The sequence below is a fragment of the Eublepharis macularius genome, chromosome 11 (assembly GCF_028583425.1).
Source record: "Eublepharis macularius isolate TG4126 chromosome 11, MPM_Emac_v1.0, whole genome shotgun sequence".
NCBI lineage: Eukaryota > Metazoa > Chordata > Lepidosauria > Squamata > Eublepharidae > Eublepharis > Eublepharis macularius.
This window is the reverse complement of record NC_072800.1, coordinates 3824507-3896595: the sequence shown is the minus strand read 5'-3', so window position 1 is coordinate 3896595 and position 72089 is coordinate 3824507.

Here is a 72089-nt window from a genome sequence, read left to right as displayed (position 1 = left end):
CATGGAGGGAAAAAAGAAACTGGTCAGATATAGAGGAGGCGAGGGGAGGGTGGAGTAGATGCAAACAGCTCCTTCTGATATGGAAATCAGTTTGCTTCTGTTAAGGAAATCAGTTACCTTTGATAATGAGATAACCATTCATAGTTCAACTGTACATGGAAAAGCTGGAGAGATGGGCTGACTGAGACCTTCTCAACATCCTGCAATATTGGCAACTTCCAGCTGTTCTTGACGTGGATTTCCTCCCCCTCCCCCCCTCCCCCTCCCCGGTCCTCACAGTTTGATTGCCCTGTGGGCATTGTAATAATGGGCTCCTGACATGTACAATTGCCAGTAAAAGCAATGACAAGACAAATTTCAGGTTAAAAGTATTTGGACAGATTCAATTCTGACATTTTGGCAGCAGTCCTTTTAGATCATTAAAGAGTTCTCCAGCACAAATGTATTTCTTAATTTCCATATTACTCATGAAAATGTCAGCAGGAGGGTGAAATGTCAGATGGAATTCTTCAGCCTCTGGGAGGTGTTTCTAAAAAAAATTCTGGCCCTTATGCTTTTCTGTTGTTGGTCCTGCCATTGGAGGCACCTTTTACTTATTCAGAGTGTGAATGAACTCCATAAGAGAGGTTTCCTGGATTCAGAATGGTTAGGTAGAGTGTTCTCCTGAAACGCCTTTTTCATTGGCTGTGGAACACACTCTTTCAGGAGGAGCTTCACCTGGGACACTGGGAATTATATGATGTCAGAGTCAAGTGATACAGTTCCTACTGCAGTGCAAACATGAGGTTGCCGACCACTGAGGTGTGGGACCCACTCAAAATATGGCAATTGGCTGGTGACTCTGGCTAGTCTAATTGAAACTCCAGGTTTTCTTGAATGCCTCAGAAGTTTTACCTCAGGACACCAGCATCCCACAACGGATGCTGGATTTAATTGTAGGTAAAATCAGGGCTTTTTTTCAGGGGGAACGCAGTGGAACGGAGTTCCGGAACCTCTTGAAAATGGTCCCATGGCTGGTGGCCCCGCCCCCTGATCTCCAGGCAGAGGTGAGTGGAGATTGCCCTCCGCGCCGCTCAGCGGTGCTGAGGGCAATCTAAACTCCCCTCTGTCTGGAGATCAGGGGGCGGGGCCACCAGCCAAGTGACCATTTTCTCCGAGGGCAACCCACTGAGTTCCACCACTTCTTTTCCCAGAAAAAAAGCCCTGGGTAAAATATTGGTGGGAACTCAGTAATGATTGAAGAAAACTGGCTTGTCAAGGGAAGGGTCCCCATCTGGCCTTCTGCATGGTTTCTTATGGTCAGGGTACTTACCTGGCCAAGTATTACAATGAATGCTTCTCTCACTTACAGTATGACAGTGTGTGTGTTATGTGCTGTCAAGTCACCTCTGACCTATGGCGACCCTATGAAGGAAAGACCTCCAAAATGTCCTATCATTAAGAGACTTGCTCAGATCCTGCAAACTGGAGGACGGGGCTTCTTTCATTGGGTCAAGCCATCTCATTTTGGGTCTTCCTCTTTTCCTACTGCCTTCCACTTTTCCCAGCATTATTGACTTTTCCAGAGAATCTTATCTTCTCATGAGGTGACCAAAGTACAATAGCCTCAGTTTTGTCATTTTAGCTTCTAGGGAGAATTCAGTCTTGATTTGATCTGGTACCCACTTATTTGTCTTTTTGGCTGTCCATGGTATCCCCAAAACCCTCCTCCAGCACCAGATGACAGAGTCCAACCAAAAAAAGAGTGGTACCATATGTGTCACTCGGCCTGTTGCCATAGCTTGAACACGGGGCTGGATTGGGGGATTAGTCCTGAAGCAAGGGGAGCCACAGCCAACTAGCACTTGTGCGAGGCTACACTGGTTGTCTTAAATGCTGCAGCCCAGACCCAAGCCAAGATGCCCCGGTGGTGCTGCCAGCTCATCTTACTCCTGGCCACCAGTGGCCCTCCAGGATTATATCCTACCAGAACCTTTTCTGGTAAGCTAACAAGGTCAACCAACCTTGGCTAGCCTTTTGATTGTGACCTGAAGTCAGGAAACTGGGATTTCCTTGCATTAACCTATGTGACTGTTCTTTGCTGTTGTCCCTAGACTACTTTGCTGCGCTGCTGGTCACAGAAAAATGTACCTTGGTATGTCACTTAAGTTAATTATTTCAGTCACTAAAATAATCATATTGTATCCCTTGTAAAAGTAAGTACTGTTGAAATTATTACACAATGTCTTCAAGAAGAATGCCAAGGAGCCAACTAGTTGTAGGAACTAGAACAGGAGCACTCTGCCTCTCTAGAAGTAGCAAGGGGTGGGAGGTGACAGGACAGAAATAATTTTAAAAAAACATATATACAAATATTTATTCCCAATTGAGTCTGGCAGCATTGTTGCCCTAGCAACTGCTGATCTGACTACTTTTCCCCTGCTTACAGTAATTCATTATCCTTCTGAGATTAGTTACAAGAGTGATTCCAGCCAATGAGAGATCATTTCAGGAACAGGATGACATCACAATGTTATGTAGCATATCAGATTTGGCTACTTGCTGACATCATCAAGAACAAACAAAAGAGTGAGAGTGACTTTCATTGGTTGCATGAGTGCAGGATGGATATGTGAACTGCATATCCATTCTCAACGAGGAAATTAATAATCTAAACCACAAACTTCAAGCAAATCAGCTACTCCAGAAATGAAATAAGAAGAGTGATTAAACCAAGGATAAATTAAAAAACTAAGAAAAAACAGTCTCCCACAGGAAAAGTGTTTTTGCCATATATCAAAGGAATCAGATGGGAAAACTTATTAAAAAGCACAACCTACAAACAGTATTCAGACCCACCAGAAAAATACAACAGATGCCACAATCAGCAAAAGACAGCAGAGACCCCCTCACCTCTGCAGGAGTATACCGTATACCCTGCAGCTGTGGACAAGTTTACATCGGGACCACACAGCGTAGCATCCAGACAAGAATAAAAGAACATGAAAGACACTGCAGACTTGGCCATCCTGAAAAATCAGCAGTGGCTGAACATAGCCTAACTCAAACAGGACACAGTATCTTATTCCAGGACACTAAAATACTGGACAACACTTTCAACTACTTTGTCAGATTGCACAGGGAAGCCATTGAAATTCATAAGCATAAGCACAATTTCAACAGGAGAGACTTTAAGAATGAATAGAGCATGGTTTCCAGTCCTGGAAAACACCAGACGAACAAAACACAAGACATCTTACAATAGCCCTACAGATAAGATTAGCGTTTCAACCACCAATCCATATGCAAAAGAACCCTCTTAGGATACAGTGAAGCTTCCCCTCATTAGCATGCCAAAACCTGGGAAACTCTTACAGGATGACTCAGCCCAAACCCACCTTCCTGAGTAGATATAAATTACCTGCTAACATTTTCTCCATACATTGACACTAAAAAATCTCTGTCTTTTGGTGCCACACCTCTGATGATGCCAGTCACAGCTGCTGGCGAAATGTCAGGAACTACAATGACAAGACCATGGCCATACAGCCTGAAAAATCTACAGCAACTAAAAAGTTTTGTCTAAAAAATGCCACAAAACTGCTTATTTATTTTTGCTAAGAAGCCCAGGGTACTCCAAGAAGGCCTTCACCCAGCACCACCGCGGTCCACATTTAAAGAGCAACAGGAGTGGCTCTGCTTCAGGAGGAACCTCCTTTGAGGAGGTTCATATAACGGCAACTCACAGAATCGCCTTCACAGTGTGGTGGGGCCTCTCTTGGCCAGCATTCCAAGCAGGAATCTCCAGTGAACGAATGCGGATTCAGTCTGTGAACCTCCACTCTGAATCCCTAGTGTAAGCTGCTGTTGTCATCTTGGCAATGGAAAGGTAACATAAGGAACAGAGACGAAATGAATGGATGACATGTTGACTTGCTCTAAGACTCAGGTGCTGAGCAACCCGAAGTTACCAAAGCAAATTCTAAATGTCCTTCTAACCAACAAGCTCCAGGCACCACCAGCTTTGAAAATTTGTACCCTCCTCCCACCTGTTTGCATAACTTGCCAGCCAAATCCCTCCACAACTCGATGGCTGAAGCAGCAATATATTCCTGCTGGCAGCCCCAAACGGCCTCTTTGCATGCGGTCAGGCTTTGGCAGCAGGATCCATATCCCAGTCGAATACAAGTGCTTGGATTTGAACGGGATCTTGATGGGGAGTGCGATAACATTATCTCAAAAAGACGACTGGGCTGCTAAACGATACAGCTGTGTTGCTACATGTTCTCCAAGTACAATTTTTGGTTTAAAAACTAGCCATTTCAGTGGGGTCAGATATCCCGTCCCCAGAGCACTCGGAGTGTTTCCCTGGCTGCTGCCTCCGTGCCATTTTTATCTCTTTATTTATGGATTTGATTTCTCTGTTTTGGTCGAGAAGGATCCAAGGCAGTTTGCACAAAACAATGCAGTGCTGTTTCAGTCCCTCCCACAGACACCATTGCTGTGGGCTGGCAGGACCTCAGGGTTGTTCCCACCGCCCTTCACCCCTCTGGCCTTTCTTTCGTCCTTTCTGTCGCCGTTGCTTGCCTGCACGCGGCTTGCTCCCCTCCCCCCCCCCGGGGACTGTAGGTCTTTTCACCGGTCTAAGGCAAAGAGAAAGGAGTCAGGAACAGCTGTTTAGTTCTAGGGAAGAAGATGAAATCACAACACCAGCGTCACCGTTTCCCTGGCCTCAGACCTTTCATCATAGGCAGGCACCTATCAGCCTCCCAGTAGTGCACACACCATCAGAGGTTAAGGTTGTCAGCCGCCTATTTCACCTGCACCCTCCCAAGGGGCCCTCACGGCCTGCGCTTCTCTCATGGCTGCTGATGCTGCCATCGTCCCAACCAAAGAGGGGGGAAGATGCCCCCTGCCACCCCCCTTCCCAACCTTCCGCTGGGCATCCCATGCCCCAAGACTCCTCAAGGGGACACCTAGCATCCAGTTCTAGCATTCAGCAGTCCAAGCTGCTGGCCTACCCTTTCTCGGATCCCACGGGGCTTCTTCAGCTGTTTTCCAGGTAGCTTCCTTGCCTCCACCTTCCCTCTTCCCAAACAGTCTGTGCTCAGTGTCCTTCTCTGGGGACAGCATTTTCTAGCCTCTGCTTCACTCGGCTGCTCCTGCTTATCCCTCAGGGCCGTCTAAAGCCTCTGCTGCCCTCAGCTGACCCCCTTGCATCCCCGGTGTCCCAACATCCCTTCTGTCCCAACCATGTTTTCCTCTAGTTGGGTCATAGAGAGTGCAAGGAGGCCATGCAGAACCCACAAATCAGTCCACTGTGTTGGGGGCAGCCACAGCTAGGTTCGGCTATGTGATAATGTCTCTCAGAGCAACTGAGGGCATAATAAAGAACAGTACAGAGCTCTGCCCTCCTAAGTATATTAAAATCAGTGGGTTCAGGGCGGAGTAACTGCTTCAGATGATACAATAAGAGGACATTTTTTTGCTAGAACTGCTGAAAAACTGCCAAAAAGAAAAGCTATTTTTCATATTTCTAAAAATATTTATACATACAAAACAAAGATACCATTTGGTTCTACTTAATCCGCAGACAAAGCCTCCAGAATGCAAATGAGATTTTAAAGGATGATCCATTTCTCAGCTCGTGTTGATACAGACCATGAGCAACAATCTGTCTAAATTGCCAACAGATTACACGGCATTAGGCTCAGCGTATCCTGCAGAAAATACTGTTCCATTTACTGGATCCATATTGGACTCGTATAGCCGATTGTCTGTAGGGCAGAAATCATTGTATTGCCACTGAAGTCTCTTTTTGGGGGATAATAGCTATAAATCGTCAGAGTATTGAGGTTTCATAAGGTCAAACACAAAAATGAGTTATAAAATGAATTCTTGAATACACATTCAAGAGTGGAAAGAGATGTGGGAACAGAAGTGTTCTCCTAGTACAAGAGGACTTCCCTATTCATGCCAAAACTATACTTAAAAAATATGAATTAAAAGAAAAAAATGCCAAGCTGTTGTAAATATGCAACAATTGTATTTATTTTGTTTCTCTTGTTCTCTCAAGTTCTCTCTGGTATTACAAGTTCAAGTTAGCACATTGATCACAAGGTCACACTTCCACAAAGTGGAGGTTGAGTAGCTTGCTTCACGGTGTGTCTTCCATTTCAAAAGTGTTTGGGTCAGCCAGCCCTTGAGGTGGAACAACACATTCGCTTGGCAACAGTGAATTCCTAAACCTGTCAGTGCTAAGATAATTCTAATGGAGGAAGAAAGGGCCCATGGGTACCAATGTTTGCTAATTCTTATCTCCAGTCCCTTTACCCACCATACGCCCAAGCCAACTTCAAGGATCCACTGAGGGGAAGTATTATTTAAAACTACTCACTTGTCCTCAGACAACAGCAGGGAGAATAGATGGCAGAGAAGGTCTCTGTCTGGTGCAGGTCTCTGGAGAGGTGGCACATATATTTTACTCACCTCTCCTGGGGTGGCTTTCTCCAGCCAGGATAGCTTGGCTGTCTATATTGTGCCATTAAACAGCAATGAGGGTGTGGTAAAATTTGTGATAAAAATAAGTGTGAAGTATAAGCTTCCCCCCCCCCCACACACACACACACCTTTCCAGCCATTTTTGCAAACTTGGCTTGGGAGGCACACCCAAAATGTGTGTTCTGTTGAAAACAGCACAGTGCAGAGGAATGATGACTACAACTGGATGTGCTTCTCCGTACAATTCTTACTCCTCTACATTGCATCACTTATGGTGGAGCCAACGGAGATGAACTTCACGATGGGAGGGAGGAAGCTTGGGCCTCATTACTTTGGGGATGAAGAGGCAATTTGACTTCCCATCCCTCCCAGACCTGCAGCTGACAAGCAACAGTGATTACTTAGGAGTAGGGTTGAATACTGGAGGAAGACATGGGAATGGCTTGCAGATCACCCACCCACTCAAAAATCATATGGCCAAACCTTTCATTCAGCAGTAATTTATGTCTGTAGACTAGCATGAGGATAAGTTAGAATCTCCAAAGCCTTAGGGAAGTTCACATTCAAGAATGTCAATATCAAAGGGCCTTAGGTGTGGTTAGAGTGTTCCACTATGACTCGGACATACATGGGTTCAAATCCACACTCAGGCAGGAAGCTCACAGGGTATATTTGGGCCAGTCACGCTCTGCCCGCCTAAACTGCATTACAGGCCTATTGTAAGGATCAAATACAGGAGGATAAAACTAAGCAAGTTGCCCTCAACTCCCTGAAGATAGGGAGGGATAAAGAAATGTTGTTGTTGTTATTTACATTTCTAACCCGCCCTTCCTTCAAGCGGGCTCAGGATGAGGTACAACAGTTATAAAATACAATACAAATATTAAACAACAGTTCATAAAAACAAAAGTTCATATCATAAAATCCACAGATAATAACTGTCCCAAGATGGGGTCAATTCCAGGTTCCTGCCCATCAACATAGAGGGGGAGGGAAGCGGACAGATAGCGTACTGCAACCCATATGTGGGTCAGCTAATGAAGGGCACTATAGTGTGAGAAGGGATGCTGTTTTCTGTGGCTGCACAAAGGGTTGATAGCTTCCAGGTAAGGCCTGGAGATCTCCTGGCATTAAAGCTGATCTCCAGACTACCGAGATCAGTTCCACTTGTTACCCAAGGAGGAGGTCTCCTCGCGATTTGGGGGGAATTGGCATGCAAAGAGAGGCAGCCAAAGGTGAGTAATTTAGCAAGATCTCCACTTATGTATAGGAGGATTGTCCCTGCTAGAGAACTCTTTTAATAACGAAGCAGATGTTCAATCAAAAGGAGGTTTTATTGAAAATAGCAACAGTCAATGGCACACAGAAACACACAGCACACACACAGAGCTAACTAGAAAGCAGTGAGGAAAATGGGATAGAGTTGAGGGGTTGGATGATAGTTACCATCCAGAAGAGGGCATACAAGAGAGAGAGAGCATTGAGTGGCTAGTGCACCAATGCAGAAGAGCTTGGGCAGAGGTCCGACGATGGATGCTGGATCCAAGTACATGTGCAGAACTGTGGTGGAGGGGTAGTCCAGTTCTATGGTGGAATGTACCCTGGGGCAAGATTGTGTCTTCTGCCCCCAAACAATAACTTAATGGTAGTCCTCGGGGTGGGACCAAGGACTGGACAGCTGTCTCTGGGAAGGCTGGATAAACTGGGAAGGTTTGATAAAGTCTTCCTGGACAGAACTAACGTTATCAATGATGACTGACAACCCACGATGTATGGGTGGGTAAGGCTATCAGAGCCCTGAGTTGCCTGAGAATAGGAGAGTGGATAAGGGAAGATAGCTAGGGTGTGTTGCAGTGATTAATTCAGGAACTCTGGGACGATCTTTTGTCTTAGGATCTTTGCCCACCTCTGGGGTGTGGGGGCTGAAAGCTGGCCTCGCCTGACATCTCATGTACTAGCAACATTCTGTCTCCTAGCCTGGATCTGGCTTCCATATTCCTGCCTGCTTGGGCAGTGTTTTGTGTTTGAAATACATGTGGAGAAGGGACTTAGGGCATGGCCATATTCATAAGCCTTCTTAATATCGTGAGGGCAAGTCTGACCTCTAACAGCCCGGTGAAAATGATGGCTTTGGAAGGTGGCATTATATACTGCTGGGACGGGGGAGAACCCAGCACTCCCCTTTCGAGTTTCCTCATGTGCACGCGAAGCACACATGCACTCTCAGGGGGAGCGCAATGATGTCACTTCCAGGAGTGATGTTACCGCGCCTGGCGGTGGGCATGCTCCCTCCCTTCACAGCAGCCAATTTGGGCCCCGTTGAAGGGCAGGAGCATGCCCACTGTTGGACGCAGTGATGTCTTTCCTGGAAGAGATGTCATCACGCTCGTGGGGAGCATGCCTGCTGTGCGCTGGGCTGGGAGGATTTTTGCCTTCTGGGCCCACTCCTCGGGTCCTCCCCCCCCACCAGCAAGGTAAGTGGCAGTGAGGAGCTGAGGCTGGGAGCAGGGGACCCCCCCTCCCTGACTGGGGGACTGGCAGCCCTATACCCTGCTGAAGTCCCTCCCTTCCCCCAAACCCCACCCTTACCAGGCCCCACCCCCAAATCTCCAGGATTTTCACCACCTTATGTACCAGGCTCAGCTGCCTGCTCAGCAGCTACACACCTGCCTGCCTAGTTCAGAAGTAGCAGGTGTGGAGCTCCACAGATAGACCCCTCCTGAGGCTCCCTGGGAAGGGTGTCAGACCCCACCCCTCCTTAGTGATGCTCAGCACCAGAAACTAGCTGACCTCCAGCAGGCGGCAAGGCAACCTTTCCTTTAAACAAACCATCAGGGCACTTACTAAAAATTCAACAACATTCAGCCTGTTTACAGCTGCTGTCCAAACTATTTTTATAACTGCAATAAACTGGCTGTCTTTGAAGATGTCCTTTGGGGGACTTTAAACAAAGCTAAAAGTTGTTCCCTTGCCTGCCCCCCCCCCCCCCCGTTCTATCGCTGAAGGCAACAGAAAGAAGGCTAAAAAGGGGAAACTTCTGGGAAGTTGCTATGAATATTCAAGCTGTTCAGAATGCTGGGATTTTAGAGTTTTGCTGCTGCAAAATCCACATTAGTTCTCATTGGCTTCCAGGCACAGTGTTTCACTGCTAAAACGCACAAGGAATCCCTCTAGAGGGGAAAGAGCAGTACATCAGCTTTGGCCTGTAGCTTCAACTGTCTGCCTGTCTCTGAATGGGCTCAAAATGTCACAATATTTGAAGACAGCAAAAAAACTGTGGTACTTTTGGCCAGTGTGTGGAGTGGTTAGAGTGTTGGACGACAGTCTGGGAGACCCAGATTCAAATCCCCACTCTACCATGGAAGGTGACCTCGGGCCAGTCACACACTCTCAACCTAACCTATCTCACTGGGTTGTTGTTTGGATAAAAGGGGGAAAGGGAGAATGCCGTGTAAGCCCCTTTGGGTCCCCATCGAGGAGAAAGGTAGGGTATAAACAGGGCTTTTTTTTCAGCTGGAACTCAGTGGAACGGAGTTCCGGAGCCTCTTGAAAATGGTCACATGGCTGTTGGCCCCGCCCCTGATCTCCAGGCAGAGGGGAGTTTAGATTGCTCGGCGGCGCGTAGGGCAATCTCAACTCCCCTCTGTCTGAAGATCAGGGGGCGGGGCCACCAGCCATGTGACCATTTTCTCTGAGGGCAACCCACTGAGTTCCACCACCTCTTTTCCCAGAAAAAAAGCCCTTGGTATAAACAAAGTGAAATTAAAGTAAATTCTGAAGCATGAGCTGACATTGATGATGCTGAATAGGATGCACAAGTTAAGCAGACAAAGGTGGCGGAAGTCTGTATGGCATTCTGGTATTTTAAATGTTCTTTACACTAAACTTACTCCCTATGGTAAATGGACAAAACAGTGAGAAAGGGTTGGCAGAGCCTACGCCTTAGCTTACTATGCACATGGGGGCAGTATTAAGAGACATGATTCCCTCTATCTGTAGTCTGAAATGGTGCAGTCCAGAATTCTGTCCTCTTGTTTTGCATAACTTGAGGCTCCCACATGCAACAGAATGAAAGCTGAAGAGAATGGACTGTGCCGTTTCTCCCTGCAGAGGGGCAGTTACATTCTGAGCGCTCTTCTATGTTAACAGAATAATAGAAAATCAGCCCAGCAAAGGGTTGAGGGTCCCTCTTCATGTACTAGTTTTCTGAAGTCAGTCTGCAGTTTTAATGGCAGGGAATTCAGCAGAATACATGACAACATTCGGATATCTGGGATCGTTTTTGTGCTTAATAATTTGTTTCCAAAAAACACCAGTGCATTAATTAAAATTTATTCTATTATTTTCAGTTTTACAAGAATTCATGGAGAAAATCTGGTAATTTTGTAAGAATGCCTGTAAGCTGGCTATAAAATGCAAATGGGTAACACCCATTTTATATATAGAAGTTAAAAATTACTCCTCTTTAGTAACTCTTTGGGAAAAGAAAGAGCCAAATATGATATTTGTCTCACTCGTTTTTGCTTATGAATCTTTAAAAATGAGTTCTTATTTGAGTTAGTGTATTTCATATGCCGCCTATAATAGTTTTAAATGTCTGTTCTAAATCACTAAGCAACAAAGAACGACTGAGTCAGTCAACAGGCTACTGACAGAGGTCTCTTTCCACACCAACCTATCTGTGGAAGAACCCCGGCCAGCCTGCCTGGAACACCTGCACATGACAGGCAATTCTCGGGCATGTTCTAGGGTTCTATTGATATGGCTGTTGGCCAGTCAGATTAAGCTTCATTATCACCATATGCTGTCAATAGTAGCCCCATTCACATATTACAGCGAATGTATGTACGGCATTACCATTATAAAGGTTGTCAGCATAATGATCCCTGAATCCTACACTACCAACCCCAATGTGAACAGAGAAATCGCCTGCTATGGTATGAGCCCTGGAGTAGGAACCCTCAAGTTCATAAACATCAGTTTCCAAATCTAACCAACAATGCTCATAATAATAAAAAAGAGGAGTAAGGGGGGATATGATCGTTGACAACAAAAACTGTATATCCACTAAATGTCAACAGAGAAGCCATTGCCGCCGACCTTACAGCTAATAATAATGGAGCTGCTGTAGCATATTGGTTAAGGGGTTGGGCTGCAAATCAACACTCTGCTAGTACGACTCCTACTACTGCCATTTGCCCAGCAGGTGACCTTGGGGAAGTCACCCTTCTCAGCCCAGCTCCTCAGCTATATTGTCAGGATAATAATAGCACTGACTTTGTTCACTGCTCTGAGTGGGGCACTAATCTGTCTAGAAGCATGGTATATAAGCACAAGGTTGTTGTTGTTGTTAAAATATATCATGGGATTTAATAAACCATAAAAACATTTCATCCTGAACTTTATTGGACCTTAGTGACACATTGCAAGAAACACATTTTAAAGGCTGTTCACTCTGGGTCTCTGCTTGTCAATCTGAAGTAAAAAACGGAATGGTATCCTTTGAGGTGCAGTAAGAAATTGCTCCTTGCATTACCTAAATGATGAGTACCCATAGTCTTTACAGGACAATCAAAAGGAAGGGGGGCTTCCTATAGCCCTGTTCAAAAGTTAGAGCGAATGTGCATATGATCTGTGTACAATGTACACTCGTTTTTTTCTTTAGACACGTGTTGAGTAATTTCCATGTCACATTCCATGCATGTACAGTTGAATGTGTGATTGAAACCCCACATGTATCTAGGTTCTAGTCCCCAGTTAGTAAAAAGAACATGCATTGGCTCTCTCTTGTGCACATACAGGCAAGATGTACATGTGTCCACTGTAATGTGTGGACAGGGCTTGGACTCAAGGTTTCCTGGGCAATGTAGTATAACCACCAGGGCCAGCGCCAGCGTTTCTGGTGCCTGAGGCTGGGGGCAGCTTCAGATCTGCTCTTGCCCCTTCGCACACACACGTACACATGCACCCTGACTGCAGGGCAGCTGGGCAGGAGGGCTGCCTGCTCAGACTGCCCTGTGCTGCCACCACTGGCGTGTGCTCCCAGCCAGGCATGGCGGGTGGCTGGGTGGGCGCGTGTGCATCCTCCCAGTCACTGCCGGCGTTATAATAGAGGCGGGGTAGGCGATGGCCGCGAGCGCTTCTTTCCGAAGGAGGCGCCGTTGCCTGGCCCCAGCCCCGCCTCCAACAACACCTCAGCCTGACCCAGCACCAGAGCAGCAGCCAGCGACGCTTCATGCCGTTTGCTTGTGCCTCTCAGTTCTCCCCGGCTGGCAGCCAATCCCCTCCCTGGCTCTCCACGTGGTGTTTGTGTACGCACCGGAGCCCCGCTCCGCCCCGCCCCGCTCTCATTGTGAGCGTCCCGGTGCGCGCGCCGCGCAGGCTGGCAGAAGCTCTGGGGCGCAGCCGCAGCAGCCCTGCCCCCCCTCCAAGCAGAAGCGCGTGCTGGCCTCTTGGGCTGATTAGCAGCACGAAGGGCAGAGGTTGGGCAGGGAAAGTCTGCAGTTTCTGCAAGAGACGGGACCTGCCTGCTTTGTGGAGCCTGGCGGGGGATCAGGCACAGCACAGCGTGAGCATATTTGGAAAGTTTATTATCTGTCTGTGTTGCAGCCCAGGGTTGAACTAGCAGGATGATTCTGCTCCTGATGTAATGACCAGCTTGTAAAGCATTTCTGGACACTCCCATTCACATTCAGTGTACAGGTGGAACAATGCAAGATGTATGGGATTTCCATCCTTCATATTTTCCCTTGCATTCCTGCTGTACAAAAGGATGAATGTGCTAAAAAACAAAATTTCACCTTAGAATGACACCTTAATGTCAACCTGGATAGAAGCTCTCTTGGTGATTCACAGCAAAAGAAGAATCCAGGCAAAGTAAATTTCCAAAAATAGTTTTATGAGAACGCACACACAGGTTGCTGACATCCTCCTCCTCCTAATCTCCTGACATCCCCATTTTCATCCTGCCAGGAAAAAAAAGGCATGCAATTGGAAGGGGTGTGCATGTTTAATACAGGGGTTCCATGTCTGTGTTGTGTTTGGACAACCTTCTTTATTTATGGTGTTTAAGACATGGTAGGTGACAAGATGCTGCTCCCCCAGTTTGCTCAAAGGAGAGACAGGCAGACCTTTTAAAACCTGGACTTTCCTAAAGCTTTGGTTGCCAACAGCCAGTAGGCAGTAGCAGAGTATAAATTAGTGCTGTCTCTGCCAAACCATTCTGTTCCTTGTGCCATTTATGCTTCTGCAAACTCCTGCCACTGTCCAGGAGATCAAAGTGCTTGGACAGACTACTGTCAGTTCATATTCAACCTTTCTCACTTGGCCTCACCTTCCTCACAGGGTTGTTGTTGGGAGGATAAAAATGTAAAATGAGGAAGAGAGAACCTTGCATGCCCTGTGAAAACCTTGCAAGAGAAAAGGCACGCAAAGTGAGATTTTGACATGCCTGAAATGAAAACATGCAAGAGACATAATTTTGACATCACAGTTCACAGGTTTATTCAAAGTTATTTGTGATTTGTTATCTGTTTCCTGTTTAAGAAAGAAAAACAAAAGATTTATTGTTATTTATTCTCACACTTATTTAAAAATTTAAATTTAAATTAAGAAAAATTAAATTAAAAATGTAAAAAGTTTTAAGTTTTGCAATTTTCATTTTTCCTACATTTCTTCTGTTTTTTATAATTGGTTAGTGGGGGGGGGGGCGCAAGTAGGTATCTTGCCTCAGGCGCCAGAAAACCTGGCACCGGCCCTGCTCCCAGTCCACCTGCTCTGTTGCTCCATGCACCACCCTGGACGGCTGCCGCGCCTGGCCCACAGCTGCTGCTCCTGGCCAGGGACATGTGCTGGTGGTGGTGGCAGTGCGAGAGGACTGGGAGACTGCAGTAGCTGTGGGCCAGGCATGGCAGACGGCCGGGGCGGTGCACTGGTGGCTTCCCATCCCTCCTGCTCAGCCGCCTGCACGCTGCTGCCACCAGCTCTGTAGCGTGCGCCCTTGCCCCTGGCGCCCCCTCCGGCACCTCAGCGCTGAAGGCGGTTGCCGGACCTGCCTCAATGGAGGTGCTGGCCCTGATAACCCCCTTACAACAGGTACATGCGCCCTTTACATGTATACAAATGTTTTTAAGAAACAGCCAATGTCTGTTCACTTTGCAAATTAAACTGGGGATCAGTGGCCAGTTAAATCACCTGTTAAGCTGTATATATATTGCATGAAACATGAGAATTCCCAACACACTGATCGTACGTGTGTTCAGTCTAATTTGTGAGCAGGGCTAGTTTACCTTTCCCGTGCAGCTGAACACTATAGATCAATAGTGCTAGGAAAACAGTTTTTGAGAGAGGCTTGTTCTCCATTACTGATCTTCCTTTTGAAGAATCACTAATAACCTTCCAAGAAATCCCATTCTGAGCAGCTGAGGACTGAATATTGACTTGGGTGTGCTGAACCAGCAAGCTGGCCAGAGATTCAGGTGCTCTCGAGGATTAGCTGGGTTGGGGGGGGGGGGCGGTGAACCACCATGGGGAGGAAGGGAAGACACACATTTCTCTCAGCCCTAAATCGTGCCCCTAGAAGCTCTGTATCGGGTCAGTGCTATAGAAGGCCAGCAGAATGTTTAGCTGGTAAAATATCTTTGTGGCCTTGCAAGATCTTCAGACAAGTGAAAATGTGCATGGTGTGAGAGTGCGCAAAGATTCTGAAGGCTTACGGTAATTGCATATCAGGATATGGCTCCTCACAGACATCTCCCAATTGTTAACTGAGTTTTATGGATTTTCCTTTGATTGCTTCCTGGGCCTTCAAACCCAGTCTTGGCTGTATTATTATTATATCCCCTGTGCCAGGGAAGTTAATTCCCTTTCCCGCTGGTATTCTGATTGGGCTGCTGTACTCTGTGAGACTCTTTCGCTACATCATAGGCCTGGAATGGCCTCGCCACACTGACTATTGAATTTCCATAACGATTTTAAGGTATTTCTTGCTTAATCCAGTTTACAAAGCCGTTGCTTGTTTGCAGGGGCCACTGCCCCAGGGCTGCTTGTAAAATAAAATGGCATCCCAGTGCTGATTAATTCAGCCGTTAATATTCCACTCGCTTGCCTCATGCTTCATCCTTTGAAGATCATATCTGGGCACTAAAGTCATTATTAGGATAACCTAAGAAGGGACGTTTCAGCTGTTGGTACCTAATGGGATCACATCAATTTGAATGCTTGTTAAGTGATGCTCTTAAGTTGTATTGCTGAACTCTCAGGAGAGGAGGAGGAGGAGGAGGAGTGGTGCGTCCATGACCACACCCGTGAATGAAGAGCCAAGGTCAATGGGTTCGACTGAATGGCTGATCTGTGCACATAATAAAGCCTCCTTCACATTTTTTTATAAGGGTACGTTGCCACTAATGGTCATGCAAGGCCAAACAGCTGGTCCTTTACCAATTAAAACAGCCACCAATCATGCCCGGCAGCAAGCCATAAGTTTCCTAAAGACGATTTAAATCACCTAACAGTGGCCAGACGAGGCTGACAGCTATAATATTCTCTATTTCTGGCTGCTATTCATTCCCTAAGAGGCTTGTGTCCTGTCAGGGCCAAAGATAATAATTACCAAATGGAATGATCACCCTGATGCCGAACCAGACACCATTGTGGCTGTACAAGACCAACGTGCTTCCCCTCTGGACAACCTGGCTACCCATTTGTGCAGCAGTGTAGCCTACTGCAACCAAGCAGTCTTAGAATGCTGCTTATACTGTTTCTAGGCCCTCCATCTCTGCTAGCCTAAAAGTGGCCTGATACCAAAACAGAGACAAGTGGGGGGGGCACAAAATGGAGGTTTCACAGCAGCTCTGGGCCTGACAGCCTGAGATACGTGCCCCACCTTGAGCTCCATGATGGGAGAAGATGGGAAATGAATGCAATAGTAGATCCTGAGCATTTTCACAGTGACGTTTCTTCTCAGAAACTGCTGCTATAATTTTTTTGAATTAAATTTTCTTTTTGACCCATAGCACTGCTTCATGTAATGAAAAACTGAGTGGTTGAGATTTGGGACAATGGACTGTCTGGCCACCTTCCCCCCACACACACACACACAAACACACACATTTACATGGATGCTTCTGGTTTCCTCTGTGAAATGTTGGAGGGTGTGTCACAAGCAAACAAAATAATAATTTTTAAAAAGCCCAAAGTGTTCTTTGCATGCTGTTGCGATGTTCCTGTGCACTGTGCCTTGACAAGTATCGCCACCCACCCCACGCCTCTAGCAGCAACCATTCCAGCCCTGAGCCCACCAATGCCTTGATACTCTGGTCAAGTGGCTAAGAGGGAATAACCTGGATCTGAATCCAGCTAAAATGAAGGGGTGCTGGGAGGGAAGATGGATGTCCCGATGGGGATTATTCTGCCAATGTCACAATGTCTTTCTAAGACTGACTGTGTAAGAAGCTTCAAAGTTTCCATGGACCCTCTTGGCTTTAGAGCCAAGCTACTAAAGACGGATTACACGAGGAGGAGCACATGAAGGGAGTTGCAACGTTAGCCAGGAAGCTGTTTTTTAAAAGATATTGGCTGTGCCAATTTCCCCTCTCTACAGAGCCAGGGAGATGGCTACTCAGAGGGTTTGTTTATTTCCTCTTTGCCTCTGGAAGGCTCTGTCAGTTTCTCCTCCCCTTCTAAGAGGCCAAGAGGAAATTAACAAACCCTCTGAGTAGGGATCTCCCTGGCTCTGTAGAGAAGGGAAATTGACACAGCCTTCCAATCTCTTTTAAAACTCAGCTTCCTGGCTAACATTGCGACTCCCTTCACGTGCTCCTCCTCGTGTGATTCGTCTCTCGTAGCTTGGCTCTTATTCATTGAAAAATAGGTTGGGATGCAGCTAGAAGAGCTTTCTGTCATTTACACCTAAGCAGCCCCTCCCCTCCCCAGGAACATCCAGGCTGGACTCCTGCAATGCCTCCTGTGAGGGGCTGCCATGGAAGACGACTCAGAAACAGCAGGGAGTGCCCAGTGCTCTGTCTGGGGCAAGCCACTTCACTTCGATCCCACCTGCTTTGTGGGCTTTGCATTGGCTGCTCATTTGTATGCCTGTATTTTTGCAGAACAGATTGTAATATTTCGGAGACCTTTCAAAATGGATCTTCTGGTTTCTGTGGTTCAAAAGGCACATTAGTTTTGACATGGGATTTCGGTTGCTGTATATTGTTGGTTTGGCTACGAAAACAAACCAACGAACAGATACGTGACACAGACAGAATGCCTGTGATCACTCCATAAGCTAGATATTGGGCTTGAAACCTCAAAACGAGAAGCCCAGCAACAGACCTTTAAGAGAGAACCTAAGGCGGGTGACGCGGGAAATTAAGAGGGGCAGTGGTTTGCTGTGGATGGGTATGAGAAAAGTAAGATTGTCCCTAGAAAATCTGAATCATGAAAGCACAGAGAAAATGTTTATAAAGTGAGCAGAACAATCACCTTGGGCCATGACTGACACCGTACCGATGACTGAGAAAGGGAGCTGGTGCATTGCTAAGGACTTACAACAATCCCTGCTGGGTCAAACTGAGGGTCAAACAGGAGTTACATTTAACTCCTGTGATGGTGGGGGAGAGGAATGGCCACTATAGTGACAGAGACAGATGAGCAGAACTACAAGTGACAAAAGGCACAGATTGGACACTTGTCAGCTTCCCTCAAGTTTTGATGGGGAATGTAGGCGTCCTGGTCTTGCAGCTTGGCTCTCCGACTGCTGTCCAATGGACTTTTCAACTGTCACTTGTCCAACATTCCGCCAAGCTGCCTACATTTCCCATCAAAACTTGAGGGAAGCTGGCAAGTGTCCAATCTGTGCCTTTTGTCACTTGTGGTTCTGCTCAGAGAAAAAGGCTGCCATGTGTGTGGGAAAGCCTGAAGTTATCCACCTACTTGGCAGCCATCCAAGTAATTTTTCCTGTGATCTTTCCCAAAACCTTGCAGGAAAGCAGGTTTGAGAAAGATCAGAGAAAGCCCACTGAAACCCTAGAAAGTACATGAATGCTCCATGGGGCGGGGCATTTCCCAACAGCACTGGGATGGGAACAACATTTAACCCATGTGGAAATGCCCCAAGGGTCTCTTACTCAGCATCCTGCTTCAAGGATGGACTGTGATAGTGCAATATCCATGTCGCAACTTTTACAGTGAGAGTCTCTCTACCTGAGATGCCTCAGCACATATTCATCAAGTGTAGGGAGATGCAATGTTAGCTGGGAAATGTAGTTTAAAAAGACAAAGCCAGCAGAGACCACTCGTCAGAGGGTTTGTAAATTTCACCTTTGTCTCCCTGAAGACTCTGTCAATTTCACCTCTCCAGTCTACAACCAGAGAGCAGTGAGGAATGGAAATGGGCTGGAGCTGCCTTCCAGAGCTGGGCTTGGACCTGGAGAGGTTATAATGGGCTGAATTTTCCCTTCATTTCATAGCCCCTTCACACAGCTCCAGTGTATAACAAAGGCTTTGCCCTGCTGCTGGTTCTGTCTCTTTAAACTACCCTTCCAGGCTAACATTGCATCTCCCAACACATAGAATCATAGAATCACAGGGTTGGAAGGGACCTCTAGGGTCATCTAGTCCAACCCTCTGCAAAATGTAAAAAAATCCCAAATACCTCCTCCCTTCATGTGTCAGATGTAGAGAGATTCCCAGAAAGCATCATGTAGAGAGACTCCCAGAGAGGTGCGTTCATTCTACTTCCTGTGTTTATGAGAGATGTCCTCTATCATCATCCTTTGCAGAGTGGCTGAGGCTCAGTGGCAGAGCATCGGTTCAGCATACGGAAGGTCCCAGGTTCAATCCCAAGCACCTCCAATTAAAAGAGAAAAATTCAAGAAGGAAGTGATGTAAAGTCCTTTCTCTGCCTATGTCCATGGAGAACCACTACCAGTCTAAGCAGACAAGACTGACCTGGATGGACTGAGGCTCTGATTCAGTACAGCCAGTTTGGTGTACTGGTTAAGAGTGAAGGACTCTAATCTGGAGAGCCAGGTTTGATTCCCCACTCCTCCACTTGAAGCCAGCTGGGTGACCTTGGGCCAGTCACAGTTCTCAGGAGCTCTCTCAGCCCCACCCACCTCGCAGGGTGTTTTGTTGGGGGAATAACAATGACATACTTTGCCATTGTTAACCGCTCTGAGTGGGCATTAAGTTGTCCTGAAGGGCAGTATATAAATCAAATATTATTATTATTATTATAGTATCAGACAACTTCATGACCTTATGGATGCTCTTCCTCCATTTTGAGGTATTACCAGTAAATAATGGACCCACAGACCAGCTTTCCGTTGGTAAGTAATGCTGACATATTAACTACTGTGAGCACACTTTTATCACATTCACCTATTCTTTTTTTGTATTCTGAACATGTGAACATGTTTTGATTGCAATTTTTATTTATTGAATCTATCATGTATATTCAAAGCAATTTTTATTAATTTTTTCTCTCAGTTCTTTCACTTTTTCCTGAGATCAAAAGTAGCCCACAAAGCTACAAGCAGGTAGAAGTGTGCAAATCACTATATCTAGTTGAAAAATATTCCCTTAAAATACCTTATCAGTATTTTTCATGTATATTAGGGATTCCCAATTAAATTTAGGATTCTTGGCTATACTGATAGTGATTTCTGTAAGCATCTGAAGGACCATTTACTGATTCAGGGAAGTCAACATGGTTTTGTCCCCAACAGATCTTGTCAGACCAACCTAGATTCCTTCTTTGATCGAGTGACGAGTTTACTGGATTGTGCGAACTCTGTCGATGTGATTTACCTGGTTTTCAGTAAAGCTTTTGATAAGGTCCCCCATGACATTCTGATGGGCAAACTGGAAGACTGCGGACTGGACTATAAGACAGTTCGGTGGATAGGAAACTGGATAGAGGACCGCACTCAAAGAGTGGTGGTCAGTGGCATCAGATGGGAGGGAGGTGTCCAGTGGGGTGCCGCAGGGCTCGGTTTTGGGCCCGGTACTTTTCATTATTTTTATCAATGATCTGGATGAAGGGGTAAAGGGGCTACTCATTAAATTTGTTGATGATACCAAATTGGGAGGAATGGCAAACACCCAAGAAGAGAGAGTAAAAATTCAACAAGACCTGAATACTTTGGAGAAGTGGGCAGTTGTGAACAGGATGCAATTCAATATAGATAAGTGCACAGTATTACATCTGGGCCACAAAAATGTGAAGCACAAATACAGGATGGGTAGTACACTTCTGGGTAGTAGTGTATGCAAAAGAGGTCTTGGGGTAAGAGTGGACTGTAAACTAAATATGAGCAGTCAGTGTGATGTGGTGGCAAAGAAGGCAAACTCAGTCTTGGGTTGTATCAAAAGGGCATTGAAATCACAGGAGGTCATAGTCCTTCTCTATACTGCCTTGGTCAGGCCGCACCTGGAGTATTGTGTGCAGTTCTGGAGGCCTCAGTACAAAAAGGATGTGGCCAAAATCGAGAGGGTGCAGAGGAGAGCGACGAGGATGATCAGGGGTCTGGAGACTGAGCCCTACGAGGAAAGGCTGAGGGCCTTGGGAATGTTTGGTTTGGAGAAGAGGAGATTGAGGGGGGACATGATTGCTCTCTTTTTGAAAGGCTGTCATTTGGAGGAGGGCAATTAGGTTTTCCAGTTGGTAGCAGAGGATAGGACTTGAAGCAATGGGCTTAAATTACATGCACAAAGGTACCGGCTGGATATTAGGAAAAACTTTTTCATGGTCAGATTAGTTCAAAGGTGGAATCAGCTGCCTAAGGAGGTAGTGAGCTCCCCTTCACTGGCAGTTTTGAAGAAGAGGCTGGATGAATATTTGTCAGGGATACTTTAGGCTCCTCCTGCATTGGGCAGGGGGTTGGACTAGAAGGTCTGTATGGCCCCTTCCAACTCTGTGATTCTGTGATTTCTCAGTTAATTCTAAAAATATTCAGAATTAATTGGGTCCATTATTCCCTATGGGGGGAATTTTTCCGGGGACCACAGGGCCTGTTTTTCATGTAAACTACACCAAAATTGCAGTGAAGTAAAGACTGTCTGTCCTTTAAAGATCCCCCAAGTTTCAAGAAGATTGGGTCAAGGGGTCTGACTTTATGGGCCCCTGAATAAAGTCCCCACAGCTACACTCCATTGGGGGAGGGAATCTCATGCTTTCTTCAGGACAAGAAGCCTTAGCCAAACAGCATTGCCCTAAAGCCTCCCCCCAAAAAACTAACAACGCCCAACAGAAGTGGAGAATATGAGCACAACCAGCCTGGCAGAAGGAAGGCTGGCACTCCTTGCCCTCAACCTATTGTTTCCTTTCCTTTCCAAAAGTAGAAAGGCCAAAGAGAGCAGAGGGCTGGGGGAGGGGCCCCTCAAAGGTGAATGGCATTGCAGATGCCTCTCAAAGGTCATAGAATCATAGAACCATAGAGTTGGAAGGGGCCATACAGACCATCTAGTCCAACCCCCTGCCCAGTCCAGGATCAGACTAAAGCATCTCTGACATGTCAGGATCTAATATGTTCTGCGTTAGAATCAGGGAAGGGGACGAATAGCAAACCGCGTTCAAAACGCCATTAGGCCAATATGAATACCTCGTCATGCCTTTTGGCTTATCCGGAGCACCTGCTGTTTACATGTCCATGATCAATGAGGTGCTACATAAGTTTTTATATAAGGGAGTGGTCGTTTACCTGGATGACGTGTTAATTTTTACAGAAATCAGAGAGGAACATATTAAATTGGTCAGAGAAGTTTTGACCACCCTGATACAGCATAAACTCCCTATCAAATTGTCCAAATGTGAGTTTCATAGGACTGAGTTGGACTACCTGGGCTATCGCATTTCAGGACAAGGTTTAAAAATGGATCTGGCTAAAATCCAAGCCGTGAAGGAATGGCAAGCCCCTACTACCCGAATGCAACTACAATCTTTCCTGGGCTTTGCCAACTTTTACAGGCAATTTATTAAGGAGTTTGCCCAGATCGCCCTCCCATTAACAGATTTACTAAAGACAAAAGGGAGGGGAGAGCAAACGGCTAAACCCACAAGCAAGCTTAGCTGGGGGCCGGAATGCCAGGCGGCATTTGAGAAACTGAAGGACCAATTTACTTCTGAACCGGTCCTCCAGCACCTGGACGAAAACCAAACCTTCATAGTGCAAGTGGTTGTGAGCGATGCGGCCGTTGGCGGAGTCCTCTTGCAGAGAGGGGAGGACGGAAAAGTACGGCCTTGTGCATACTTGTCTAGAAAATTCACTGAGGCTGAGCGTAATTGGAATGTCTGGGAGAAGGAAGCTTTCGCAGTCAAGGTAGCCCTTTCTACGTGGCGGCACTGGCTGGAGGGGGCACGTCATCAGTTCGAGGTGTGGACAGACCACAAAAACTTAGAAGCTTTACGCACACCCTGAAGGCTTAATGCTAAACAGCTTCGGTGGGCCGAATTCTTCTCAAAGTTTGATTTCACCCTAAAGTTTCTTCCAGGCAAATCCAACTTCTTAGCGGACGCTCTCTCACGCGTTCCCCAGTTGCAAAGCAGAAGGGAGGAGACTATCGATACTGTTTTCTCTCCCCGTCAGTTGGGAGGTGTGGTCACCACTCGTAGCCAAGCAATCAAACAGCAGAGTGAGCCAAATGGGTGGAGAGCTAAAGTGAAAAGCGAGGTGGAAAAAGAGGGGGAGTGAGTGCCCACAGGAAAAATGTCTCAAACAGCAGCGGGAGACTGGATTAAAGAAAACAAGCTTTATATTCCCACTAGCCTCAGGAAAGAGGTATTACAGCAATGCCATGATGCCCGCACCGCAGGCCATTTCGGTTATCTAAAGACTTTATACTTGGTTCAAAGGCAATTTTGGTGGCCAGGAATGAGAATGGATGTGTCACAATATGTGTCTTCTTGTCCTACTTGCATTATGGCCAAGCCTAGAAGGGGGAAGCCTCCTGGACTGCTACAGCCCCTGGAAGTTCCCAATCGGCCTTGGGAGGTGATCTCTATGGACTTTATCTACCCACCTCAAAAGGTTGTACTTGTATTTTAGTAGTGGTGGATTTGTTTTCCAAACAAGCTCATTTCATTCCGTGCACCACCGTGCCTACAGCTAGAAAGCTGGCCAGTCTGTTTATGAAACATATTGTAAAACTGCACTCTTTCTCTTCCAAGGTGTTTTCGGATCACGGTGGACAGTTCGTTGCCAACTTTTGGTGGGAGCTTTTACAACTGGCGGGCATTGAACAAGGATTTAGCTCCGCCGACCATCCCGAGAGCGATGGGCAGTTTGAAAGGCTAAATCAAGTGTTAGAACAATTCCTCAGGTGTTACATTAATTTTCAGCAGGATAGCTGGACCGAACTGATCCATTTAGCAGAATATTCGTATAACAATTCGGTCCACAGCTCCACAGGAGAAACACCTTTTAAAATTGTGCATGGATATGAAGGAGTAGTGTTTCCGTTTGACTTACAACCAGAAAGCAAGTAAGCTGGAGACTTGGGAGATTGGTGGACTTCCATCTCCAAGCAATGGACCTTAATTCAAAAGACTCTGGCCAAAGCGAAAGCGGATTATTAAAAGTATGCTGATTGCCATCGTGTGGAGCAGTGGGAATTGCAGCCTGGGGGGAAAGTCTATATCTCCACCAAGAACTTTAAAACCGAGCAAGCCAGCAAAAAATTAGGGTGGAAATATTTGGGACCCTTTGAAATCAAAAAAGTCATAAAAGGGGTGACTGCAGAACTCGAACTCCCGAAGAATCTATGCCATGTACCCCCTTCACGTTTCACATCAGCCTACTGAAAAAAGCACCCCCCCCAGATAAATGGCATCCTGAGCAGCCGATACCCCATCCAACTCTTATTGATGACCAAGTACACTATGAAATAAAAGAGATTTTGGACTCAAAACGCAAACATAATAAACTCTTTTACCTAGTTAGGTGGAAGGACTTTGAGGAGGGGTTCAGAGAGTGGGTGGAAGCTTCTCAGGTCAGAGCCCCAAGGCTCCTCGCTAAGTTTCATTCTAGGTACCCTGAAAAGGCCGGACCAGAAGGGTGAGAGGAGGGGTCTTAAGGGGGGCAGAATGTCAGGAGCTAATATATTCTGTGGTTCCTTGGTCAGAGCTACACCATGTTTAATACTGTAGTCGTTAGCCTTTCTCTCCCTCCAGGTCCAGGTGTTATTTTGACCGTGCTTTCCACGGGAGAGAATACTCTTATCTGTTTCTACAGCCGGAGACCTTGATGGGCTGAGCCTTCCCATAGCAAAGTTCTCATCACCATGGAAGATGTAAGGGAGGCTGGGAATGAAGTGTGTGATGTATCACATGTTGTGCTTTCTTTTTTCATTCTCGACAATGACTGTGTTCAGCCAAAATCCTTTCTAGGCCTTGGAATATGGATACTTGTGTCAGAGCCTAATCTTTCAATAAAACTTTTGACATCAAGAAATTGTGCTTCTTGCAGAAGGGGGAGATGAACTCTAGATAACAGGGATTCCATAGTCTGACATGACAAGTATTCATCAAGCCTCTTCTTCAAAACTGCCAGTGAGGGGGAGCTCACCACCTCCCTAGGCAGCTGATTCCACTTTTGAACTAAAATGACGGTGAAAAAGTTTTTCCTAATATCTAGCCGGTACCTTTGTGCATGTAATTTAAGCCCATTGCTTCGGGTCCTATCCTAAGCTGCCAACTGGAACAGCTCCTTACCCTCCTCCAAATGACAGCCTTCCAAATATTTAAAGAGAGCAATCTGTCCCCCCTCAACCTCCTCTTCTCCAAACTAAACATTCCCAAGGCCCTCAGCCTTTCCTCGTAGGGCTCAGTCTCCAGACCCCTGATCATCCTCGTCACTCTCCTCTGTACCCTCTCGATTTTGGCCACATCCTTTTTGAAGTGAGGCCTCCAGAACTGCACACAATACTCCAGGTGTGGCCTGACCAAATCTGTTCTAATATCTTCCCAGCAACAGAAGTCAGTCTGACCGGTCTGTAGTTTCCCGGGTCATCCTTCTTCTCTTTCTTAAAGATTGGGATAACATTCGCTCTTCTCCAATCTTGTGGCACATCCCCAGTCCTCCAGGAGGCCTTGAAGATGATGGACAGGGGTTCTGCAAGTTCTCTGGAAAGTTCTTTCAGCACTCTTGGGTGCACCCCATCCGGCTCAGGGGATTTGTATTCATCCAGTGTAGCCAGATGCCTCTCCACAACCTCTCTGTCAATGTCAATTAGCCACTCAGGTGTCCTGCCACATTTTCTACTATCTCTAGATGTGCCTGAGTTCTTCAAGGAGAAAACAGAGGCAAAAAAGTCATTAAGCCTGTCTGCTTTTTCTCTGTCCTGCATCAGAGTTTCTCCATGTACTCCCAACAGCGGTCCAATTGCCTCTTTTACCTTGTGTTTGCTTCTCATGTATCTGTAGAAGTTTTTCTTATTCTAGTGAGCCCTCCTGGCCAGACCCAGCTCATACTGAGCTTTGGCCTCTCTGATGGCTGATCTGCAGTGCCTAGTAACCCTCATATACTCCTCTTTAGACGTCTGTCCTTCTCTCCATTTCCTGAACATTTCCTTTTTTCCCCTTAACTTATTCTGGAGCTCTCTGTACATCCACATCGGTTTCTTGAAGCCCTTATCATGTTTCCGTCTTGCTGGGATAGTGAGGGCTTGAGCTTGCAAAAGCTCATGTTTGAGAAGGGCCCACCCTTCACTCGCTCCTTTCCCTTCCATCACACTCCCCCACGGAATGTCTCTTATCAAGCCTCTGAGTTCATCGAAGTTAGCCCTACGAAAATCTAACCTATGAGTCTGGCTATGAACTTCCTTGCCCCCCCCCCCCCACAGCAACTGGAATTCAAGAAGGACATGGTCACTTCCCCCTAAGGTCCCTGCCACCTTCATCTCATCTACCAATTCTTCCCTGTTGGTTAATATCAAGTCTAGTATGGCCGAGCCCCTTGTAGCTTCCTCCACCTTTTGAAAAAGGAAGTTATCGGCCAGGCAGGTCAGGAAATTGCGTGATTCATGACGCTTTGCTGAACCTGTCTCCCAGCACACATCAGGGAAGTTGAAGTCACCCATAATTACAAGGTTCTGATGTCTGGATACTCTACCAATCTGTTCAAAGAGGGCAGCATCTGTTTCTTCTCACTGGTCAGGTGGTCTGTAGCAGACTCCAACAATAATACTCTTTGTCCTTCCTCCCCTTATTTCTACCCATATACTTTCCACTGGGCTGTCCGCCCCATTCTCCATAGCTTCTTGACAATCAAGCACTCTCCTCACATACAACGCCACTCCACCTCCTCTTCTCCCTTTCCGGTTTTTCTTGAACAACTCATACCCATCCACTAGCACATTCCAGTCATGGGAATCATCGCACCAAGTCTCAGTAATTCCTACTATATCGTAGCCCTCTGTTTGCAATAAAAGCTCAAGGTCTTCTTTCTTATTGCCTATACTTTGGGCATTGGTATATAGACACTTGTAGCCTTGTACCTTTGTTTGACCTTTCCTACCCAGGTGGGTCCCCACTATTTTCACTTCGTCATTCAAATCACCATGTCGATCGTCCCCTTCCCCTTGCGGCATCAGTTTAAAGCTCTCCTGATGAAGTTCTCCAGGTTCGTTCCAAACGTTTTCTTCCCTGCCCTTGAGAGGTGAAGCCCACCATGTGCTAGAAGGCCTTCTCTAAGAAAACCTATCCCATGGTCCCAGAACCCAAAGCGCTCCTGCTGGCACCACCATCTCTGCCAGTGATTCACCTCAAGTATGGTCCGCTCCCGGCGTGTTCCTCTTCCTGTGACTGGAAGGATAGAAGAGAATACCACCTGAGCTCCCAAAGTCTTCAACTGCCTTCCAAGAGCTTCATAATCCTCTTTAATTCTTGCAACAGTATTCGCAGCCGTGTCGTTTGTTCCCACATGTATCAGCACAAACGGGTACTTATCAGCAGGCTTAATGAGTTTCGGCAGCCGGTCGGTAATATCCTGAATTCTGCCCCCCGGCAAGCAACAGGTGAATGGCATTGCAGATTAGAGAAAGCTGCTGAACTTATTCGACAAGCTCTGCTGCAATTTTGGTGTCGTTTGCATGGAAACAGAACTTCCAGTCCCTCAGATATATTCCCCTAGATGGAATAATGGAACCGGTTTTTTTCAGAATTCCAAAAAAGCCCAGATCGGAATAGAAAACTGATATTTCTGAACCTGAATACCAGGAAGATCAGTATTTATCAGATTCCTGATACCTGAATCTGAAAAATACCATTTTTTTTTAGTGCACACTTCTATAAACAGATCAGGAAGGCAATAGAAGACCCTTTCCATTCTTGGTCCCCAACATCCAATTATTTGTAGGTATGATGCATTTAAATATGGAGGTTCTCACTAGCTACCTGTTTGCCACATGTCTTTAGGTAAACTGGCAGGAACTGTTTGTTGTTCATTTCACCTTTTCTAGAAGCCTGTTTTTTTCCACATCTGCATTTGTAACTGCACTTGGCTGCCACTGTAAAGTAGTTACTATTTTGTTGAGAACTGTTGTTCTAATATTTTTGCCTTATAATCCCCTTATTATTCTACATTCTCATCTTCAAGCCTCTAATATTTTGTTGTGTTTAATGATCCATCTCTGTCTGCAGCAGCATCTTGGGCTGTCTGTCCCTATTAGCTGAGGAGCATCGTCAGAGACCAGCCCCAGGGCTCAGCGCATTGTTGCCTTAGTTTAATTTAAACCTGTCAGGAAGATGGAATTCCACCTGCTGGAGTGGAACCAGCGTTTCATGGGCTTTGATTTGAAAAGAAGTTGAGAGAATTTAAAGTCAGATCTTTGTTATTGAAAAAGGACATTTCATTAACATCTTACATAGCACCAGATGCAATTTACTTTGTGTAGGATCTTACTGTAGGAATAGATAGGTTGAAACTCGGGGACAGAATAAAGAAATGGATACTGTTTGGTGTGAGTAAATGGTTGAAAGTCAGTGTTAAAGGGTTTTTTCTTGTACCTTTATGTGTTTAATCAAAACCATATATTCAGTCTGTCTAAGCTGACTTTGAGTTGTCTGAGGCATGCGTCTTGGCTCCCTCCCTGTCTTTGCCTCTAACGCAATCTACATGTAATGGCTTGCAGAATTTGCAGTTCAGACCAGAGGTAGTGGGAGATGGGCATGTTCCTAAGTGCCATGATTTGCAACAGGAGATGGCCTCAAGAATGTGTAGATGTTGTGGCTTTCACTGCCCAGTACTCTGCTCTCTTGTATGTACCCCTCTTGGGATGCAAAATGATAACAAGAGAGTCAATTGTAATACTTAACAGACTTTCATTGCCTGTCAATCTTTTACTTGTTTTGAATAGATGTGGCTGCATTCTTTTAGAGTAACTCAATATTCCTGTTTCTTTGATGGCTTGTTTGTGGGAAGGTATATAAGAGAGTGCACATTATCTGTGGTGTAACAGTTTATTTGGGTCTATTGCTCTGTTAAACTCTTTATACTTTACCAACATCTTTGCCTTGGTCTTTTGGGGTGCCATCAGCCCGTTGTTGGGGCCTCCCTATAAGTGAGGCCCCAACACTTGGCTGACTTTGTGTGTCTCCTTTCACAGAGTCCCCTCTCACAGAGTATACAACATTCAAGTTGCAAGCCTTATCAAAACTGTTTTAGTTTCCATCAAAATTCTGCACCTGTTTCCTATCCAGCAAGGCCCTCATTACAGAATAAATATTTCAGTAAAAAAATATGCCAAGTATACAAAATTCATTAGGAACAATGTCCACAAGAGACAAGGGAGGTATTATTTCAAATCATTCTGCTGTGTAACTGCAACGGGCATGCTGGCCTTCGTGTTCCATTTCCGGTACCCTTCTTCCAGGCAGTTACAGACTAGAAACAGAGGAGTCAGCCGTGTTAGTCTGCAGTAGCAAAATAGCAAAGAGTCCAGTAGCACCTTTAAGACTAACCAGTTTTATTGTAGCATAAGCTTTCGAGAGCCACATCTCTCTTCGTTAGAAAGAGAGAGAGCTGTGACTCTCGAAAGCTTATGCTGTGGCTCTCAAAATCTCTTTACTACAGACTAGAAAAACATTTAAAAACATTTATCTATTAAAGACATAATATTACACAAAATCCAAGAAGTCAAATATTAAACATACTTACATAAACAATTACAATGCATCATAAGGAAAATCCCTGGCACACGTCAGACGTTCTTTCCAGGCAGCTATGTGGTGAACATGAAGCATTGTCACGGCACATAAAATACGCACCGGTCACTTTACTGTTATGTATGCAATACATCCTGGTTGTTTACTGGCACTGAGCACTTTAATTGTAGTCCATTTGACCACTTGGAGGTAGCTGTACATATTTCTGTGACCTCGACTGCTGTTGTTTACTGTTTGACTGTATGAACCTGCCTCTGTACTAATGATATGTTCAGGTTTTGGCTGATTGTGTCCTTGTAATAAGAAATTAATTAATAAGACCTAGGAAAGCATTTACAAGACGTTTATTGTTGTATTTATTGTACATTTAATAGTTCCTTGTAGTTAGTTTGTCACGGCGCTGATTGCTTCTTTTTTCCTTAAGTTTCTACCATGACTCTCTCTGTTTCTTTGTCTGTGCTTCCAGGCAAAATTCAAAGTGCTGATTCTTACCTTTAAGGCCCCAAATGGCTCTTCTCTAGTTCAGTCCAGCCCGCCAGTTAAATTAGTTTCCCCCAGGTTTGCTCACTGCACGTATGCTCATAGGTAAAACAGGTGACAACTAGAGACAGGACATTTTCAGGAATGGCCCATAGCCTTTCCAACGGCCTTCTCTTTGCAGCTCGCTTGTCATCGACCGTACTATTCTTTAGGCACTGTGCCAAAATGTTTCTTTTTACCCAAGCTTTTAACTAAGTTAATCTTTCTTTCTTTCTTTCTTTCTTTCTTTCTTTCTTTCTTTCTTTCTTTCTTTCTTTCTTTCTTTCTTTCTTTCTTTCTTTCTTTCTTTCTTTCTTTCTTTCTTGTGCTAGCCTGAAGACTGCTTATGGATAGTTTTAAGGTCATGCAATGGATGTTTTATGCTGTTTTTATGCTGTAATGGCCAGGCAACCGGTGGTAGTGTTGGGGGTAAGGACATGGGGGGAGCACGTCAACAGTGTCACTCACTGTATAATTTCCAGGGAAAACCTGGAAAAACCAGGGGAATCACCAGAAACTGAGGTAAAACTTCTGTTTTTTCCCAGAAGTGATGTATTGATGTGAATGATGTTGCTATTTTTTTTAAATGGTAGGCAAAGAGGGCTGCTAGCAGGAGGTCGGGAACTATCAGCCTTGTTTTATGCCCTTGGCTTGTTTTTAATATTGATGATTTGTGCTGCTGTTTGTACTTGCAAGCTGTCTCAAATGGGTCTCTGGAAAGTAGGCATGCAAACCCCCTATTGTGGCTCCCTTGGATTGTTTCAGTTCAGGAAAATGGTAGCTTAAACCCATTTCATGCTTATCTTTTAGCTCCCATCCAAATTAGGCCCCGGCTACCCTCATTTTTAAAGAGAAAAAAAAATGCTAGGAGCTCCATCACAGCAAAATCACAGGGTTTTCTAACATGATGGCTAAAGATTACGATAAGAATAAAAAAAAACTCTCTCCAACTCAACTGAAATCAACTTTACTTGACTCAGCTGGGTACATTACACAGCTAGGCAACAGGAACCAAGGCAGAAGAAAGTAACTCCCCCCTCCCATGTCCAAAATAATCTTTCTTTCAGTTAGTAATAACACCAAGAAGATATAAGCAACTGAAAAGCACTGAATGCTGTAGGAGTGTAATCTCTTCTGGAAATAGACCGTCATTAATAATAAACTGCACCACATGTTTTCTTGGGTTGTTTTATATTTTTTTTATAGCAAACTGTTCCTGTGTGAACAATTCCTTCAAAATTTCAAGCAAAGAGCAAGGAAAGATGTTGCGATGCAATCATATTTCAAAAGCTAAATTACTAGTTTTGCAAGAAAATTGCCTGTAATGATCCCCCATTTCCACAGCATAATTGTTTGGTCAATACTTTTATACCAAGAAAAATGTACAGTCCCTTTAGTATCACATACAGGAGTCTGGCACAATTGAAAATATAGATTGGTGGTTTGCATTTTTATGTTGAGATCCAGCCTGCGAAATCCACCAAAAATAAAACCACAGCCCTAGTCTTTGTAAGGCACAAATGACTTTGCTGATATAATATTCTGAAAGAACAGGTGCTGGCCGGTGAGAAAAAGAGCCTGCAGGATAATAGGAGGAGGGGCAAACAGACAGCAAACAATAGAGGCAGGAGTGGAGAAGAGGGACTGCCCAGTCAGCACCGGGCCAGCATGTGATTGCTGATTGTCTAGGAGCTCATGCCGATGTCAGTGGTTCATAATGGGGGCTGTTTGTAAACCCTGCCATCTCTTCAGGGCCACATTATTCACAAGGCTGACTTAGGCTGAAGCCTAGGGGCCCCGCACGGACTAGGGGCCTGTCAATTTTTTGTGCTGAGGCACACCTCCACATAAATTACAATTAATTGATTCTCTTATATAACCTCTATTAATAAGATAATTAACTGTTTCTTTATTGAAGCGAAACAAACACATCTTGAGTGATGTGCTGTTTTCTGAAATTTAAAATGTTTTTATTGTTTTATAGTGTATATGATGTGTTTTAAACTGCTGTAATCCGCACTGAGCCTGCTTGCGGGAAGGGTGGAATAAAAGCCTAAAGTAAATGAATGAATGAATGAATGAACGAACGAACGAACGAACGAATGAATGAAGACCTGAAAGCCTAGTGGCCCAGCCATGAGTTAATATGGCCCTGTGCTCATACTGATGTCAGTGGTTCATAATGGGAGCTGATGCCAGCACTCTTCAGTGCTGGCATCAGCAGTGGGCGAGTCAGGACAGACTCCAAGGCCATTCCCACTGTGAAATAATTGTGAGTTTTTCCCTCACTTTTCAAACTTCACTCCATAATAAAGGGAAGAATGTCAACTTGATTACTTTATGGTGACGCAACATGGGCCAGGAAGATGCTGTAATTCTGGGAGCTCGGCATGATGTTCCGTGGCCGGTAAGCAGTGCGCAAAGAGCCATGGAGATGCCTCACCAAGGCATCAAGGGGCAAATTGCTCGCTCTGATCACACCCACTCCCCCGCTCTTATTAGCAAATCAGAGAACATATAAGAGAATTTGGAGGGGGGATTTCTCCATGTCACCGACATATGGCTGCTATCCTCCAGTTGAGGCTTGAAGTTTTCCTGGAATAACCAGACTAAAGAGATCAGTTCCCCTGAGAAAACTGGCAACTTCTGGTGTCAGACTATATGGCACCGCATCCCTGCTGAGCTCCCTCCCTCCCCAAACTCTGCCCTCACCAGGCTTCACCTGCAAATCTCAAGGAATGTGTCAAGTTAGAATTGGCAGCCCTACATACAAAACAGGAAAAGGTCTCACAAGAGTTGCATTGAACAGGGTGAAATAACAATATGGATTGTTGACATCCAAAATTTGTGACCATTGCTATGATAATGGTGCCAAAGGAGCACCAGACATTTCCTTTTACCAGAGTAAGCAAATCAAAATGTAAAAGGGAATGGTTAAAGAAGAAAGGGTGAAGCCAAAGAGGAGAGGCCAAATGGAAGGGATGTAGTTAGAGGAGAAAGGTGTTGTGACAAAGGGGAAAGATGTCCCAGTTATACTCTGTTGCCCAAGGCCCATAAAAACCTGGAACTTGCTTGTCTGTATTGCATCACTAAACCTCAACAGTAGAGATGGGCACAGACCAGGAAAAACCCATGGGCTGTTGGACCATGGTACATCAGGTTTCACAAATTTTTCCACAGACCGCCCCATTCATGGACCAGTTTGTTGGTCTGTGGTCTCTCATTTCTGGGGGCCCTAGGACCACCCCCTTTGCACTCAGAGATGCCAAACTTGCAGCAAGTCTTCAGCAGGCTTTCCTTCAGCAGCACTTCAAGTTTGGCAGAGATTGAATTTCAGATGTCCGAGTTATATGTCCCCAAAACAGGTGCCCCCAGGAAAGTTCTTTTGCCAATTGACTTGCATTGGCTCCATTGAAATACACTGCAGCAGCAAAAAGTTGCAATGAAAACATGGGATAGAGTTACAGAATCTTCCTCTGAGAACTGTCCCTGGGAGCAGCTAAACTGTTCTGTAATGGGAATGACAGCCCCCCCCCGCCCCCCGCAGAGTGCAATGCAAGCCCCTCAGAACAGAATCTGTGCTCCGGCACTGGAATGACAGGTTGGAGGAGCAGATGTGTTCTAGGACTGCAGTGACAGCCCCCAGAGTGGAATGATGGTTCCTGGGAGCAGAAAAACTGCTCTGGGGCTGGAATGGGGACAGAAGTATTCTTTGAGGGGACAGGCAAGGAGATGTTCTTGGGGAGACAGGAATATTCTTTTAAAGGGCAGGAGGGCAGAGACAATCTATGAGAGGAGGTTATTCTTGGGGGAAGGAGTAGATGTTCCTTGGGGAGACAGGAATATTCTTGTAGAGAAAAGGACAAGGGCCTGACGTGGAAGCCAGAAAGGAAAAGCCTTTTAATGTGGAAATACCTTCCCATCCAGGAAAGGTGCTCTAAATAATAATGATAACAATAATAAAAAAATAGTAATGAGTCCAGTAGCACCTTTAAGACTAACCAACTTTAGTGTAGCATAAGCTTTTGAGAACCACAGCTCTCTTCGTCAGATGCAGCAATCTATGAGAGGTTAAACTTGGGGGGAAGGAGTAGATGTTCTTTGGGGAGACAGGAATATGGAATGGGCAGAGGCGATCCATGAGGGGAAGATAATCCTGGGGGGAAGGAGTGTCTCATTGGGGGAGTAGAAATCTCCCCAGTGGGGTGGGCAAGGGGAGGCTGGAAGTACCAACGCTGGGAGGGAGAAAAGTGGCGGGTTGGCACAAATTTACCTGGGAAGTGTAGGAGACTCCCTCCCCTTTCTGTGAGAGCCAGCTTCAGCCTCCCCTCGCTTGCTGAAGAGCTGGAAGAGCCCTGCGTCCGGGGGGCTGCCTGTCAACGAACCTCCAGCCACAGCAACAAGCAGAGGGATTTGCTGCTGCTGCTGCTGCTGCTGCTGCTCAGACACGCTTTTTCCCTGCCTCCAAACTCCTGGAGGAAAACTGGAGCGCGGGCATGTCCCTCCCTCGCTAAAATTGCCAGCTGAAAAGTGAAAGCATCCAGCTCAGCGCTATATTACAAGCTCTCTGGTTGGCAGCCAGAGTTGCTTATCAAGGTTTTCATGGCTAAGATTGGTGTGTTCCAAAGGCAGCAGATTAGTCTGCAAGTAACTCCCCTACATTGCCTAGGCAATTGACTGATCGGTGCAGGCAGGATTTCTGGATCAATGGTCCAATGGAACATCCCAAAATGCATCACTTCCATGAAAAAATGCGCGTCGCAAGGTCTGCCTGTTCATGAATGCAAAACAGAGCAAAGTCGTGTAAAATTGAGGTCCATTATTTGGTCCATGCCCACTTCTACTCAATGGCCTTCCTGTCCCTCTCTCCCTTGGCACCTAGATTGTCGGCCTAGACACACACTTATTTTGCTTGGAACCATCTCAGAGATCTCTTTTGAGGCTCCATGCTAATTAATGGGGGGTGTTAAAGCTCCCACGACTCCATACATCAAATAAAATGTTTCATTACATTCAGAGGGCTGAGGGGGAGATTTCCATGCTTACCCTGTGGATACACATGTATTCAGCCCTTGAGTATATGGAACATGAAGAACTACATTTCCCAGCATACTCCAGTAGGCTTACCAGGTACTTTCTGGGGGGATCCCCTGCCCCTAGCTCCTGTTTCCTGCTGCTGCTTCTGTGGCCAGTGGGAGAAATATAATGTAAAAACAAAGCCATAGCCATCAGCAACTGCATGATGCCACATCTTGGGGAAATTTGGAAATGACAACATTTCTCTCTAGAAATTACCAGAGACTTTGTGGTTTGACCACAGAGTTTCTAGCAATTACTAAAGAGGCATGATGTTACTTCTGGGTTTTCCTGGAAGTGATGTCATGCCATCAGTGATGGAGCCCGTATGTCCCTGCTCCACCACCAGAATCTCGCTGTTTTCCAGGCCATGTCTGGCAGCCCAGTGCTCCAGAGATCCTATATGGCAGCAGTTAGTACCACTGATGTGCAGGAAGCAGGAAACAAATATTTCCGTATACCTCTTCCTTTCCTCTAAAAATGTCTTTCTTCCTTTCCCCCACGAGAATTAAAAGTGCTATTCCATTTTCTCCATATAAAATTGAGAAGATTCTCAAGCTTTTTCACATCTGAAAACAAATATATATTCAGAAATTCAGTGCATTTCACCGCTGAAAGACAGCCATTAATGTAGACAAGGTAATAACAGCAGACGGGGTGTCAAGGTCCCACATTTGCAAGACTCAAATGACTACATTCAGAGGTTGTCCAAAATAGTCTTTTTCTTTACATAATCACTGTGTTCTTTCCACTGACATTTTCTCAGCTGGCGTTTCTGCAGGCACTCATTGGCCATTTGATTCACCTCCTTATCAAGGAACTGACTGACCATTTATATATTCTATTGATATCCCACCTCTCTAAGAACAGGTACTTAAGATGCCTTACTAACCAATAATTTAAAATAAACAGTCTCAACAATAAAACCAAGAAGCAAAAGTATAAAATAGCATTTTAAATAACCAGAAAAATAGCTGCTGGATGGGCGATATGTGACATTTCCACAGGGCAAAAAGCACCCACCCCCCGTCATAATGCAGCCAGGGCTTAGTGACATTGAAGGCTCCTCCAAGGAGCAGAGGCCCTGCGTACCCAGCCAGGAGTTCATATGAGCCAAGCAGCAGGAGAATGAGGTGCAAGCATGCCAGGACCTACAGCCAGAAGCTGGGTCAGAAGCACCTCCATCCTCCAGCTCTGACCCAGCGGGCGAAGGCCAGCTAGCTGCTCTCAGCCCTACAGGATCACCAGGGCCTCTAGAATGCCGTAGGCGACGACTAAGGGCAGAACTTCAAGCAAAAAGGCACCATGCATGCCTGATGGCTCCAAGGCAGCTGCCTGCTGACAGTCTTTACAGGACTGTGCCTGAGAAGCCAGCTGGGTGCGTGACAGGTGGGCTTGCAGGCTAAAAAGCCTCCAGAGAGACACTTCTGGGGATGGACATTGAGACGCTGACCTATGGACACTACTGATTGCTGGAAGACCTGACTAGACATGGGCACAAATTGAGGGGGGGGGGGGGACGACGAACACGCTGTTCATCATTTGTTGCCAACAACGAACACGAACAGACAATCAGTAACGAACATGACCTGTTAATGAACATGTTCAGTGTTCGTAGTTTGTGTGGGCCAGAACAGCCCCCGTTGGACTTAGAGAGCCCAGATTCACAGGGAGTGTTCAGCAGGCTCCTCCAGCCACCACCCAAGTTTGGTCAAGATTCCAATACGGATCTTGGAGTTATACATTCCCAAATCTGACGCCCCCAGGAAACTCCCATTCAATACAATTGGAGCCACCAGTTGACTTTGGCCCCATGTACAAGCGGTGGACTCGAATGCGAGCAGCCTTCCCTCTAGTGGGCAGGGGGTTTGGCCGCTCACTAGAGGCACTCCCCACGTGCCCACCCGCCAGGCCTCCCAGAGGCTACTTTCTGCCAAGGTATAACAGTGGGTGATGTCAGTGGCCGCTGGGTCTGGTAGGCTGGGGGAGGTGGTGGCGGTCCGCCTCCCTTCTAGGTGGTGGGGTGTGTGGCCACTTGCCAGCAGCACCCCCCATGTGTCCACTTGCCAGGCCTCCCAGAGGCTACTTTCCGCCAAGTCCGGAAGGTGGGTCAGGTCGGTGGCTGCCGGGCCTAGCGGGCTGGGGGAGGTGGTGGTGGGCCACCTCCTCTCTAGGGGTTGGAGTGTTTGGCCGCTTGCTGGTGGCACCCCCCCCCCATGTTCCTGCCTGCCAGGCCTCCCAGAGGTGGTGCAGAGGCTGTTGCTGGCCAAACACACCGGCTGGACATGGAGCATTGGACTTTAGGTACATGGGATAGACAAATTTCTCAATAGACAGGTGCATAGCTATATGGGATAGGTGTATAGGATACAGGGATCCATGGATACATTGAATACCTATATTGGATTGACAGGAGAGACAGATACCATGTACAGGGATACTAGGGAGACAGGTGGATTGCATAAATATCTGCGTTATCCCATCATTAGAAAGTTGGAAGGAAAGAACCAAGGGTGGGAGGTGGGGCCCACCCCTAACATGTACAAGTAGAGGCTCAAATGCTGGCCATGGAGGTGGTGGAGGATGCCTCACCCCCATCATGGGGGAGGCAGCAGTTCCCCTAGGAAAGAGAATTGTGGGCAGACAAGTAGGTGCCCACATGGGGAGCTGTGGGCTGCCCCCCACATCACCCACCAGCCTGGCGTCACAGACTTGGCAGTCTATTCAGCACCCTACAGAAGACGGCAGTTCCACAGAATCTACACCATTCAGAGACAACTTACCTGTGCAGGCAGTAGAGGCAGGCAGCTGCCAGCATCACCCACCTTCCTGCCTTTGTGGAAAGGACGAGTGTTGCGGCTGGGACCAATTCCCCCTGCTCAGAGGGGACAGCAGGTGCCCATGGATAGGGGTCCCCATGTTGTGCAACCATATGCACAACAGCAGCTGAGCTGTTCCTCGTGCCCAAAAGCAGCAGCAGCAGACAGCACCCACCTTCCCACCCTCATGGAAAGGGTAGGAGGGACCCATTCCCCCCTGCTCAGAGGGGGCAGCCGGTGCCATGGAAAGGAGTGTGGCACAACCATATCAGCAACAGCTCCTGAGCTGCCCTCGTGCCAAAAAGCAGCAGCAGCAGACAGCACCCACCTTCCTGCCGTCTTGGAAAGGATGGGATGTACAGGAAAGGAGAGGTTGTTGGGAAGGGTCATATTGGTTCCATCCACAGAAGGCGAGGATGAAAGAGGGACCATCCAGCAACTTATCAGGGAGAGGATGTGGTGGGCAGGACAAGTCATGGGGAACGGTCGTTTGGGCACCATCCACAGAGGGAGAGGTTGAAAGAGGGACCGGGACCTTGTGAAAGAGAGGAGGACAAAAGGTTGCCGGCTGCATCAAGGGGCAGGACCAGGAAGACCCCTTCATTGGTGAGCCATGAGCCAAGAAACCCACTGAGTCACGGGGCAGTGGCAGCAGACAACATGGCCCACCTTCCTGCCTTGGCAGAAAGGATGTGTGTCGCGGCACGGGACCCATTCCCCCTGCTCAGCAGGGACAGAAGGCGCCATGGATAGGGGGCACCGTGCGGTGCCGTACAACCACGTGCACAACAGCAGCAGAACTGTCCCTTGTGGCCAAAAGCAGGAGGGGCAGCTGACTGTGAAGGTCAGACTGTGGCAGCTGAATGTCAGACTGTGGCTAGATAATGTCCTTCCTACAGGTTCTCCTTTACAAGCAAACAAGAGTCCATTGTTTGAATAAGGAAACTTTACTGCAGAAATGGTTCATTATAGTCCACTGTCCTGAATAGGAGATTCAGGATGGTACAAGAGCATTGTTACCAATGAAGGGCAAAGCATGAGGTACAAAGTAACAGTTCCCAGCTGAACCAGCCTCCCCCCACAGTTCTCAAAACAACATCTTTCAGACTTGGGAAGCTGGACTGTCTCAAGGCCAATCTTGGGTGGAAGGTTGTTAGACAAAACAATCTCTTTTGGTGAGAAGTCTGCTTGGGAACTTGTGCACCTGTGGAGAAAGCACTTAGACACTAGAAGCATTAGAAAATGGAGTCAGTACAGCTCATATACACACTGAACCTGACATTCTGCCCCCCTTAAAATAAATCCCCCCCAGGTTTATATGGATAGCGAGTATGAAAAGCTTTGGTTAGTCTAGGGGCATGAACATGTACAGAATTCACCCACTCATCGAACCCAGAGTCAAAGTCCTTCCATCTGATGAGGTAAAACAACTGATTGCGCTTAATTTTAGAGTCCAAGATTTGTTGCACCTCGTAGTGTATTTGGTCATCTATCAAGGTTGGAATGGGTGGAGCTTTGACGTGCCATTTATCATCTGTTGGGGCCTTCTTCAACAGGCTGACATGGAAGGTGTCATGGACATGGCGTAGATTTTTGGGTAAATTTACAGCAACAGTCACTTTGTTGATTACTTTGCGCACCGTAAAAGGTCCAAGGAACTTTAATGCCAGTTTGCGGCTGACTTGGGCTCGTTTTAGATTCTTGGTGGATATATAAACATGGTCTCCAGGTTGCAAATCCCATTCGGCCGCACGATGGCGATCTGCGTATTTTTTGTAATCCTGTTTGGCTTTCTCTAGGTGTTTTTTAATGAGAGTCCATTGTTGAGCTGCCTCCCCCCACCATGAAGACACATCTGGCGAAGTCGGGGAAAGGGAAGGGGGAGCGTCTAGCGGAAAAGGGTTGAAGTGGGCCCCATACACCACCTTGAAAGGGGCTTCTCCTGTAGAGGCATGTACACTGTTGTTTTTTTTTTTTTGAAAATTTTTTTATTGGGTTAGAATCCATTATTTTTACATTTACATTCAGTTTTTCCCAAGTTTTTCATTTCTAACCCCCTCCCTTTCCCCCCCTTTTGTTGACTTCCAACAGCTTTCCCACCCTTTGTCTTTTTTCCCTTACTTCTATTAATTTCCTCTATCTAAAACAGATATACATTCTCCATTATATTAAGCAGTACATCCTTAACTACTTTTCTTATTGTATACCCAAACTGTAAGTCCTTGTTTCCATCTTGGATAAACCATTTTTAAATATTTCTACATATCATAAACCTATATATCATAAACCATAAAAATCTTACATTCAAATCAAACAATTTGACTTATTCTCTATATATTACTCATTCTATCTTTTTATGGTAATTCTATATAGCTCATCACATAGTCAATCAATTTGACTCTTCTGTATATTTAGTTTGGTACATTATATAGATCTTATCAAAGAAAGAAAATACTGTTGGTTACTCAATTCTTATATTTAGACCTTATCATTAATTATTTTCTATCAATGTTCTATCTATTAACCTATATATATCTATATATATGTCAATCTGTTAATCTAACTGCTTATAAATTCACATTTATCTCTTCCTCCCCCGGTAAAGTCACCCCCCTCTACATTTTATTATACTTCAGTAGTTCTCAAACTGCCACAGTTTTCCTCCCACCTCCCATTTCTTCTCCAGATATTGTTTCAGCTTCTCCCAATCTGTGTTAAACTGCCCTGAGTCCAGATTTCTCAGTTTTCTTGTCATCTTGTCCATTTCGGCCATGTACAGCAATTTGTAGATCCAATCTTCAATAGTTGGCACTTCTCGTACTTTCCATTTTTGCGCATACAAAAGTCTAGCTGCTGCTGTCATATAAAATATTAACGTCCTATGGTGGGCTGGAATTCCCTCCATTCCCAAGTTTAGTAGCAGGAGTTCTGGGTTCTTATTTATTTGAAACTGTAAAATTTCACTCATTTCTCTTATTATTTCCCCCCAGTACTGCCTAGCTACCTCACATGACCACCACATATGATAGAGGGAGCCCTCATGCTTCTTACATTTCCAGCATTTATTAGAAGTGTTCAAATTCCCTAGCGCAATCTTCTTTGGTGTCATGTACCAACGATATATCATTTTGTAAATGTTCTCTTTAATATTAGTACATGTCGTTGTCTTCATTGTAGTTTTCCACAAGTATTCCCATGCCTCCATTGTTATTTCTTTATTAAAATTTATAGCCCATTTCACCATCTGTGTTTTAACTGTCTCGTCCTTGGTATACCATTTCAACAATACTTGGTATACCTTGGATATTCTTTTCTTGTCTTCTTTAAGAAGGGTCTGCTCTAGTTCCGAGTTCTCTGTTCGTATGCCCCCCTTTACAGAGTCCGAATTGTATAAGTCTCTAATCTGTCTATACTGGAACCAGTCATAATTAGGTGATAGTTCCTCTTGCGTCTTTATTCTAAGTTTAGATACTTCAGTTTTAGTTATTTCTTTGTACGTTAAACATTGTTGTTCGTTATCAACAGCTCTCGGATCTATCACCTCATATGGAACCACCCACAAGGGGGTTCCTTCTTGTAGGTAAATTCTATACTTCTTCCAGATTGTATATAAACTTCTCCGTACAAAATGGTGCAGGAACATCGAGTTGACCTTTACTTTGTCATGCCATAGGTATGCGTGCCATCCAAAAATTTTTTTATATCCCTCTAGGGCTAATAGTTTCTTGTTCTTTAATGTCATCCACTCTTTCAACCAAACTAGGCAGATTGCATCATGATAAAGTCTCAGGTTGGGCAGTTGCATTCCGCCTCTTTCCTTTGCATCTTGTAAAACTTTTACTTTCACTCGAGGTTTCTTGCCTGCCCAAACAAAATCTGATATTTTCCTCTGCCATTTTTCAAATTGTTTAGAGTCTCTGATGATTGGTATTGTCTGTAGCAAAAACATTACTCTTGGTAACACATTCATCTTAACTGCTGCAATCCTGCCCAACCATGACAGGTTCAGACTATTCCATTTAAACAAGTCTCTCTCTATCTGAGTCCATAGTTTTTCATAGTTGTTTTTGAATAAGTCTATATTCTTTGCAGTCAGTTCAACTCCCAAATATTTCACTTTGCTTGTTACTTCACAATCCGTTGTTTCCATTAACAATTGTTGTTTCTGCTTAGTCATATTTTTACATAGTATCTTTGACTTCTTTTTGTTAATATAAAAACCTGCCAAGTCACCAAACTCCTTGATCTTATCTATCACTTTTGGCATGTTCTCCAATGGGTCCTCTACAATTAACATTATGTCATCCGCGAATGCTCTGACCTTGTATGAATAGTCCTTTATTTTTATTCCACGAATTTCCTCATCTTGACGTATTTGTATCATCAGAATCTCCAATACTAAAATGAACAACAATGGAGATAACGGGCAACCTTGTCTTGTTCCTTTACTAATCGTCAATTTCTTGGTCAATTCATCATTCACTACAATTGCTGCAGTCTGGTCTCTGTAAATTTCCTTAATTGCTCTGATGAATCTTTCTCCCAATTGTAGCTTTTCCATAGTGGCAAACATAAAGTCCCAGTTTAAATTGTCAAACGCTTTTTCAACGTCTACAAAGAAGAAACCAACCTCTTTGTCACAACGCTTGTCATAATATTCAATAGCATTGATCACTGTCCTTAAATTGTCTCTTATTTGTCTGTCTGGCAAAAAGCCTGCTTGTTCCTCCTCTATGACTTCCGAGAGCCACCCCTTCAATCTCTCCGCCAATATCTTCGCAAAAATTTTATAGTCATTATTAAGTAGTGATATAGGTCTATAATTTTTCACGTTAGTCAGGTCTTGGCCCTCTTTTGGGATCAATGATATATTCGCTTCACTCCAAGTATCTGGAATCCTTTGATCCCTAAAAACTCCATTCATCACCTCTTTTAGGAGTGGTGCCAGTTCATTGGCCATTGTCTTATAAAATTTAGCCGTAAGTCCATCTGGCCCTGGCGCCTTTCCTAGATTTGCGGATTGTATTGCCTTGCTTATTTCCTCGTCAGTTACTTCACTGTTCAACTTATTTCTCCAAGCTTCCGAGATTTCTGGAAGTTTGATTTTCTCCAGATATGATGCTATTGATTCTTTGTTTACTTCTTTTTTATTATACAGCTTAGCGTAGAATTTATAAAAGGCTCTACTAATGGTAGTCTGCTCCAAATACGTTTTATTATCTTCACAGATTTTATTTATTATTTTCTTTTCCCTTTTCTTCTTCAATTGCCATGCCAGGTATTTCCCAGGTTTATTAGCACCCTCAAACGCTTTTTGGTTCAGTCTTTTAAGATTCCACTCCAATTCTTTATTACTCATTGCTGTTAGCTGTTCTTGAAGAATTTTGATTTCCTGGTATGCCTTTTTTTTCCCTGGTCTCTTTTTTAGCTGTATTTCTTTGGCTTTTATTTTCTCCTCAATCTCTTGTCTTTTCTCCTCTTTCTTTTTTCTTGCTCTACCATTTAAGTCCATTAGTATGCCCCTTACAACCGCCTTGTACGCATCCCAAACTTTGTTGGTTGGTACGTCTTTATTCACGTTGTATTGTATAAAAAACTTTGTCTCTCTTCTCAATATTTCCATATTCTCTCTTTCCTGTAACAAGTCCTCATTTATTCTCCATGCTTTCCTTTTTCTCCTTTTTCCAAATTTCCACATAATTGGGTTGTGATCTGAGCCTACCATCGGCATTATTTCTACCTCCTTAGTCCATAACGCTAAGTCTTTTGAGGCCCAGATCATATCGATTCTTGATAATGTAGAATGCCTTGCAGAATAGAAAGTAAACTGTCTACTTTTAGGATATTCTCTCCTCCATACATCTTCGAGAGTCTCTTGTTGAATCAACTCAAAAAAAAGCTTTGGCAATAGTCCTCTTTTCTTTTGTGCCGTTGTAGTCTTTTTGTCTAGCTCCAAGTCTGTCACTCCATTGAAGTCTCCAGCAAGAATTATCTGGTCATATACAAGATCGTCTAGATGCTTCCTTAACTCCTCAAAGAAGCTTTCTTTTGCACCATTAGGTGCATAAAGTCCGACTACCAACACTCTCTTTAAATTCCAAATGCATTCCACTGCTACAAATCTAGCTTCCACATCTCTCATAACAAATTTTGGCTGTAGCTCCTCTTTTATATACAACACCACTCCTCTTTTTTTCTTGTTGGAGGCCGCTACAAATTCTTTGCCCAATTTTCCAGATTTTAAATATTTTACATCCTGTTTTCTAATATGGGTCTCTTGCAAACAAACAATATCACATTTTTGTTTTAGTAGCCAATGAAAAATATTTTTCCTCTTATTCGGTGAGTTTAGTCCATTTACATTCCAAGATAATACTTTACACTCCATATTCATAGTTTTGTTGGTAAGTCTTTTTCATTGTCCTTAATAAATCGCTCCATCTCTCGCTCAGATCTGATGCGTTTTTTTGCCCCTCCAAACTCAAAGGACACTCCTTCCGGTAGCTCCCATCTATACCTGATTTTCATGTCCTTCAAAATCTGAATTAGCACTTTATATTTTTTCCGGTCCAATAACACTGATCTGGGCAGTTCCTTCATTATAATGATCGTCTTGCCATCAATCTCCAATGGATCTTGAAACTGTTTTGTCACAATCCTCTCTTTCATGTTTCGTGTTGTAAACTGCACAATCACATCCCTTGGTAATTTCCTCTGGGTTGCAATTCTCGAGTTCACACGGTATGCCACATCTAGGATAGCCACAACTTCCTCCTCCTCCTTCCCCAGGTATTCAGCCAACACCTCAGTCATCTGTTCTTGCGCTGACTTCCCTTCCACTTCTGGCAGACCACGAAAACGTAGCTGCTTCTCCATGTGTTTAGTTTCTGCAACTGACATTCTCCCCTTCACCAATCTCATCTCTGTTTGTTGCGTATCTATTAAATTCTCCATCGCGTCTTCTACTGTTTTAACTCTCTGCTGCGTTCCTTGTAATTCACTACGAATCGTTTCCATACCTTTTTTCACTTTTGACAGCTCCGACTTTACTGTCTGTGTAACCTCTTTAACCTCTTTAATAAGCTCCAATTTCGTGTCCTTAAGCTCTTTAATCATATCTAAAAGTTTTTTGTCCAGATTTTTATCCAAATTTTCTATTGCCGATTGCCACTCTTTTTTCGACATCGTGGGGCTTGCTTTAGCTCGCTCCCACGAATCCGCTCTCTTCCTTAACTCCGTGGCGTAAAACTAAACGTTTTTCTTTTTCAAATGTCCCAATCTTCTTGCCAAAATTAAATTTTAAAGTGTCCAAAATGTCGGGCGTCTTTTCTCTATGGTTTCTCTATGATGTTGTAATCCAAAATGGCCTACTTCCTCTTCCGCTGAAGCTGCGACCCTTCCCCTTTCAAAAATGGCGATTCCCTACTTCCTGTCCTCCGGCAAGGGCCGCTTCTCTCCAGCCACTCTATTGTTATTACGCACTTCCTGTCTCCCGTCTTCCCACAGCAGGTCTCGCGATGGTGTCTTTTTCTCACAGCTCCAAAGCCACAGGTATTCAAAACAATAGTCCGATTTCTTTAATAACTTCTTTAAACTTAGTCTCTTTTCGAATACAACTCCTGCCGAGTCTTCACCTCCTTTTCACTAGTCTGTTGCAGTTTAAAAATCTACTTTTTTTCCTCTCTGTTTTTGTCAATCTGTCCCGTATCAAAAGATAGCGATCTTTACCTTCTCTTCACTTTTCTCGGGTTGTAATCGCTGTTTCGATTTTAAATTCTCCTCTCAGCTTCCTTCCCCAATCGAAGCTTGGGTATGTAGGTCTTATGCCAGCCGAATTGGCCCCAAAACTGCCGCAGAGATTATAGCCGACCCGTCGCAAGGTGGGACCTCAAGGATCGGGGGGAGACTCGTTGTGTAGAGCCCCCCCTCGTCCGAGATCTAGCTCACCCTAGGGTCTTGAGCGTTCTTTGCCTGCTCCCCGCCTGAGAGCAGTCGGCCGCGGGCTATTTTCACCCCTCCGGCCGGTTAAAACGGCAGTCCGGTCAGCTCCGCAAATGGAGCTGCGTTAGACCTCCATGGATCCCAAACCGGAAGTCCGGCATGTACACTGTTGTTGTATGAGAACTCTGCTAGAGGGAGGAGGTCCACCCAGTTATCTTGTTGGAAGTTGATGTAGCAACGAAGGAATTGCTCTAAGATTTGATTAGTTTTTTCCGACTGCCCGTTGGTTTGTGGGTGGTGGCTTGAACTGATTCCTTGCTCAATATTTAACGTCTGTAAAAGCTCCCGCCAGAAGTTGGCAATGAATTGTCCGCCGCGATCCGAAATTACCTTGGACGGAAAAGAATGTAATTTTACAATGTGTTTTAAGAATAGATCTGCCAGTTTTCGAGCGGTGGGTATAGTGGTACATGGAATGAAATGGGCTTGCTTGGAAAACAGATCCACTACCACTAAAATGCAGTTATGTCCCTTGGATACTGGTAAATCAGTGATAAAGTCCATAGATATAATTTCCCAAGGTTTGCTGGGTGTTTCCAAGGGTTGCAACAGACCCGGAGGTTTTCCCTTGCGGGTCTTGGCGCTGAGGCAAATGGGACAGGAGGCTACGTATTGGGAAATGTCTCTGCGCATGCCTGGCCACCAGAACTGCCGTTGTATTAAATGTAGCGTTTTCAAGTACCCATAGTGTCCTGCGGTGGGGGCATCATGACACCGCTGTAAAACCTCCTTCCGTAGACTGTCGGGTACATAAAACTTATTTCCTGATAACCAGTCCCCCTGCGGAGATTGATTCAGCTTGGATTTGGGCGCTTTATCCCCCTCCTTTTCCACCTCAGCCTTAAGTTTCGATTTCCATTCTTGGCTGTGCGGAAGGGGCTGGATTGTGCGGCTGCGTGTAGTTACCACGCCTCCCAATTGCGTAGGTGAGAAGACTGTGTCTATAGTCTCCTCCCGTTTGCTCTTATGTTGGGGCATGTGCGATAGGGCGTCTGCAAGAAAGTTAGTTTTGCCCGGGAGGTAGTTCAAAGTGAAATTGAATTTGGAGAAAAATTCTGCCCACCGTAATTGCTTGGCATTTAATTGGCGGGGACTTCGGAGGGCCTCCAAATTTTTATGATCTGTCCAAACTTTGAATGGGTGGCGTGCCCCCTCTAACCAATGCCACCAGTTCGTAAGGGCTGCTTTTACTGCAAAGGCTTCCTTCTCCCATACATTCCAATTTCTTTCCGCCTCAGAAAATTTTCTCGATAGGAATGCACAAGGTCGAAGCTTCCCTTCCTCCCCCTTCTGCAATAACACTCCTCCAATCGCAGTATCGCTGGCATCGACCTGCACTATGAAGGGGTAATTTTCATCGGGGTGGCGGAGAATGGGTTCTGTTACGAATTGCATTTTTAAGCGTTCAAAGGCTGTTTGGCAATCAGGTGTCCACAGTAATTTGGAGGAGGGCTTTTTCGCTTGGTCCCCTTTATCTTTGGTTTTTAACAGTTCCGTCAGGGGAAGCGTGATCTGTGCGAAATTTGCAATGAATTCCCGGTAAAAGTTGGCAAATCCCAAGAAAGATTGCAGTTCTTTACGGGTAGTGGGAGTTTGCCATTCATGGATCGCCTGTATTTTGGCTGGATCCATTTTTAAGCCATCTTGGGATATACAATAACCCAGGTAAGTGAGTTCAGTTTTATGGAATTCGCATTTGGATAATTTAATAGGCAATTTGTTATTCATTAGAGTTGCCAGGACTTTTTTGACCAGTTGAACATGGTCCTCCTCCGATTCTGAATAAATCAACACATCATCAAGATACACCACCACTCCTTTGTACAGAAATTCATGCAGTACTTCATTTATCATGAACATGAATACAGATGGGGCTCCAGTTAATCCAAAAGGCATAACTAAGTATTCATATTGTCCGAGGGGCGTATTAAACGCGGTTTTCCACTCGTCCCCAGCTTTGATACGAACATGGAAGTAAGCATCTTTCAAATCTAATTTTGTAAAGATCTTACCTTGAGCTACGACGTTGAGAAGATCTCGGACGAGTGGGATGGGGTAAGCGTTGTTGGTTGATACAGCGTTCAGCCCCCTAAAGTCCGTGCATAGCCGGAGCCCTCCATCTTTTTTCTTTACGAAAAGTACTGGTGCCGCATGGGGACTATTGGCTGGACGGATGAACCCCCTCTGGAGATTGGTGTCAATGAATTTTCTGAGTTCCTCCCTTTCATGGAGATTCATAGGGTAGAGTCGGCCTTTTGGTAGTGAGGCTCCCGGTAAAATCTCCACTGCACAATCGGTCTGTCTGTGCGGGGGTAGGGTATCGGCTTCCTCTTCGGAGAAAGCCGGTAAGTAAGACCAATAATGTTCGGGTATTTGACTTATTTCCTCCTGCATAAGGAGAGCTGTCTCGGTGTGGGTCGGATTGGTACCCCAATTTTGATTCCACCGATGGTTTTCGCAGTTGGCGTGGCTGAAGGTGACGCTTCCTTCTGCCCAATTTATGTAGGGGTTGTGATCGCATAGCCACTTACTGTCCAGAATTAACGGGTATTTGGCTGTGGTGCTAATGACAAAGGATCTTTTTTCCCAGTGTTGGCCCATGCCCGTCACCACCGGGATTGTTTCCGTGGTGACAGGGTTCATATTGGTGCCATCCATTTGCTCGAAAATGACTGGGTTCTGTAATTCCCGTACTGGCAATACTAATCCATTGACCAGGGCTGGGGCAATGATATCTCTAGAGCAGCCTGAGTCGATTAGGGCTTGTACACGGATATGCATCTTTCTTTCAGGGTTTAACAAAGTCACTGGTATGAACAATATGGACCCTTGTGGCCGGTCCCTTGTTGGGACGGACCGAGAGTGGATCTGCCGCTTGGGCCCCTTCACGACAGATCCATTTCGTTTCCCGACTGGGGGCTTTCCGGATTCTCCTCCCCATTTAAGGCAGTAGGGTCGTATTCCATGAGTTCTTCTGCCTCTAACCCTCTGTCTGGGGCATTTCGTTGGGAAGTGCCGCGACTCCTACCCAATCTGGGAGCTGGTGTTGGGCGTTGTAGTGTGGGAAATGGAGCAGGGGTTGGACGCCGTAATTGGAGCGGGGGTCTTTGCACAGGCCAGTATGGACATTGTGCTGCAAAGTGACCAGCTTGTCCGCATTGCAAGCACAAACCTTGTTGCCATCTAGCATCTCTCGCTCCTCGGGTAGCATATCCCGTGCCTCGTCCTCCCCTCTGTAAGGTTAGGGGTCGTCTTTGTCCCGATTGTTGTTGTTGTTCAACTAACCGGACTTCTAATATGCGATTTTCAACTTCACAGGTTAGTTGAATCAATCCTAACAGCGTAGGAGGATTGTCTTGCATGAGAGCCCTGTCCAGGAGTTTCGGGTTTAGCCCTTGTTTGAATAGTATTATTTTGGTGGACTCCTCGCACCTAGGGCATTTAGCGGCCAGCTGTCGGAATTTTGTAACATAGTCTCTGGCCGACATGCTGCCTTGCTTAATAGCTTGCAATTCTGTTCTGGCTCTGGTCTCTTCTAAGGGGTCTTCATATTGTGCCCTTATAGCATCCACCAACCCTTGTAAGGTATTGAGTTCTGGGGCCCCAACATTGTATAGTTCTACATACCAGTCTGCCGCTCTGCCCTGAAGCCGTGAACCAAGATGTTCGATCTGGCTGGCCTCACTTCCGAAAAGATGTCCCCATCGATTGAAGAACTGCACCACTTGTACCAGGAAAAATCCCAACTTGGAGGGGTCTCCGTCAAAAGTGGCTTCCAGTTTTACCCAGCCCATTGGAAGATCTTGCCTTGGGGCTGGTGTGGGGTAATAGTCCGTCGGAATGGTTAGTTGGGTCTGCGGCGTGATAGGAGGCTGCTGGGGGGGGTGGGGGTAGTTGGGGCCAGGGTTGTGGCTGTGGCAACGGTTGCCCGGGACCCCCTGGCTGCGGCGGAAGATGCGGGGCCGGTTGCATTGGTGGTGGTCTTATCGGTTGGGTTGGTGGCGGTATCACCGGTTGAGCTGGCGGCGGCCGTACCGGTTGGGTTGGGGGTGGCCGAACAGGTTGGGCCGGAATTGGTCGCTGAGGTGCAGGTCAGAACGGTCGAAGTGGGGGAGGCCTTACCGGTTGATCAGGAGTTGGCAACACTGGTTGAGCTGGAGGCAACCTTACCGGCTGTTGTGGTGGTATTTGTTGAGGTCGGAGCGGAAGGGGCCGCTGTGGCGAGGGCCTGATAGGTGCTGGGCCGCGCGGGCTTGCCCCTCCCGGCGTCGTCAATCTCGGGCTCGGAAGTAGTCCCCGGGGTACGATCTGCAATGGTTGACCCCCCCTGGGGGTTGTTGTACGGGGTTAGTTGCAGGCGTTTGGTGTGGTGTCTCCCCCCTTGGAGGAACTGGAGGCTCTTCGAGCTGATCCGGTTGGATGGCTATCGGAGAAGTTGGAGGGGGTATTAGCGGAGACTCCGTCGGGCAGCTCGGTTCATCTCCGTTCCCTCCTGGGACCTCTACTGGAGCATCCCCGGGATCTGGATTTTCGTCCGTTTTAGGGATCTCCGTTGGCATCTCTCCAGGGCAGGGATCCCCCTCTTCCTCCGATTCTGATGTATCGTCAGGGCACAGGCTATCGGAGCAGGAATCCCCTTCACCTCCTGTCCCTGGGTTGATCGTGGGCGGCGGCTGCAACGGGGCGGGCTCCCTCGGGTTAGAAATAACGCTTTGTAGGGTAGCTATTTGTACAGCCATTTCTTCGGGTGATGGTCTCTCTCCCGCCACCATTAATGAGAGTAGATGTATGGCATGAGCTAGGCTTTCTTCCATATCGACTAACCTAGCTTCTAGCAATTGAATTCTACTTGGACCCGGTTGGTCCGTCGTAGAGTCCCCAGCGGTGGCGGCCACCGGGGTATTCGGCCTCCAAGGTGGAGGGTCTCCCTGATCGCCTTGCGATCTCGCTGCTAGAATTCCTTTGGCCAGTCCTGTAACTGCCGAAATGCCGGAATCCACAGCTAGGGTACGATTTTGCATCTGTACCCAACTTTGTTCGGAAATCTCTGGTTGCTCCGTCCACGGAGTGAGTTCCGAATAGTCCCAACTTAGGACGCCGCGGCGGGACCTTTCCCATTCAATCTGTTCGGTCGTCCTGTTCCAAAATAGCCATGGTTGGCTGCTGTCCAGTTCAGGGACTGTTTCTAGGCTTCGGCGCCCGTCCATGGGTAACGGATGGGGCACCCCACTGGCCCTGCGCTCTCTCGTTTCTCGGGGTCGGGCTCCCCACTCCGAGGGCGTGGGTACCGAGAACAATGGGATGGTGATGGCTGTTGGCTTTTCACCTTCACTGCCGAGATCGATGAGAGGAGGGGTGGTAGTTGAAGCACCGTTCCCTGCTAGTGCAGGGTCTTGAGGTCGTAACTGTTGATCGCCGGGAGAAGCATACGGATCAAACAAAGGATCCCTGTCCGGGACTGCTTTGGATTCCGATGGGCCCGGCTTAGACATGATTGGTAACAAAATGTCAGACTGTGGCTAGATAATGTCCTTCCTACAGGTTCTCCTTTACAAGCAAACAAGAGTCCATTGTTTGAATAAGGAAACTTTACTGCAGAAATGGTTCATTATAGTCCACTGTCCTGAATAGGAGATTCAGGATGGTACAAGAGCATTGTTACCAATGAAGGGCAAAGCATGAGGTACAAAGTAACAGTTCCCAGCTGAACCAGCCTCCCCCCACAGTTCTCAAAACAACATCTTTCAGACTTGGGAAGCTGGACTCTCTCAAGGCCAATCTTGGGTGGAAGGTTGTTAGACAAAACAATCTCTTTTGGTGAGAAGTCTGCTTGGGAACTTGTGCACCTGTGGAGAAAGCACTTAGACACTAGAAGCATTAGAAAATGGAGTCAGTACAGCTCATATACACACTGAACCTGACAATCACCCACCTTTCTGCCTTCGCAGAAAGGACGGGATGGGCAGGACAGGAGAGGTCATTGGGAAGCGTCGTACTGGTTCCATCCAGAGAGGGAGAGGTTGAAAGAGGGGACATCCAGGCCCTTGTCAGGGAGAGGAGGACAAATGGTTGTTACCAGCCACATTGCAGGGTGGGACTGGGAAGGCCCAAAGGTGGTGGCAGTGCCATGGTAGTCCCTTGTGCTCAAAAGCGGCAGCAGCTGACATCGCCCACCTTCCTGCCTTCATGGAAAGAATGGGATGGGCAGGACAGGAGAGGTCATTGGGAAGGGTCGTAGTGGTTCCATCCAGAGGAGGCGAGGTTGAAAGAGGGACCAGGAACTCATCAGGGAGAGGAGAGGAAGTGATGAGCAGGACAGGTTGTGGGGAAGGGTCATATTGGTGCCATCGAGACAGAGAGGGAGAGGTTGAAAGAGGGACCAGGACTTGTCAGGGAGCGGATGCAATGGGCAGGACAAGTTGTGGGGAGGGGTCGTATTGGTGCCATCTAGAGATGAAGTGGTTGAAAGGGGGACTGGGAACTTTTCAGGGAGAGGAGGACTCCTGCCTTCACGGAAAGGACAGGACAGACAGGACAGGAGAGGTTGTTGGGAGGGGTCTGAGAGGTTCCAGTAACATTGTAGAACAGACCGCTTTCAAAAATATTTTTTATTATAGCAATTCACACGCTCCTGACGAAGGCTTCCGCAATCTATATTGTGTAGCCGGCCCCAGATTGGGCGTGGGTCGAAGCTTCGTTTGAGCAGTTCCATTGTTGTGTCTTTTCTTCTAGGAGGTTCCACAATAAATTATTCACTAGACAAGAGGAGCTGCGGCAAGATTTTTTGAGTCCTGCCTGGATTTTTGTCATACATGAGAGGACCTGTTGAACATTGGTACTGAATTAATTGCGCTGGATTATTCGTCCTGCCTATGGGATGTGGATGTGTTAGTATTCTCTGTTAGCCTATGTATTGCAACTAAATGTATGTATCTGAATGATTTATACTGAGAAAAATTGTAGCATTTGCACTTTAAATCCTGCTGAATATTGGTGATGAATTAACTGTGCTGAATCATTCGTACTGCCTATGGATTGTGGATATGTTAGTATTCTTTGTAGCCTATGAATGGTAACTGAATGTATGTATTGAATGATTTACACTGAGAAAAATTGTAGCATTTGCACTTTAAACAGCTTTTGGGAATTTTGAATTTATTTTCGGTGTTCTCCGTGGATTTGTTCCTAGACTTTTCCCTGCTACTGACGGAGGCAGCCATTTTGTTTGCTGTTTGAAAATGCCATCAGGCTATTGACGTGGTGGCATCCCGTTATGTCCCTGCTGACGTCTTTAGGGAAAACATAACATGTAATTAGGACCTGATGGGCCATGCTGAAGTAAGGGGATTTATGGAACCAGGTGGAGTCCCATTGGTCCTTTGTGTAACCTGTATTTTGTCAAGATAGTACCTGCAGTTCCTCCTCTTGGCTGTCCAAAGGGCCACTAAGTACAGTAAGAGATATCTGACATCTCCTTCCACTGATAAGTCATCTTTGTGGTGCAGAAAGAAAAATGTCTGGGTCCAGCTACCAGCACTCCAATTAGAAACTCCTGATGCCCTGCAGCTGCCACCATAATTGTTTCTGGGCATAAATGAATGAGGAAAAGTGTTTTGATGTGTTCAGCTTCCCCTTCCCCCCTCCCCCCCGGAATCCCCATGGAAACATTAGATACTAAGGAAGGAGCTTTATTGGAATGTTTCCTTAGGGTAATGTTGTATCTGTGTCAAGAGCTTTATAGACCTCCTACAAAGAACCATTTCACATTTTGTGCATTCTGTTCCTGATAAATATTATGGCAAGAACTCTTCAGAACAATTCTCCAGCAAGCAGTTTGCTCCAATGCTTATCTTAGACAAGGTGGCAGGATGCCAAGGATGCCTTTGCCGCAAGCAAAAGGTTTCTTTCTGAGATTTCTTCCAAAGGTCCAAAATCATGATACCCATGAAAAAGATTGGAAAGAACCAAAAGTATTCAAGTTTTTATCTAGTCAATTCAGCCCTCTATGTCTTGGGGCCTTTCCATTCCCCAGAGGAAAACCTGAGAACTGAGTGGGAAATACTTTCTTATTGCCAAAGAAACACATTTATTTAGTTTGTCTCTTCTCAAGAATTTCAAGATTTCCACCTATAACCTAATGTAAAGTTATATGATATGTATTACACTATCTGTGAAAGTGTCACAAGGGCCTATCAAAACTTTGGTGGGTATTGGACATTGGGAAGGTCAGTTGTAACCCCTCAAAGTAGCTGCCTTCCAACAGGCAGTTCCGTTTTTGCCGCTGTGGACAGAAAATGACAGCAAAGGGAAGGACCCATGGATCATGCCTTTCCCGGGGCACAATCTCTGAAACTTGGGGGGTCTTCAGAGGTCAGTGAGGACTATGTCCCCTTCAAGTTTGATGGTATTGAGAAGGTCAGTTGTAACTTCTAACCCCTCAAATTAGCTGCCTTCCAACAGACAGTTCCATTTTTGCCACTGTGAACAGAAAATGACAGCAAAGGGAATGACCCATGGATCATGCCTTTCCCGGGGCGCAATCTCTCTGAAACTTGGGGGGTCTTTGGAGGACAGTGAGGACTATGTCCCCTGCCAATTTGGTGGGTATTGAGAAGGTCAGTTGTAACTTGTAACCCCTCAAAGTAGCTGCCTTCCAACAGACAGTTCCATTTTTGCCACTGTGAACAGAAAATGACAGCAAAGGGAATGACTCATGGATCATTCCTTTCCCGGGGTGCAATCTCTCTGAAAGTTGGGGGGGGGCTTTGGAGGACAGTGAGGACTATGTCCCCTGCCAATTTGGTGGGTATTGGACATTGGACAGTGAATACTATGTTTTCTGCAAATTTGGTGAGTATTGGACATTGGGAGGGTCGGTTTGTAACCCTTCAAAGTAGCTGCCTTCCAACAGGCAGTTCCGTTTTTGCCACTGTGACCAGAAAATGACAACAAAGGGGGAGGGGCACATGGATCATACCTTTTCCCGGGAGAAATCTCTCTGAAACTTGGGGGGTCTTCGGAGGACAGTGAGGACTATGTCCCCTGCAAATTTGGTGGGTATTGTACATTGGGAAGGTCAGTTTATGGGGTGTTTAAAGGGCCCTGCCCCTTGCACATGGCAGGAAAGGGCCCTTTAAACTATCAGCTGGCAGGCGGCAGGGGGGAATTCCCCCTGCCATCTGCCAGCTGATAGTTTAAAGGGAACTTTAATGGGCCACAAACAACGAGCATGTTTGTGAACAGGGTCATGTTTGTTACTATTCGTTGTTCGTTGTTTGTGGATGGCAATGAACACTGAGCAGCTTGTGCATTTTTGTTTGTTTGTGCACATGTCTAGTTACAAACTGACCATCCCAATGTCCAATACCCACCAAATTTGCAGGGGACATAGTCCTCACTGTCCTCCGAAGAACCCCCAAGTTTCAGCAAGATTGCACCCCAGGAAAGGCACGATCCATGGGTCATTCCCTTTGTTGTCATTTTCTCTTCACACTGGCAAAAATGGGGCTCTCTGGTGGAAGCTACTTTGAGGGTTTACAAACTGACCTTCCCAATGCCCAATACCCACAAATTTGCAGGGGACATAGTCCTCACTGCCCTCCGAAGACCCCCCAAGTTTCAGAGAGATTGCACCCTGGGAAAGGCATGATGCGTGGGTCTCCCCCTTTGTTGTCATTTTCTCTTCACAGTGGCAAAAACGGGACTCTCTGCTGGAAGTACTTTGAAGGGTTAAGACCAGACAGAAAGCCAGAAGGAGTTCAGACAGTCCCTGCCGTTGCCAGGGGAATTGATTGAAAGGTCCCAGACTGTCTGGCTTGACGAAGGGCTGATGAAGGCAACGAACGAGGCTTGCAACAACCACTTGTTTGTTTAGAATGGAGCCTCACAAACTGCTTGCTCGTGAACAGACGAATGGGCTGTTCCTGGGTTTTTTCTGTTCATAATGCTGTTCGTGCCCATGTCTATACATGGGTCAAGTTTGACACAGTGTTTTCCAGAAATGGAAACAGGCAAGGGCTCCTTTTATATCACTAGGGTTTGAATTTGTGATGGAAAGATCCAGTTTTTGTTAGAGCTACTGGGGGCTGCTGAGAGGCTGGCTATTTATGGGGAACAGAATTGAGTAAAAATGTTAAGACAAAGGACTAGCTTGGGTGGTAGTTGGATCAAGCTTTAATGTCCTGCTTCCCTAGGCTACTCAGGATACCTTTTTATTTTGCATGAAACTGATTCTTTTAACTCTTTTGGAGAAGAGTGCAGTATTCACAGGCATCGTTACTTGGAAGATTGGTCCAGTCACATACACTCAGCCTAACTCAGCCATTTGTAAGGATAAAAATGGAGGAGAGAATAGTTTATGCCCTAAGTTGCTTTGGGTCCCCATTGGGGAGAAATTTGGGGTATAAATAAAGGAAATAATAATAAATTAAATAAATATACATATATCATTATATATAACATATATCATATAGTGAAGATCAGCAAGGGAAAATATTGAATATATTGGAGAAATATTTTTTTAAAAAACTACAATTATAACCCATTCCAAAGATAAGGCACCAGATGTGAATAAGGACGAGTCATTTAAGATTTCTATAGGCAACCAAGTGGAAAGCATTCTGAGAATTACAATCTGCTGACAACACAGAGAACCATAAACACAATTAAAAGTGTAATTAAAACAGGGAGAAACACTGAATAAAAATTGCCTGGAATGTTTTAGCCAAGTTATAGATTTCTTTGTATTTATAGCTGGCAACTGGAAAATAAAAGACCACTAAAATAGGACGCTGAAATCAAAGAAATTTTATTGGTGACTATTAGAAGCCTGGCTGCATATAAAGCACATTCTGCAACTTGTGATCCTTTCAAAGAGCTCCTGGGAAGACCAATGGCCCAATATTCCTGTTCTGAAGTGCTGTGTTGCTGCAGGTAGGAGCTTCCACTGATGGGAGTGGGGGAATTCTTGAAGGCTAGCTACTGGACAGCAACAGTAGTGGAAGGTGACACTGGCGGAGGATCCTTCAGAGACAATGGCAGGGTCACTTCCGCTAACCCTGGTTAGTTGTGCTTAGTTGAAGACAATGGTAAACCTCTTCTGATCATCTCCTACCTTGAAAACCCTATGATGAGACAATCTATATGAAAGAAGAAATATTGCTGGAAGTCAGGACCTCCAGGTCAGAAGGCACTCAGTTGGCTACTGGGTAAGCATAGAACAAGTACAAACAGAGCTGTTCTTAATGATCTGACTGGATTAAAACTGAAGGGAGATCCAGCTGTTGATGTACAGGCAAAAGGAAAGTCAAAAGTTGTGCGACACACATAATAGGAACATAGAATGGAAGTATGAATCCAGGTAGCCTCAGCATCGTAAAACAAGAAATGGAACAATTAAATATTGTAAGTCTAGATGTAAGTAACCTGAAGTGGACTACATGAGGACGTATTCAGTCAGAAAATTACAAAGTGTTTTACTGTAGAAATGACAACGTTGGAAGAAACAGGGCTTTTTTTCAGCAGGAACGCAGTGGAACGGAGTTCCAGCACCTCTTGAAAATGGTCACATGGTCGGTGGCCCTGCCCCCTGATCTCCAGACAGAGGAGAGTTTAGATTGCCGTCTGCACCACTGGCGCGGAGGGCAATCTAAACTCCCCTCTGTCTGGAAATTAGGGGGTGGGGCCACCGACCATGTGACCATTTTCGCCAAAGGCAATTTAAACTTTAAAAAACTCCCCCCTTGTTCCGGCTGACCCAAAGTGATGTGATGGTGCGGTTCCACCACCTCTTTCCCCAGAAAAAAAGCTATGAGAACAAATATGTATTATAGCTAGCTTCCCAACAATCTAAGTTGAAATACCTCTCTTGTCCTCTATCTGGACTTTTAAAGACTCCTATCTTCTTCCACTCCATGTGTCTGACAAAGGGAGCTTTGTATTGTCACGGCCGGAGAACGATGGTTGTTGTGGGTTTTCCGGGCTGTATTGCCGTGGTCTTGGCATGGTAGTTCCTGACGTTTCGCCAGCAGCTGTGGCTGGCATCTTCAGAGGTGTAGCACCAAAAGACAGAGATCTCTCAGTGTCACAGTGTGGAAAAGATGTAGGTCATTTATATCTACTCAGGAGGGTGGGACTGGGCTGAGTCATCCTGTAAGAGTTTCCCAGGGTGTGGAATGCTAATGGCGGGAGGCTTCACTGTATCCTGAGGAGGTTTTTTTGCATATGGATTGGTGCTTGATGTGCTAATCTTCTCTGCAGGGCTATTGTCGGGAGTGGAGTGTTTTGTTAGCCTGGTGTTTTTCAGAACTGGAAACCATGCTCTGTTCATTCTTAAGGTTTTTTCTTTCCTGTTGAAGTTTTCCTTATGCTTGTGAATTTCAATGGCTTCCCTGTGCAGTCTGACAAAGTAGTTGGAAGTGTTGTCCAGTATTTTGGTGTCCTGGAATAAGATACTGTGCCCTGTTTGAGTTAGGCTATGTTCAGCCACTGCTGATTTTTCAGGTTGTCCAAGTCTGTAGTGTCTTTCATGTTCTTTTATTCTTGTCTGGATGCTACGCTTTGTGGTCCCGATGTAAACTTGTCCACAGCTGCAGGGTATACAAAATGCAGGCCCCAAAATGCCAAGGGAGCCACTGGGGAGGGTTCAGAAGCAGGAGGGGCGAGCCAGGCAGAGAGCAGACCAAATGCCCCGCCCTAGGTGGGGATGGAGTGGGTGGGGCCAGGAGACTGCAGAGTCTACCCAGCCCTCCTATCAGATAGGCTGGGAGCAGAGCCAGTCAGGGGGACAGGGTGGCAATTGGGGGCAGAGCCAGGGAGGTGGGGCCAGGGGAGGCCTTTATATTCAGGTTCCTGTGAAGGCCGAGGAGGATTTTGCAGGGAGAGACAGCTGGAGCGTGCTGCTACTCCCAGGGCAGGAGAAGGAACAAGGTGGTGCAGCCCCCTTCCCTGCCCATCTGAGGCCGGAGGACACCTGCCTGGAGAGCTGGTAGGATGGCAGGCCGTCAGGAGAGGGCGCCAGTGAGGGAGGATCCTCACAAGGTGATAGAAATAGGGCCAGAGAAATACAGTATCTCATCGGGACAAAATATAGATGGAAAAAATACACTGAAGAACTACACAGAAGCAAGGAAAGGATGACAGTTTCCTCCAAAGAAGAATGTTTTGATGAAGAACCTACAATTGCGGAAAGAAGGAGAAGGAGAGCTTTACATATACCTTGGAAGGCCAAAAAGACAAATAAGTGGGTTCTAGATCAAATCAAGTCTGAATTCTCCCTAGAAGCTAAAAAGACAACAGTGAGGTTATTGTACACATCATGTGAAGACAAGACTCACTAGCAAAGACAATAATGCTAGGAAAGGTGGAAGGCAGTAGGAAAAAAGGAATCCCCAGCATGAGATGGCTGGGCTCAATAAAAGAAGTCACGTCCTCCAGGTTGCAAGATCTGAGCAAGGCTATCAATGACAGAATGTTTTGGAGGTTGTTAATTCACAGGATCTCCCATAAATCAGAGCACCCAAAGCACGCTGCGGCAAAGAATTAATGGGCACTTCAGTTTTCCTAAGAAAGGGCAGCCATTTCCACCAACTGCCACCTCCTGCTGCAGCTTAGTGAAGGCTCTTGAAACTAACAACAACAACAACAGCAACATTCAATTTATATACCCCTTCAGGATGACTTAACACCCACAGATCAGTTTACAAAGTATGTTATTATTATCCCCACAACAATCACCCTGTGAGGCAGGTGGGGTTGAGAGAGCTCTGAGAGAGCTGTGACTGACCCAAGGTCACCCAGTTGGCTTCAAGTGGAGGAGTGGGGAATCAAACCCGGTTCTCCAGATTAGAGTCCCGCCACTCTCAACCACTGCATCAAAACCTCAACCATCATAGGGGGCAAAGTGAGGGGTCTGAAAACTTTAAGCTAACCATATGAGGCAAAACAGAAAATAACATTATCTGAATCACCACATTACCTGCTTCCATTCCACAAGCGTCTCTTTTTAAATCAGGGTGGCCACATGGAGCCCCTACAGACTGTACAGGCCAGACTGGAAGAGGGAGCCCAGCTTCTCACCCAACCTCAATAAGAGATGGTTCTGGGACAGCTTCTCCTTTGGTGATGCGCTTGCAAAGCAGGGAGTAGCGCAACTCTCTCCTGCACCTGGCTTCCATTACAGCCCCCACCCCTGCGCAAATGGCCCTACGGAAACGGAAGCAGAAACTGGGTGCCTGGAAGGGGATCTGGCCCCTAAGCAGTTTGGCCAGGCAGAATCCAGCCCCTCTCACGGGCTTGACAAAGTTCCCTACTGGACCATCCCTACTTGATTCACATTTGGGGGTGGGTGGGGGGGATATGCAGTTTTCAACTAGCACCATTTGCCTAAAGTAACACTCAAAGTGAATGAATGTGGGTGTGTGGGGAGGAGGGGGTTGACTTCTTCAGGCAAAGTATCTGAGACATTTCAAGGGAAGCCCAGAACATTTTCACCAGGCAAGCAAAATCCCTCAAAGAGGTTTTTGGCGTCCCTATGTTGGTCCCCAGATTTTACTTAAATTGAAAGCAAAAGTCAGAGGATCGTCCTCGAGCAAAATATCATAGGAGTTTCAAGGAGAGTAAAAACGTTGCTTTGATAAGTAAGAGTCTTCCGAAGCAGGGGTGGTGGTTTAGCGGTTGTCTAGGCACTCGGGTGCCGTGTATGTCTTCAGCTATGAGCGGCCTTTTCCCTCCAGGCTGGTTCCCCCGGCCTTCAGCAAGGGACACAGTCAGAGCCAGACTCTTGCTTGCTCTGATCATGTCACGCATATAATAAGCAACTTTAATATCTATGCTAATATCGCCTGCTGCCTCAGCCACATAAGCTTGACGTGAGCCCCTGTGGCGGCAAAGGAATTGTTATCTAAATTAAACTGAATATGCCGTGATTGAAAAGGAAGGCAGTTTTATTAACCAGTCACTTGTGGGAACATGTCAGACGCTCACCCAGCCTTGACAACATGTCTTGGGAGTGTGATGCCTTTCGATAGATGATGAGCTTAGATGCTGCAAATGAGAGACCCTTTCTCTCTTGAGAAGCTTCTTTATTGCCATAAAGGATCCTCGTGTTTTAAATCAAGAGATTATGGTGTGTTGCAGAAACATTCATTATAACCAGGTATTTAAAAAACCATGGTGTTGGCTTTGTAACTTCTTTTCATGCCCACAGGCTATCTTGTCATCAGCCACGTGAAGTAATCCTTCACATGCAAAGCCTGAACGTGAGGAACATGGGCTCATCTGTACACACAGAAGGGATTGCCTCCCATACGTCACATACCATTCCCGAAGATCAGCATAAGAACTTTGAAGTCTACGTGAAACCACTGAGAGCGGACATGTGAGGTTCTGGGGTAGAATCATAGAGTTGGAAGGGACTTCCAGGGTCATCTAGTCCAACTCCCTACACAATGCAAGAAATTCACAACTACTTTCCCCCCCCCCCCACACACACACACACCAGTGACCCCCCGCTCCATGCTCAGAAGATGGCAAAAACCCTCCAGGATCCCTCGCCAAACTGGCCTGGGGGAAATTGCTTCCTGACTGCAAAGTGGTGGTTGGCCTTACCCTGAGCATGTAAGAAGGGGCCGTGAGAACTGATGTGACTCTTGCCGCCTTCCTTCTCATGATCTGCCTTGGTTCAGAGAATCTATACCAAGAACGGGAACCCACAATTTGGGGAAATACAGCAAGGGCTATATGTAGTATACAATGAATAAATATTTATAAATACAGAATAAAGTGCAATGTGTTCAGGTGCAAAAATTTCTTAATAAATACAGTGCAATAAATAGTATTTTCCAATAGTAAATGTGCAGTAATAACAATAAATAGCTCAAGGAAGAGGTAATATCCCAATACAAATATATCTATATACAAAAATGTTCTGTAATTCAGGCAACGACCAGTAAGTCCAAATAGACCAAGAGGACACAAGTCCATCCACACCTTTCAAAGTAATGCTTCTCTCTGTTCTCTTCTAGGTGCGTGGAAAAAAGTTGCTCCTGAAAAATATGTACAAATCCAACAGGTAAGTATAGAAAGACGTTAACCTAACCAGATGGTCTGCAAGGGTTACTTGCTTGTGAAATGATGCAAAAGAGGCATTGGTCCCGCTGTTATCTGTATGATTCCCTGAATGGTACCAGGGCCCCTTTCCTTAGTCTGGGAAAAGGAGTTTGCTCAGATACCACGTCCTTGAACATCCTATACGTCAGTCCTGCTGTTTTCCCTGCTTAGAAGTTTTTCCTTCTGAGCCAACTGACTGTTGGACTTGGGGGGGGGGGATCTTAGAATTTGCCCACGCTCTGGAAACCTGTATCTGTTTGATGCTTGCATGTGAACGTCATTCCTGGCAACGATGGAGTAGAGCCATGATACTAGTGGCTTTTCAATAAAGTGCCTTTACTGCTGACAGTGGAGTCTTTCTGAGAGTTGCTTGGCAGATCCTTATTGAAGGGTGCTCACAAAAACTGTCTGCCTTGGCACCCTGTCTGAACTGAGGGCTCACAGGGTTTGGGATGCACCATTTGAATGCTGTGGGCAGGAAAAAAACAGAGAAGGGTTTTAAGGAATTTGTAATGCTTAACCTGGGGAAAGCATCCCAAACACCCCTCCTCCCTTTCTCGGAACCGAATAGCCACTAAAATGCTTTCAGTCACTGTATTTAGGGAAGAGTCCAGTAGCACCTTTAAGACTAACCAACTTTATTGTAACATAGGTTTCAAGAACCACAGCTCTCGAAAGCTTATGCTACAATAAAGTTGGTTAATCTTAAAGGTGCTACTGGACTCTTTACTATTTTGCAACTACAGACTAACACGGCTAACTCCCCTGGATCTGTATTTAGGAAAACATTGTTGCCTTTCTGAAATCAGGGCCTATCACTTTGGTCCCCATCCTATCAGCATGGCAAACAACAAATTCACGTTGAGCTCAGCACAAGCAGAGATGGCCATGCTAAAAATCTCTGTAACTGACAGGTCTAAAAAATGGATGTAGACAAAGGGGCATGAACAGCAGCCAGCATGGTGGTCTGTTATCTTCCCTGAGGGCTGGATGTCTCAGCTGTGGTCTCTCCCGGTGAGGAATTGGTCTCAGGAAAGTTTCCAGTATAGACCACTGTATACAAGAAGAAAGGAATACCTTCCACAACATTTGAAAGTGATTTGGGGGACGTTTACACCCTGTCAGGGGAGGACTTTTGGTTTGTGCATTCTCTATAGTGCTTACTTAATAGCTGTGAACAGCAGCCTGAACTTAGACATCTCTATATAAAGTGTTTGGGCTTATTTTGTTACATTTGTGTGACTGCATAATTATTGTATGAGTCTGTAGACCTTATTACTGTGGGTTTGTTTTTCTGTGTGTATTCTGGTTGCCACACAGTATTGCTCTTCCTATTTCACATTGCCTCTGTACACATTCCCAGCATTTGTTAGGCATTTGGATAATGGATGATAGTTGGTTCCCTTGAAGTCTTTCACCTCCTTATTTTAGGAATTCCTCACTTTTAACTATGTGTTCAACACAAGAAATCTATTGTTTTCTTTAAACTTCCTCACCTGTGGTTATTGTTTCCCTTTTGTCCCCAAACAAGAAAGGGCTTTGCTAATGACATCAGCTTGATGCTTACAGTGTTTGCAAACAAGGGAGCTAGTAGACGTGCCATCTCTAGGAAATCCCTGGAGTTTTGTGGGTGGAGCCTGGAGAAGGTGGAGTTTGGGGAAGGGAGGGGCCTCAGGGAGTTGTAATGCTGTAGCATCAACTTGACAAATTTAATTTAATTTAATTTAATTTAATTTAATTTAATTTATTATATTTATATTCCGCCCTCCCCGCTTTCGCAGGCTCAGGGCGGATAACAAATACAAACATGTTTAAAAACATTTAAAAACATTAAATAATACATTTAAAAACATTTAAAAACATTAAATATAACAATTCAAGCTGCATAGTGGTTCATACATGCCTCTGTGTTTGCATAGGGGTGATGGTTTAACCCCCCCTTCACGGGGGGGGGGGCGGGCACTGCCCGGCGTTAGCCATATGCCTGGCGGAATAGCTCTGTCTTACAGGCCCGGCGAAATGCAAGCAAATCTTGCCGGGCCCTTGTCTCGCAAGACAGAGCATTCCACCAGGTCGGGGCCAGGACTGAAAAGGCCCTGGCCCTGGTCGACGCCAGGCGGGCCTCCCTAGGGCCAGGGACACTTAAAAGATGTTTTCCGCCAGAGCGGAGAGTCCTCCGGGGCTCATATAGTGAGAGACGGTCCCTCAGATACGTCGGTCCCAGTCCGCGTAGGGCTTTGTAGGTTAACACCAAAACCTTGAACCTGATTCGGTACTCCACTGGCAGCCAATGCAGCTGGCGTAGCACCGGTGTAATATGCTCCCACACCGGTGCTCCAGCAATGACCCGCGCTGCTGCATTCTGTACCAGCTGTAACCGCCGGATCAGGCCCATGGGAAGCCCAGCGTAGAGCGCGTTACAGTAATCCAACCTAGAGGTGACCATTGCTTGGACTGTAGTCATGTCACGGGGAGACAAATAAGGGGCAAGCTGCCTGGCCTGCCGAAGATAATAAAAGGAAGACCTGGCAACTGCAGTGATCTGGTCCTCCATCTTCAGGGAGGAATCCAGAATCACCCCCAGGCTCCTAACTCTCGGGGCCAATTTTCTCCAAGGGAACTGAGCTCTGTAATCTGGAGATCAGTTGTAATTCCAGAAGAACTCCATACTCCACCTGGAGGCTGGCTGCCCTAGTAGCCAGCCAAATCTGGAATTTAAAATTGACAACAGTTTGGCTATCTTCTCACTTTCCACTTTTCTTTCCTCTCTTCAGCATGACCTGAAATCAATTTATTGACTAAAGATTGCTTGACAGGCTGTAGTTCCTGCTTGGTTTTTTTTCTTCTTTTTTGCTGGATTTTGATCCACTTGCCAGCCTCAGTAACTGGGTTATGGTCTTTCATCCCTCTTCTGTAGTGAAGGAAAGGGGAATGTGCCAAGCCGGTTTTACTCCTTTTCCCATCCCACGCAGCTTCCTGCTCTCTGCTTGCAGTTGAATCAGGAAAAAGTCAAAATTGTGCAAGAAATAAAACTCTGCTTTGGCCTCAAACTATTCCAGAAATCTGGGTGCATTTGTGAAATGGTCTTCACAATTATTGTTAGTGTCCTTCTCCTGCTCTTCCTCCAAGGTTTCCACTCAACAGCCTTATCATGTAGATTATGGTTAAAGAGAACAAGTGGCCCAAGGTCACCCAGTGAGTTTCAGGGACCCAAGAAGGAATTTGAACCCAGGTCCCATTGCTTAGGCCATATAGATTTTCAGATACTGTGGGGTCCTCTGTAATTCCTACTACACCTTCAGTTAGGGCAACCTAACACCTTCTTTTCTCCTCCTTTCCAACCCCACTGCCTCTGCCTTAATACGACGTTTGCACAGAATGTTACCACCCTGACAGTAGCTGAAATGAATTTGCTCACAAATATTTTCACAGTTTTCCTTCATGAATTTTCATGAAAAATTGCCTTCAGATACTGTCTAAATTTTTGCAGTAGACATGGGCACGAACCAAAAAAATTTATCGAACCAGCGGATTGTGGTTCGGTGCGGACCACCCGAACAGCAACAACCATCTCCCGTCCCCGAACCGAACCGAGATCGTGGATCGTGGAAAACACAGCGGGGCGCGCCACTGTTCCCAGCCCATGGCTATTTATAAGCATGGGTCCCAATCAGCAACACAGGAGGTCTGTGTTTGGCCGTCAGAGCTGCCTATCAGGGTTTGCAGGGATGAGATTGGAGTGCCCATGGCTACAGAACACCCCCTTCCCCCTCCCTCCCCTGGGTGTCTTCTCCCAACTTGTAACTGCTTTGCAGCTCCGTGGTTGGAAGGAAGCCCTGCTGATCAAGGAAAGCTGGGCTTCCATTTGGGTTTCCAGGGCGACAGAAGGAGGGCAGACAGAGCTCAGGCATTCCCCTGGCTCCGTTCCCAGGGGAATAGATTGCTGGCGCCTGAGTGTCTAGATTCCCGAACCGAGCCCGAACGCCACGATCCAGGCCTCTCCCGACCACTGGATCGTTGGCCGTGGACGATCACGATCCGCCGGGTCACGATCGCGCGATTGCCATTTTCGTGGGTTTTTGATGCTCGTAATGCGGTTCGTGCCCATCTCTAGTTTGCAGAATATGCATTATATATTGGATATCTCCTAGCTCCCCTCCAATGGGATTTTGATTATTTTGACATTTCTTTTAAGAAATCCCAGAGCTGTTGGATTTCAGTAAGAACATCAGAAGAGCCCTGCTGGATTGGACCAGTGAGGGTCCATCTAGTCCCACAGAGTCACCAACTAGCTACTTTGGAGGGCCAACAGCAGGGCATGTAGGCCGAGGGCTTCTTTCCTCCAACGTTGTCTCCAGCACGGATATTCAGATGTTTTCTGCCTCTGAGTGGGGAGGTATATAATATTTAACTAGTTCACATGCAATGATAGTTACTTATTTAGTTCCTTACAGCTTTTGATAAAAGATGAGCAACATTTATTATTTGGCAGTAATGGATAATTGGACTGCAGTAGCATGCCGTTTTCATTGTTCCAGTAACACATTATTTTATTGATTTAGAGACTGATCCTATGATCCAACACTAACTTCCCAATAATTCCACCAGTATAACTCCAGTATAAGGTGAACATAGCCTAGCTTGGTTCCAGTCCATTCCCAGCGGCCAGACAAAAGGGGAAAAAATGATACCACTTCAAGTACCAACTGCATAGTATCACCAGAGAAACCACGACGACATCCTCACACACCAGTGTTCTTGTGGCCTGATGATGACAGCCCTGTGTTAGCCATGCTCAGCCACGGAGCCAGTCCATAGGTGGCAACACGTCCCCACAACATGCCCACATCCTACCAAGCACAATCTGGAAGACACAAACAGAACACTGCGTCACAGACAGGGAGAAGAGCAGTCAAAGGACAGATACAGCCAGTAGACGGGATGCCATTGGGCTGAGTGACCTCGTGCATGCATGAAAGGCTGCCAGTTGCATCATATTGCGAGTAATGCAGGGAGTGTTGCTGAGCTGCTCATGAACAGCCGAACTGCCCTGCGAAAACCACCTCCCTGCTGGTGAAAGTGGCGCATGTGCTGAAACAGCAAGTGCTCAAGCTGTCCTATTTAAAACTGCATCTGCTGGGCAATATGTAATTTTTGCTTTGCCTTCTGATTCCTCTGTGGCTCATGTTATTCTCCTGAGAATCCCAGCCACAGTTTTCCAAATCTTGTTGCTTTGGCTCCCAGTAGTTCATTTTAAAAACCAACAGTTAGTGATGAAGGCTGAAGCAGTTTAAAAAACCCTTGGAATTTTATTGTGCATTTGTTTTGATATATTATAATTTAAGTTAGTGAATGGCTATATCCTTCCAAGAACCTGAGACTACTTAGCTGCAGCAGTGTGTAGTTGATTTAAAAAATAATATATTATACATGTAATGCATAATGTTGATTTGATGCACAAATAACACTGAAAAAAGCATAGAGTTTAGTGGAAGGGAGTTCAGGGAAACCGAAAACGGCACAAAATGATAACATCACAGGTTTTATTTGCAAAGTGAGTAAGCTAAACTGAAGCAGCAATTTATGGCTCAAAAGAGCTGAGATTTAAAATGTGAAATCATCCATAAGGAAGCCCCGTGCCAGAAGTCCCATCCTGTCAGACATAGCTGTCATGCCTGAGGTTTATACGCTGCTATTTCTGTACTATGACTGGCTGCAGTTTAGTCTGAATCCTTTGCTCCATTCTGTTCTTCTGGTAGATACCAAAGGAGGCCTGTGGTGGGCGGGGAGGGGGGCGGGGGCTTTTGGCCCTTCTGCTGCAAAGTTGTGCAGCCCTCATCATCATCACTAGCACGTTGCCAACACACAGCCCCTGGCTCTTGTATGTCTTATTCTGCTGCAGGGCACGTAATCTGGACCGTGAACAACTTCAGCTGGTGTAAATGAATCACAGGATTTCATGCTGTTATCTTTAGCTCTTGATATAATAAAGAAATTCTATAAAGTTTCAAAACAGGCCCAATGCAAAAGGTAGAGTGAGCCAGTGCAAATCAAACAGCGGCAAAATAAAACAATGATACTGAAGTCATCAAGAAAGAAGAATGTTGATCTGAAGCACGGAACCCACTGCCAAAGAGAGGGAACACGCCAAGTTGGTCAGCTCCTGAGCTTTACCAAGCCGCTGCGTCTCCTGTCGGGGGCGGGGTTTAGTGACAGAAGAGTCACCCTGTGGGATCTGCCCTTCTTGGCCAACTGGCTTCCTCCACCCCGTCAGAGGCATCTGGAGCTCCAGTGCCTTTCTACCTAGGAGGGCTAAGCAATGATGAGTAAGGGGATGGAGTTTAACCAATACCAACCAGAGACTTGAAACTTAAGGGCCGCGTGCTTTCTTTATCCAGTATTGGAATTTTGTAAGCCCTCTAAGGAGTTGGAAATGTATTTGTACCTGCCTCACCAAAGAATGCTTGAGGTACAAAACGTATGGGCAGGACTAGTTTTCTTGGCTGATCTACGAGTGATTCCGCACACGTTGGATAATGCACTTCCAATCCTCTTTATAGATCATTTGGAACAGATTTTTTTTTTTGAGTGGAACAAAAAATCCACTTCAAACGATTGATAAAGTGCATTGAAAGTGCATTATCCAATGTGTGCGGAATCAGCTTATATCATTCAAACATTGCCTATTTTTTTTTAAATCAAGGTGCTGCTAAAAGACATAGCCTGTGTGTCCAAGCTGTGCGCAGAAGTGCTAAGCCTGTTCCAAGAGGGGGCTGACATAAATAGCCCCTCCTTCATCCTCAGCCACGTGGCTGTGCTGTTACCGCCATAGCCTGTGGTGCAATAGGTGCCTTGCCCGCCACTGGAAAATGAGGTGGACATAAAGACTTCCACCCACTGGAAGGCTGGTCAAGAATTGAGCCAACACCTCAGGCTCTTTCTCAAAACACATATTAACAGCTGTTTCCAGCTTGGACTGTCCTCCTCTTGCTCAACAAAACAAGCATCAGCAAAGCAGTTGCCGATTTTTTAAAAATCCAGTTTAAAAAGTCTCAGTAACTAAGGAACCCTTGGCTCCCTACTGAACCCAAGTTATTAAATGGCCCAGAAGGTTTCCCATGTATAGTGTCTGACTCCGAACAACAGTAGATCTTGTTTCTTGTAAAGAATGTATTTGGAGGAAGATCCCTTCAAAATATCTCAGAAAGTGGGGAGGCTCATATTGGAGGAGATGCCTGCGCAAATAATATTTGGTCACGTTTGATCAATGTTGTGCCCTGGCATTTGGCATCGGCCAGCTGATCCTTTCCAGATTTCATATCTGAACTCTGCTGCAACTCAAACTACTGAGAGGGGCCAACAAGCCCAAAGCTCTCGAATCTTGAATTTGCAGCAAAAGGTTCTCTTTCAATTATTTTATATCAAACTAAAAAACAACAAGCAAGCATTCAAGTCTGAGTGAAATTTTGGTAAGTATATGCATTTCTCTTGGTCAAGCCAGCTGCACTCTTTCACACTCTCAGTGGACTTGCACGGTCATCGTGCCTGAACACTTCGTTCCACCATGGAGGGACGAAGAATTAAATGCATATACAGAGGAATTAAATACATATACAGAGGAATTAAATGCATATACAGATACTCATTTTTCCAGTTGCCTATTAAATGACTCCATAATACCTTCCTAGGAAGGGTAAGTCAAGGACCGAATGGTATATAAGCACCAGCCCAGCATATCTCTTCCATGTGTTTCGCTTTCCCTCATCTCTTTACATGCAGGATGGAATTGCAAATCTCATCCAGAAATGTAACTTGAAAACATCAGTCACTGAACATCAAACATACATTTTTTCATAATTGCCCTATTCCCTTTTATCTTCCTGAGTACTTATATAAAAAGAAGTTCTTTCTGGATGGGAAGAGGCACTCAGGACGCCCGTGTTTTGCTGATGGTTTTACAGCTACAGAGCAGCCCAATAGCCAGATATATCTATTTTTGCGGGTCTTTTCTAAATCTGAATCTATTTGATGTTATCTACATTGTGGACTCATTTTTTCTTCTCTCCTACCATTATCTCAGCTTATCTCCCATACATAAAAGGCAATGGCGACACACAACAGGATATGAAGTGGCGCTCACGAGTTAATCAAAGAGCTGTAATGGAAGTCATAATGCCACTTTTCAATCAAATGTGCATCTATTTGCATGCATAACTCTGTCCTACATAGCAAAGGAAGATGAAGTATATTATTATCTTGCAGTATTTGTGGTAGGTATCTAACACACTGGTGCTTTTGACATTTCATGGGTCTTTAACTAATTGTCTGTTAAAAACCAGAGGTGAGTTGAAGCTGCATTTTTACAGTGAAATCCTAAGCGGAGTTAGTCCAGTCTAAGCCCGTTGAATGGTCTTAGACTGGGTAACTTTCTCTTTCTTTCTTTCTTTCTTTCTTTCTTTCTTTCTTTCTTTCTTTCTTTCTTTCTTTCTTTCTTTCTTTCTTTCTTTCTTTCTTTCTTTCTTTCTTTCTTTCTTTCGTGCCTAGGCAGGCCTTGAATGCTAGAAGGGCATATGTGTTCCTTGGAATCTTAAAAATCTGTACAAATTATCTGTAATCTACAACCAAGGGTTAGAAATGTTTGGACTTGGCTCTTGTGCATATGCAGATTAGCACAATTAATTGCAGCCCACCAAGCCTCCCTGGTGAATTAGTGTTGCCTGGTCTCCTGCTATACCAGAAGACTTTCCACCAGCAGACCCTGACCCTTATCAGCAAAAATAGTGGTTGCATTGAAGGCACAACAGCATTTCTGGGGTGAACCTGGAAGTGATCTCATGCCGCTCTAGAATTCAGGAGGTCTGAACTCTCTGTCCCTGCCTCCCTCCAGTCTCCCCCCCAGGGGCCATCCACCAACTGGCAACCCTACATCAGGGACCACTCCTAGCAGAACAGCAATTCCCTTACACTGCATGCAGCAGCTGCTTTACTTGGATTTTGGTGCCATACCTAAAGCAGATTACAGAGCTTGGCTGGCAATCAGTTAATAAACAGTGAACTGAATTACTACATAGCCAGAATGCAGCTGTGCAGAATCTTATTGTGGATGAAAATTACACCTATCTAGGAAAGATGATACCTGCAATACAAGACATTCTTATTTCTCTGCTCAGGGTTATGACCAATAAAACCTCTTAGCCCCAAGGAAAGGGTTAAGGAACACACAAAAGGTGAAGGGAAATAAAACATGTGGTGCAGCGGACTATAAGACTGAATGCAGTAAAGAAATCATTACACTTCTACGTGTTCAGAAGACAGAGGGAGCTTTCCTTATCCTTGGAAAGAGAGAGGAATTTCAGAGCTGATGTGTGTTCCTCAGCAACTGCAGCATCAAGTGAAGGCCTGCATGTGAGAATGGACTACCACAGTTGTACTGTCATATCATTTCAAGAGCCACGTTCATCACTGATGTCAGGTCATACGTTCAGTGACCAGTCATCAAGTATACAGCAATCATGGGTAGAGAAATCAGGCGATGTGCATGTACAAGGGAAATGGGCCTTGTCTTAGCATGCCAGTATAAGAAAGTAGAAATAATAACTTTAGCCGCTGCCTCCTATGCAATATGGTTGCATATGTTCACTATGCTGTTGTCTGTAGTAAATACGATTGACGTTTGTTCCTTAATAAATCATATGGAATCACACAGTATGGAGGCAGTCATGGCTCAGTAATTGAGCGCACACACTTTGTCTGCAGAAGTTTCCAGATTCAGTCCCTGACATCTTCAGAAAAAGAATCAGGTAGTAGATGGGGGTTCCATTCCCCTGGCAATCTTAAAGATAAGACACGGTTTAAATATTGCTCTGTGTTAATGTCGCCAAAGGTAGCATACTGGTTGTCTACAGTTTGATATTAAGAAGTAAAAAAAT